Here is a 71,909-nt window from a genome sequence, read left to right as displayed (position 1 = left end):
CTTTTATTTAATAAACTCACTTCCATGCGTACGTGTATATAATTATCCTCACATGTAACTTATATTTATATACAGATTTCAGATGTCAGAGCTCCAAAGAATACAAGACACCAGTGTTGGTTTCATTGATCCTTATATCATATTCAAAACCGGTATTATTGTCAAGGAGCGGTGGGTATCTGAAGCATAGGAGAATATCATGATGTTCTTCGTGAAGCAGCACGACAAGACAACAATACTTTTCCCGTACAACTTTGAGTAAGTGTTAATAATAATGTAGTCTACACATTTTATGTAATATCAATACAACTTATATGTATGTACGTGTGTGTATAAACCAATACAGGTTTCACTGGATACTCATTGTCATTGAGTTAAACTCAAGTCGGTTAGTAATCTTTGACTCGTTGAGAAAAGAGCGGGCACTATACCAAGATATGATAGACATTATCCAGGGGTAATTTCGATCTCTCGCGCACAACTATTATTGAATAGACTTTGCCATAATTTATTAACGATCGTACATTATTGGTCGCATAGGGTTTGGAAAGAGTTTATTCGGCAACATCGCAAGGATTGCAAGGCACCACTTAATGTAGTTGAAATACCAGTAAGTTGTACTATATATACTTCCCCACGTGTTTAATTACTATATCGTACTTCAATTTACGTGTGAGAGGATGAGAATAATCTTCTTCTCGTACAGTGGTGTTTGCGGCAGGAACCAGGTAATAACTTGTGTGGATACTACGTTTGTGAATTTATCACTGCGCACATAAGAAGAACTCCTAAAGATGTCCTCAGAGTACGTATATATCAATTTTTTATTTATTTTTAAATGAATATATATATATATATATATGTATGTATTAATACTTTTCCTTTTATTTCAAATGCAAGACTGAATGGTTGAAACGAAGGGTCATGCAAAAAGACCATCTGAAAGCAGTTCAGGAGTCAATAGCAGGATATCTTCTAGAAAAAGTGCTAAATCCCAACGGCGAGTTCTACTTTGATCCTAAGGAATAAATAATGTAAATTAAATGTTTATTGATATCGTTATTTTCGAGAACAAGATTATGAAAGTGTTGTATATATACACATATATATATCTATAATATATATAGGTTCATACTTTATTCGAATATAATAATGCTCGAGATGAGAATTAGATGTAATTATATGCGTGCGTGTATTTATATTAGCAGCGTAGAATACGTACATAAAAACATATTATATATTAAACAAATACATGTAACTGAACTGAAAACAAATAAAAAAAAAGAAAAAGAAAAGAAACCTTTAGTCCTGGTTGGGGTTATACCAACCGGGACTAAAGGGTGCGGCCACGTTTGCTCGGCTGGAGGACCTTTAGTCCCGGTTGGTAACACCAACTGGGACTAAAGGTCCCTCTTTAGTCCCGACTCGATGACCTTTAGTCCCGGGATCGTTGTCCCGGCGCGGTAATCGGGACTAAAGGCCGTTACCGTCCGGAACAACAAGTCCATTCTACAGTAGTGCGCCCGGCCGATCGGAGGCGGCCGCCACCAGGGTGCTATCCATTCAGAGGCTCGGAGCGGATCGACGAAGGCAGCCGCCGGCGCCAGGAGCATGACCGCCGCAACGACGCTAGCGGCCAAGATCATCACCAGAGGCAGCCGGTCTACCAGCGCCATCCAGATGAGATAATGGGATCGAGACGGACCCGGGTATGAGCCGCCGGCCCGAGATCGAAGGCAGAAGGCAGACGTCTCGCCGTTTTCCGTCGCAGCAAGGCTTGGCCGGCTAATCACAAGCGCCGAAGACGAGCTCCTCTACGTGAGGAGCAGCCGCTGGTAGTGCCGCAAGAACGAGTAGACGGGCTTGCTGGCCTGGACCGGCGCCATCAACGCGAGATGAGCGCGGCCGTGCGGAAGATGGAAAAGGTGGCCACGGCACGGCACCAGCCACCTCTATCCGGAGCGCATCTACGATCGGCAGCGGTGTTCCCTCTACGCCCACGTTCATCTACGTCAGCTAACCGCGTCGCCGGAGGAGATCAACGTTGTCTAGACTCTAGACGACCCTGCTCAGGCCGGAGGCCGGTCGCTGTGCATCGGCTTCGTTACGTCCAAGCGAACAGGCGCGGGACTTTCATCCATTTATGCGCTCAATCGGAGAAGAAGAAGGCGTCCTTGAGACGGCTCCATGTGAGGATCGGGAGCGCTGCCGTATTGCACCCCATGTCGGTCTGTGTCCACTGCACGCGTGGCGACATCTGCTCTAGTGCCTGCTCATCGACGCCGTGAGCGGCCCGCAGCCGCACTCTCCTGCTGCACTGTCGCTGAAGGATCGTCGGTCGGCAGCAGCGTGCAGCTGCACTGTCGCTGAAGGCTCGTCGGCCGGCAGCAGCGTTTGAACACATATATGAGTAGAGGTGCGCTTGTATATAGGTGCATGCATGCAGGACAACAAGGGCGTCGGCGAGCCAAGCTGATTTCCAGCCGTGGTACGTAGGCTCCTTCATCGCTGCGCCAAGCAGGTCCAGACGCTGTCGACAACGGCTCCAACGCCGCCGCCGCAGCCGCACTGAGGAGGCGAACCCGGACGCCGTCGATGACGGCTCCACACCAACGCCGCCTCCGCACCACGGAGGCTTGCCCGGACGCCATCGACGACGGCTCCGCTCTTACACCATAACGACGCTGCCGCACCCGAGAGGTGAGGTCGGACGGCTCAGCGTGCACAACAAGCAGCGGTTGATCGACGAACGCCCGTGCCATATACGTGTCACCGCGCCGCGCCCGTCGAGATCAACGGCGAGGTGCTACGCCCACATGCGTGTTTACGTGCAAACTAACAAGCTGGAGGGTACCAACTACCATCTCGGCCAAGCTGCATATATACATGCATATACGTGTACGTGCATGCGCTAGAATTACCTCTCTATTAAGGAATGTGTGCCTTGAATAAGAAAACTACAAGCAAAGCAAAACCATAGGGAGCTCGGCTGTCGTTCGAGCCATGGATCAAATTTGTATAATTTTATTATCTTTTGTGTATCAGGCCGGTGAGGCGAAGCTAATAGTCTAGCTGCGCTACATCGACTCAGGCTGGCGAGGCCTTCTTCTTCAACAACCCCATTGTGATCAAGTTCTACAGCGTATCACGACGATGCTGCCGAAGAAGTCTGAAGCGATCCAAGCTACACCAACCATGCAAGTGCGACTATGATATGATGACACCACGTGCCGTTTGACACCGACGAGGTGAACGACGCAGACGGGCATGGCTGATATTCCAGCCATGTTATTGTGGCTTATGGACCGACGAGGCCCTTACGCCAACGTCACCCACATCTACACCAATATCATGCGTGGAGACGTGAAGCGAAGATTGAAGACGACGACCATAACAGCAGAATCGGAGGTACTCCGTGAGCTACCTCACGGGGGTAGTTAACTGGGAGCCTTCCGAGGCCCCAGGACTCATGAAGACCACGATCGCCCAAGTTAGATCGCCGCTAGCAGGTTATGGAGCGCATCTTGTTTTAGGAACTTGTATATTTGTTAACTCATGGTTAATTAATAAAATACTCGTTCCTCTCTTTATTTTTGTGTACTTTGGTACACTGGCACGCCCGCACCTTTCCCACACGAGAAGCCGCTTAAGGCAGATTTTCTGGTGTCCAAACACTTTCTCCGGATTTTTGATACAATATTCCAAATATATTTTTATGACCATATTAATTCCAGAATATTATCTAAAATTTATTCCATACTTTCACGACAATTTTAGTCGTCAACACAGGCATTTACGAAGAACAGTTCTTGATTAGATTTTACGGGACACCAAACCATTCTAGGAGATCCAAATATTGCATGGATTGATCGAGCACAATGCTACGGTTCGGTTTGGCACAACTTCTCCAACAGCTTCAAAAGTTGTTTCTTGCCAAACAGTGTTAGGTAGAGCAACTCCTTAACTAAAGCACCTTAAAACCTGCTCTCACATGCTGAAAATACTAGCTTCTTCCATATCCCTTATATCTAACATGAGAAGGTGTTTTACCAAATGTTTTTCCAAGATCACTTCAACTCCACCAACGGAGCTGCTTGTGAAGCCGGAGAAAAAAAGTTGCTCACTAGTAAAAAAGAGTTGTACCAACCGAGGCCTAAAAGTAATTGTGGAAAGCCATAAATCAACATCCTTTTGGTTTTTGTGGTCTCATATTCCTTTTCATATTGAAGTACGTAGCAAGACACTCCACTACAGGTATAGAGGCTAGATATGACGATTGAAGAATCCTAATGTCCTGGGAAGTGAAAAGGAGACGACGGGTAGGGAGCTAATAGAGGGAGTTGTTCACACAACTCAATATCAGGGCCTTCTATTAAGAGTGTAGCAAATTCACTTTCTTCTCCCTTCTAGTTGCCTTTCCTGTCTATGGGAGTGCCATATTTGATTCTTTGTTATTTAATGAGAAAATTTCTTATTTGACATTGGGAAAATGAGTCGTTCCTTTTTTGACCCTGAATTTTTTTTCGTTCCCTATTTGACACTCAGTTCAACTTTCATCCCTAATTTGACACTACCGTCAAATCCATTAGCTAACAGTGTTAACAGTGTTAACTACCGTCAAATGCATGTAGACACTGGCGCTGGCGCCATGCATGCATCGGGCGTTGGGCGCATGCATGCAGCGCATTGCATGCATGCATCGCTGGCTGGCTGGTTTTTTTTTTGCAGCTGGGCGCATGCATCAGAGGCGGGCGCAGGTTTTTTTCCTCTCAAATTTGTTTCGCCGCTTTTTTTTTAATTTTCTTTTTTTTTGCTGGTGGCTAGTTTGCAGAAGTTGGAGCTTATACAGTGGTGAAGATATTTCCAATGATGCAATGCAATGCTTAAGTCAAACAAGCATGCGACACCAAGATAAATCTATAACTTAACATTTTAAACAACACTAGAGACATATTAAAGGTTCATGGGACGTAACACAGTTATAAAACCTAGATGACGCATATTTTCCATTTTTATATACTTTTAACTATTTTAAAACCATTAAACAAGCCTACTACAAGATAAATGTATAACTCAGGAAATAAACATGCACTGGGTATGAAATTTTTGCCATAGATCAGAGATAGCAACACTAGTATACCATAAAATTTTCGCTTCATTTGGACTAAGAAAACATGCTCTATTAAATAACACATAAATAAATACATAAAAACTAGATTTACCATACAACAAAAACTTTATACTAAACCATATTATATTATATATCTACTGCATAGATCTAGTCATGAGGAGTTCAAACAACCTGATTTTCTATTTTATAATTTTTCTACAAATTACTATGATTTTCTAAAGTTTCAGCCGATTTAAATAAACAAAAGGAAAAAGAAAACACTATGCAACACTATTCATTTAAGTCACACTTTCTGCACTTAGCCCCCTCACCTCCTTCTTATTTCTCACTCGCACCCTTCTGCTCCACAGAGCAGGGGCGCACGGGGAAAAGCGGCCGGCGGCCAAATCCGGTTGGCCCGGAGCCGCGCCGGCGGCGGTGGTGGTGCGGGGGTGTGGCAGGGCCCCAGCCGCACATGGGGGTGGCCGTGGCTCGCCGAAGGCGGCCCGTGGCGGGCCAACCGCGGGTGCTGGCGGCTGACTGGCCGCATCGGCCGCGGCGAGCTACTGCGGCGCTGCCGGCGGCACGGCGGGACCCGGGGAGGAGCGCGGGAGGGGCGGCGCGGCAGGGGAAGGCGGTGGCTGTGGCGGCTCGGCCGGGCGCAGCCGGTGGTGGCCGGCCACGTGCGCAGCGGTTGCACCGCGGCAGCGGCTACGGCAAGGCGGCTCCAGCCTCGGCGCGCTCAGTGAGCGAGCGCGCATGGTGTGGGAAGGGGCGCAGGCGCGGCAAGGCGTGGGCAGCGCGGGGTCGGCATGGGCGCGTGCAGAGAAACAGGGGGCTTCCTGCAGCGACCGCGCCCCGCCGGGGGGAAGGGGGGCTCCCTGAAGCCTCCGCGCCCCACCGGGGGAGGGGGGGCTTGCCGCAGCCATGTCGCCCCGCCGGGGGGGGGGGCTCGCCGCAGCCATCTCGCCTCGCCCGAGGGAGCCGACGGCCGGCCGTCGCCTCAATCTGCCGCGCCGGTTTTGTCTAGGGTTGGAGCAGAGACGCACTGGAGAGAAAATGAGAAGGAACGGGAGACCTAGGAGAGAAGAGAAACGGGAGAGGAAGGAGGGTAATTTGGACCCAAAAGATATTATCTGACAGCGTGGCCCATGGTTACTAACGGGAGAAGCTAACAGAACGGACGGTAGTGTCAAATTAGGAATGAAAGTTGAAGTGAGTGTCAAATAGGGAACGAAGAAAATTTCAGAACCAACAAAGGAACGACTCATTTTCCCAGTGTCAAATAAGGAATTTTCTCTTAGAGAATTCTAAGCCTAGTAATCTAAATGCCATTCATGTCATTATGTCAATATCCAGCCAGAGGGAAATGTTTACAGCCAAGCTCGTGTGAAGTGTTCTTTCAAAATCAGAAAATTAAAACCCTAGAGACTACATTCCGTGTCCTATATAAATCACTGTGGTCTCTGGCCAGTGGCAATATGACCCGCGCAAATTATAAAACATGGCATCCACTCCGCATATGTAAGTGTATTGCACTCTCTTCAAAAATTCGAATATACATACGCTCGCTCTAAAAGTCACTTCTCAGGTGAACCCTTCAAAATCAAACATATTGTTTCAATTTCAAAAGACTTGACTTATATATGAGACTACCCTTAAAGACATGCCCTATGCATGTGCATCTACGATTGGTGATGCATATGTGAGATATACCATATTTAAGGCTAAAAACAACATTCACAAAACAATTGAGGTGCTTGGGTGAAGAATGCCACATTTTTTTTGACAATAACAACTTTTAATATATAAGGATAAAAAAAAACTTTTAATATATAATGTTAAAGCATAGTACACTAGTGCGGGAAAAGAATTCCCAGATTACAGAGCCTAGACAAGTAAAAGCTACTGCTGATCTGCTTCTGTAGACATATGTGATGCTTCCGTGGGGGGCGCGGGGCTCACGAGAAGTGGCCATGATAGAAACATCGAGGGTCCTCGTTCTCTCACTCCGATAGCACAGTCGGCGCTCCCCCACTACTACAAATTGACTTATCACTCTCGCCACTTTTATTGCTGTAGCGATAGAAGCGATTGTGTTATGCTTCCACCGCCGGTCGGACCAATAGCGAGGCCTCCTGAGGAAAGAAACCGACAGTTGAAACTTCTACCACCGATGGGTTAACAATAGATGCGGCAGTGGTATTTTCTCAGTCGTATGAAAAGCCGAGCCGACTAGGATACGTGTTATGGCCTCCAGCCCTCCACGACTGTTTAGTCTTCCGGCGTTAAAATCAGCGTGAGTTATTTCCCAACTACTTGCACTTCTTCATCTTAAAGGTTGGCCTATTTAACCAGGGTCTAGATGCACCTCTTGGGCTCAATCCACATACTCTTGAATCCACATACTCGTGAGCGCTACTGTATCTTTTCTCATCACCAAGAAGTGCTTTGTCTTCATCCTTACACCTCTCACGGCCTCCTCCTGGCCGTGAGAGGTGTAAGATGGAGATAAAGCACCTCATCGGGTGTTTGGAGAAGGCCTTCAAGATTAGGTGCTTTAGATTCCATAACCTTGCTGACCTTTAGCATCGAGATGCATATCTGCATCCCTCGACGCTAAGAGGTAGCAAGTGTTGGCGCAAAAATGTGGCGATGCAGTCAACACACAGCAAGACGGATGATCTGAACGGAATGAGATTGGAGATCTGCTTGGCTTCAATACAGGACTAGTTGATTCTAAAAATCCAATGGCGTGCCAGTCAATTTGACCTGCAATTGACAAGGAGAGAAAATCTTATCAGTAGTTAAGGCGGAACATGTCGGTGTTGCTCCAGACAGTTCCAAATATATGGCCAAACAACCGATTCGATAGGGCTATCGACTAAATAGTCGATATCCAACATATCAGTAAAGCAAGGATCGCTGGACTAAAGATTATCGGCTAATATCAATGATGATGGTACGAATTCAAAATGACCGATACTCATAGTTCATAGCGATTTTATTATGATTGATTAATCCAGATAGAACAAGTACAATACACCTAAATATAAGTAATATAAAGAAACATCATCATTTAGATGGATATAACCAATATAAAGCATTGAGCCGATAAGTTTAACGAGAAAGTATATAACATGCAAACAAATCGACTGTCTAGTACAAATGAATCTACAAATGATGCAGTCTTATGAACTATGATACAGATCGATAACTAATTTATATTATGGCTCATAAAAGATCAATCAGCTGATACAGCTTTACAAGCATAATACAAGTCGTGACGGTACTCACAGACAAGCCAGAGGTCGATCAGTCGATACAGCCCTGCATGTTGAAGAACTCGCCGAGTTTTTACAGTACTACTACTCCTAATATGATGGCGAAAGCCTGAAAAATTGTGTTGATTGATTGATTGTTGTTCTTGTACAATAACCGTGGTCCAATATTTATAGCCGGAACCTAAACATGAATCATACTCAAATACGACTCATTACAATTCTTGGAATAAAAAAAACATTCCTAACTTAAAAATAACTTGGACCCTAATCTTTTTCTTTTTGTAGTGTCTGACATATTTTCCTCGACGCCATCCGTACATAGTCCATTGACGTCGTCTGCTGACGTCATCTATAAAATAGCTGATTCCGACACTGCATCAAAACCAGCCGATATCGATTCACATCTGATCGATCTCCTGATGATACAATCTTAGAAGCTTTGAGTTCCCGCGTTCTTCTTTTCAAATTTTGGTGTAAGGACACCCCCCTCAATTTTTGGGATAAAAATGATTTTATTCCAAAATTTCTATTTACTTGTTCATCGTGTCGTAACCGTTTATTCCGAAATGTACACGTGACTCCCGATTTCTCGGTCCAAATTTTATATAATACCCCAACAATATTATTTCCAACTCACTCGGCCTATTCGCTTTCCTCTTCTTTCTCGAGCAAGCCTCAACAACCAAAGCCGCCATCACCAAGGCCTTAACCCTAGCAAATTCTCTACTCTATCAAGCTATTGTTCAAGTAACCTTCCTCTGATTCAGATTCATTCTGGCTGTGATGGCGACCACCGACCACGTCCCTGAGGTATGTTTTCAAGTTCCTATCTTCCAAGTATTAGCCGTGACCCTGTATTTCCTTTCTTCTCAAATTTATTCTATCTGGTTTCTAGGAAATGAGGAACAAAATTCTGATTCCATCGGCTATTGTTCCCCCTAAAGAGCCGATTATAGTTGAAACAACTGATATTTCTAATAGATCTCAGGTGACAAGATGAGCATCTCTCTATTTCACCTCCTAATGCTACCAAGGTATCCTCTCAAGCCTCCTTATTTTATATAATTTTATTCTCTTCTGACCATTTACCTTGTCAGACTCTACCTGAAAACACATTTGCACAAGAACAAAGGTCTGATAATTCACCAGCTGATGATCATCCTGCTTACGCTGATGCTCAATCTACCGATTCTCTAGCTCAGCAAACAGTTGATGGTAAGAAATTCTCATGTTCATCTATCATTTCATAGCAAACATAAACTGAAACACTCCTTGATGCTTGCAGACACTATCCCTGAAAACCCAGAGCCAATTCAAACGACTGTTGAAAAAGATGCTGGCACATCATCGGTTGTTCCTTCTCTTCAACTAGAGCCTCTTCTAGAAAAGGTACTGTGTTTATTTCACCATTTATCTTGTTATCAACTGATTTGATCCTCCTATTAAGATTTCCTTTGCTCATATATAGACACTTAATTCTCTAGCTCTGAGCTACTTCTTCAACTTTGAAGAATACATAGATGAAGGTGAGATTAGCTCATCAGCCACCTCTCTCCAAGAGACTTTATTAGAAGAGACCAGAAATTAGCCTAGGGACATATTGCCAATGCTTGAGAAGGATATAGCCGATTTGGTCCAAGACGCAGATCCAATGCAAAAAATCTTCTTAGCTATCAAGGATAATTTGTCCCTAGATCTCATCGAAGCCTTAACACCTTTATCCATCATTGAAGATCAAGCCTCAAAGGTGAAAAAAGCTCAAAGGAATCTGTCTGACCGTGAAGCTTTGATGGCCAAGAAGAATTCCAATAAATAAGAAGCCAAAGAATTAGCACAACTGATTGATAATCTGAAGAATTCCTCTTCTAGAATTGAACCAGAGTTGAATCAGCTAAGAGTTAGGTGTGCTGAACTTGAGAAAGAACTGAAAAGTGTGAAGGCCGCCATCAATTGCCATGAGTCCAACTTGGTTCAGATCCCTAATGCCATCAAACAAAAGAAACAAGAGATGCTAACCAAGGTCAAAGAAGGCAAGGCCATTCGCAACAGCCTTGAGAACATTCCTAGATCAGCCTAAGAAGACAAGCAATAAATTGCAAAAGTTGATGCTATTCGGCTAAAAGCTCTAAGAGCAATCCATGATGTTGTTAACTCGTAATCCACATTTCAATAGTTGTAACATATAACTTGTGTAAAACTAAAGATAACCAGCCTGTCGATCTGTTTATCCCCAATTTTAGCTAAAAGAGCCGATTTGAAAATAGCCGATCCAAGACTTCTGACTTCAATCCAATTAAGTCTAAAAATACGGCCTCCACTAAGAAAACTCTTCAACTTCTGTCCTCAGTTATCAATGTCACATTATCTTCAGCATTAGTGGGGCGGCGCTTCACCTTCTATTAATTGTAGTTACTCTTCGCACGTCCCGAGATATCTACCATCCCGTCTCCGTGGCTATAAATACCAGTCAAGGGCTCTAGCCTCAAACACATCTACACTTGCAACTGCCTTCATTTTCTCGCATCCTCCATCTTCTTAAACCCTGTAGTGGTTTATTCCTCCTCTCCGTAGATCCAAACAAAATCCATGGCCGATGAGGAAAACTACGGCAAGCGCGCAACAGAGGAGGTTCCAAAGGAGAACCTACCGATGAGCCAGCGCCTCCGTCGTATGAGGTAAGACCAACATTTTCTGCTTATGGCAATGAATCCTTCTAACCCGTTTATAGGTTCATCTTAAATGACAACTTCTGACCACTTCCTCCTAGGGGCGGCGAGCCTTTTACCGCTGCGCCGGACTCGTCGTCGGACTCTTCTGTCTCCTACAACGGCGACGATGCCTGACGTTTCCTCTAGGAGTGGAGGGTGGCCAAGGACTGTTACTCTGAGGCAACTCAGGAGAATGGTCAGCTTGAGAGCCGCCTTGAGGCCTCTCAAGCCGCCCTCCTCGCCACCGAGGAAGAGGCCAATGCCGTCCGGGCGTGGTTGGCCAAATCCGATGCCATGGTGGCAGGTAAGATGATCTCAAGAAAACCTCCATTCTCAATTTTCGTTGTCTTTGTCTTGATAGCCCCTTTGTTTCTGTGATTGCCAGCCCTGACGGTGCAGTTGGAGAACCTCCAACTGGCGGCGAATGTGGTTACAACGGCTGTTAACGCCCAAGGCCCTCTCCTCAACAACCGCCTGCATGATGTCCCGATGCACGTCCAGGAGATTGCCCTCCATGATGTTCACTGTGGCGCGGTGGTGGCCCTAGCCGTGGCGCAGGTCTAGACCGGGCATGATCTCCATACCATGGAGCCAGGCTTCCCGATGGCCAACGACCCCGACATGCACGAGGACTTGATCGAGGACTTCGACGACGCATCAGAAGCCATCGTTGACATCATATCCACCCAGGATATGATTAATAAAGTTTTTGATTAATTTGTACTAGGAACAAACTTTCAATAAATAAAGTCTTTCTTTGAGACTGCCATAATGTTATGAGGATTGTCTTTGTGCTTGTTTTTACTCTATAGGCGATACATATTGTATCGGCTTTCACCCATTTGGGTTAATTTTTGAACTAAAGGCGATACCCCTCTAATACCGGCTATTAGAGCCGATGACTGAACAAATCGGCTATCAAGTATTAATCCAAACACTAGGATAATATTCCTTTAGATACTTTCCATTAATCGCTCTGTCAAACTCCTCTTCTCCTTCTAGCATTTCCAAAATATAAGTATTGCCAGACACACAATGTTTAATCCAATAAGGACCTTCCTAATTAGGTGACCATTTACCAAACTTGCTGTCCTTAGACCCAATCGGCAATTTTACTTTCTAGACTAATTCTCCTTCAACAAACTGCTTATTCTTTACCTTTTTGTTATAATGCCTTGCAACCCTTAACTTATTGGCTTCAATATTCTCAAGAGCACGCAACCGATGACAACTTAAGTCCTCTAAATCATCCATCATTAGATTTGTTACACCTCAAAATTTTTGATTTTGGGTTGTGCATAGAAAACACTAAATAAAATGAATTATTTTAATATTTGGATAAAATTTACCAAGTTTAGTTTGAGCTAGCGCAAATTTAGTTATAGGAAAAATATGAATTTTCAAAGTTTTCTAATTTTGAGGGGTGTTTGGATGATGTGATGTTTGCTTGTTGCTTCTTTGTGTGTTGAGAGTGAGCAAAGTCTTTAAAATACGTTAGTAGGTCGATTTTCCTTCTCCGGCAAGCCTTTATCTTTTTTTTCTATAATCAAATTCTTTGTTTCTCGGCTCAAGTTTTCGTTGGAAGGCTCCTAAAATCTTTTATTTGTAACGCAAATCACTCCTTTTGGGTCCTCGTCCGTCAATCAATCTTTACAAACTTCTCGGGAAATTTTCTAGCTTTTTCTGGAACTTGTTCCTATTTATCTATTAGCATAATTTAATTTTTAGATGCTCCAAAATTATCTTATTATGAGCTCCAAATATTTTATTTGAGTTCTTCATCCTTCAATCTATCTCCAGGATTTTTCCAGGGATTTTTCTAAGCTTCAGAGATTTTTTCGTGATATAAATGGTAATTCTAAACTTTCTAGAATTTTTTTTATTCCATGATATTGATTAATTTCGAAATTTGGAAAATACATGCCCAATTTTCCATAGTGCCTCGAAGTCCATGTGCAATAATCCTAATAAATTCTAAAGGCCCATGCATTTATTAACTAATGGGCTTTAATGATTATTTAGGCCCATAAGTAAATATGGAGGGTGCAACATCAATTAGTACCATATTGCTAGTTGATGTAGATGTGGGGAGTTTTTCTCCTTATAAATATGTACCAACTCCTTAGGCAAAGCACACCAAAACTACCAAAGGGGGCCCTAGTTTGAAAATTTTCTCGTGTAGTAAATTAGATTTTTCTCCACCTCTTGTCGCCGCCGCCGCAGGCTGTCAAGCGAGCGTGGCCGCGCTGCCTCTATGTGCGAGCGTGGAGATTCTGCTCTGGCAGTCCATGCTCAGCGCGTGCCATCGTCATCTTCTCCTGGCCACGTGAGTCAGCGCACTGCCCTGCCCTGATGTCGGCCATGGCCATGTGTGCAGTCCAAGGAAGAAACAACTCTCGGTAATTCTCACGAAATCCTTTTTTCTTCCTTCCTGTGATTCGCTAGTGCCGGCGATGTTGCCTGTTCCTCATCACCTCTGTATGTACCTACACGTTCTGTATGTTTTGCCATGACCTGCAGGCGACATGGCCTTAGCTCCTAAAGCATGTGCTGCTTGACTTCGTCTTTGCATCACCGTGGCTTCGTGGTTCGGCTTGTGCCTGTCCGGCTAGACATAACTCCGTGTGGCCACTCGGGTCCTGATGTAGGCCACCGACGCCCGCACCCTACTGCTAGATGGTGATGCATCAATTGTCGGGTGCGCCACTTGCTGCGACGGAGAACTCATAGACATGGAGAGCTTCACTGAGATGAACCCTGAATTCCCGATGAGCCATGCTGCCGTCTCCTCCTGCTGAGCCTGCCATGGCTGTCGTCCCCTTGTCATTGATGGTGAGCACACGTTTGTGTTATGTCTTCTCCATCTATTCTACGTGCTAGCAACAAACATTTTACGTGTTACGTGCTTGTGACTTTTAAACTAAATATTCATTTAACTAATAGTACACGACTATTTTTCTAAATTAAAAGCAACATAGGTGTCACACTTCGTAGTTTATACACAAATGTTAATATAATTAATTACTAACATAATCATGTTCCTCAATTATAAATTTCTTAGCTTGAACATACATCATACATAATTCCAATAGATGTCCCCACACGTTAGTTTTTTTAAAGTTAAAGTTTAGTTTGTTTATTTATACGGCAACATTTATTAATAGAATATGACTAGGTTTAACTTGGTTTTTGAAGCAAAACATAAATTGACTAATTTGAATTAATGTCATTCATATGATTTTTTTAATTAAAATGAATCAAGCTGTGTTAGATCCGTGCCGACACGCTCTACGCGGTACTACCAATGTTTTCATATCACATGTTTTTCTATATATAGTTGAATATTAAATTGATATATATATATATATATATATATATATATATATATATATATATATATATATGCAACCAATTTTATAATTAAAAACAACATAGCTAAATGCCGATCTTTCCTAAATAAACTCTAATTTGATTAATATTAATATATCTGTTTGTAATTATAGTTTGGTTAGCTCAAACATGCGACACGTATAATTTGAATAGATATTTTCACGTGTTATTTCATCTTCGCAAATTTAAAGTTTAATATGACTTAAATTAGACGATCGTATTTATTAATAAAATATGACCGGTCATAACTCGACTTTTAAATTAAAAGATGATTTGACTAATCTAAACTAATATTTTTTCCATGGTTTTGTTAACTAAAATAAATCCAGCTTACAGTTGTTCCTTTTCTTTTATTGTATAATATAGAACTCCCGGTAGTCATTTCTTTTTAACGGTAATTCTATTATTGACATTGCTTGCGTTGTAGAAACCACAACAACGAGCCCTCCCTCCAAGTATGTTGTTTGAAAGCTTTTGCTATGATTGGTGTATTGTTCTTAGTTTACTTTGCTTGCTTGCTTGTATGTTTCTTTGTGCTTGGTGTTTGGCACGAGTAGAAGAGAACCGTACATAAGCAATGGAGATCAGAAGTTGAGTACACGAAGCTGTAGAAGCTGCAGAATGGAAGATAAAGTTGAAGCTTCTCTAAGCAAGTTGCTTTGGGTGTAAAGCAAGTTTAAGGCAAGTATAGCATGGGATCATCCTTGTTGTCCTATACACCTTTAATTATTTAATTCATGCTGCATGTATCACTACCACTAAGGATTTCCTAGTACTTTGTTACTTTGTACCTTGATTCCTATGGGTTTATGCATTGGACAGTATGATGCTAGTACTCAACTAAAGCCATGATCTTGTAACTTGACTAATGGTATATGCAATAAACATTAAAAGTTGCTTTTTAGCAATATGAAACTAGGGGGCTAGAGCATTGGACTGTTTTATGGTGCTCTAGATTCCTCTCCCTAAGGACTTATCTGTAAGTGAACACCTAGGACATACAGTACAACCATGAGGACTACATGGCTTTGGTCTTAGTCCAGTACCTTGCTCTTTCTAGTTTGTAGCAGTTTACCGAAAGGGCAAGAGGGGCATACCAGGCTGGGTATGGGCCTCATCCCCAATGTGTGTACTATGCTGTGAGTATTAGTGCCATTTTTGGAGATGACTCTATAACACTTGGGAGATGGAATCCTTAGCGACTGCTCCTTATTAGAACGACTGGAGAAAAGCTTCGTAGTGTACCCTGTCTGCTCACCTTAGAAGTGTTTTGGGAGTAATTAACCTCTGTAGAGTGTAAAACTAGTATATCAGCCATGCTCACGGTCATGAGCGGCCTTCGACCCTTACAAAATAGATGATGAACACTGATGATACTAATGATAAAGATGCTCATTAATGGTTAATTGTTTATGCTATTCATTATTCGTGTTTACCTGATCATGTGTTTATAAGGGCTCATGATAAACTTGTTGCCACCCAGTTGCTAAAAGGTGACTCATTAAAAGCTAATCACAGTTAAACCAGTGTCAGCCTTTTAAGCCTCATGAACCCCATGTTATATTGGTTGAGTACGACATGTACTTACACTTGCTTTACTTTTTAAATCTTTCAAAAAATCCTGGATGGGTACTAGATTGCTAGAGTTTGGGGGAATTAGGCTTGTGATCAACCAGTCAGTTGTTCCTGTGGAATTGGAGTCTTCCCCTAAAGATTAGAGTTGTCTTTCCGCTATTTGCTATGTAAGGTTATGTCCTTTATACTAAGTATATTATATATTAAGCATTGCCTATTGATATTACCTTTATTTGTAGCTATATGTGAGATTTGACTTCCTAGGCTCATATATGGTGTGTATCTGGTTTTGTCCTTAAAACTGGGTGCGACAAGATTCTTTTAGACTTTGGCTGTCAAAGCATTCTGTAATGCAACACATCTTGATCTAGTCTGGATTTCCCAAGAAAGAACTGCATTATGCCCATATACTAACTCATAAGGTGATGATTTAATTGATCCATGGCAAGCCATCTTATATGGCCACAATGCCTCATTGAATGTTAAGTACCACTTCCTTGGTTGCTCCTCAACTTTTTTCTTAATCAATTTAATCATAATTTGATTGGACGCCTCTGCCTGGCCATTAGCCTGAGCATAGTAAGGAGAAGAATTTAACAAATTAATTCCCATACTGGCAGCAAAATCTCTGAACTCTTCTGATATGAACATTGTCCCCTGATCAGTAGTAATAGTTTGAGGAATTCTAAAACGATACACAATATGTTCCTTGACAAAATCAACCATATTATTTGAGGTTCTCTCGCGTGCGACATCACTCTCATCGACGACGAGCTTGGCCGTTCTCGTGCCGTGGTGGCTCGACGAGGTTGCTAGGGGGCTCTACGGCTTCATGACCTCATGGTGAGCTCACTGGTGGGCCAAAAGCGGTGCCTTGGTGGCTCTAGCGCCTAGCATAGGCTTGATAGCGGGCGGTGGTAGCACGGTTACGACGGTGGGGTCCTACGGTGCATCTACGGTAGACTAGGACAAGATGGGAGCTTTTCGTTCATCTAGCTACGCAGCGAGGTGCACGGGGTGATGGCGAACCTCCTTGGTCTCTCCTCGCATCGTGAGGCGGCCAAAATCAGATGGATCGTTCATGTCACGGTGGCACTCCGATGTGCGGCCGCAACGGCGAGGTGAGCACGACTACGACATCTACGCACCCTATGGCCAAAAAGGCAGGTGCTTTGGGGCTACTCATCGAGGTGAGTCCATCTGCAGGCACCATGGTGCGGCCAGAACATGGCATCACCATGGTGCGGCCGGAACGTGGCGGCACCATGGGTGGCCTCGGCCATGGCGACCGTGCGATGCGCGGCGAGGGCACACCGGCATTCCCAAGCATCCGAGGCTTGGGAAGGCCGGGTTCTTGGCTATGTGCGTGTGTGTGTACGGTGCACTACAACAGCGAAAAAGGGTGGCCTTTGGCCTTCCCAAGGGGGAGAACACGGCAGCGGACATGGTGATGGTGTGGGATGGTGAGCAGAGGGACTAGCGGGGCTCACCATGGGGCTCAAGGCAGTAGGCTAGCGGTGTAGAGGTGAGTTGTGGCTGTGACTAGGTGGAGCAATGTCGTGCCGAACCAGTACAATGAGGAAGACGATCGGAGCACCATCTTCTCATCTAGCGGTGGCTCCTCAGCGGCAGCGGCACGGTCATCCGCCTTCTCCTCTCCTCCTCCCTTCTCCTTCCCTTCTCTCGATCTCGGCATGCAGTTGGTTGAACCACCAGTGGTGGCAGGGTGTGGGAAGGATGCTAGGGCACCAAGCGTGCCCCTTTAATAAGGAGCTCATGGCCATGGTGTCGGTAGACGGCAGATGGAGGGGAAGGGGGCATGTGGAGGGTGATCAAGGGCTCTGACTTTTGGTTTTAGGGAGCGGGGGTGAGCGTGGTTGCCTTGGCGCTCCCATTTTCATGCAGCGGTCGGTCAAGGGTGGGTACGGTGGTGGCAGGCGGTGGCAGGCACGCTGTGAGAGGCGTGGGCCATGGCGCTCGCATCAGTGGGCAAGCGAGCGCTAGTTGGGGTAGGTAGTGGTGCGGATCATCGACATGGCAGGCATCCAGGGCGTGTATGGGTGTGGGGCAGGGCATGGACTGTGGGCGGCATGGCATGGCTCTCTGCTCTACTTAAAGCAGAGAGGGAGAGTAGGGTAGGGGATGACAAGGTGGTTCCACCAGTCAATGGTAGCGGCGGGGCAACACGGGTGTGGGCGCAGCACGGTGATAGGCCACTGCTAGGCTGGCTCAGCCACGCATGGGCGCTGGCGCGTGCGTGTGGGAGCGAGGCGCGATGCTGGACCACGGCAGGTGAAACAGGCTAGCGCGGTGTGGGCGCGTGAGCAGGCTGGCGACGGTGCACGCGGGAGTGGGCCGACGATGTTAGCTGGGCCTTGCGTGGGTTGCTGCTGCTGTTGGGCTTCTTTCTGTTTTCTTTTTTTTCTCCTTTTCCAATTCCTTTTCTATTTCAATTTCTATTTTCCCACTACACCTAGGGTACCTATGCATGTATATGTGTGTTGCCAACATATATACTTCCTAGTGGGGTCCACTAGAGGTCATCTAGGGCTTTAGGGTCCAAGCCAAGGGTTGGCAACACTCACACAATAATTTGTTGAGAGGTTTAATTGATTTTATTGCATCACATAAAATCATGAAGAAGCAACTCACAAGTTGAATTAAAATACAACAATGATCAACCATGCTGACTTGGGTTCTACTTGTGCAACTACATGGGTGATTTCCTAGTATGCACACTCACCATGCATGGGTTTTGTTAGAAAAAATTTTAAGTTGAGATTTTTGGGTTATTGGAAAACCAAGGTTGTTACAGCCCCCCTCATAGGAATCTCGTCCCAAGATTTAAGGTGAGACGTACCTTTCAAAGAGGTCGGTGTATAGCATCCAAAGTTCTGACTCTTTTTCCCAAGTAGCTTCTTGTTTAGTGTGGTTGCTCCACTAAACCTTGCACATAGGTATGGTCGTGCTTCTAGTTTCCTTCTTGACTCTGTCAAGTATCTTTATCGGGTGCTCCTTGTACTCTAGAGTGTCCTGTATATCAAGTGCCTCTGTTGGTACTTGCTCATTTGGTAGCTTCAAGCACTTGTGTAGTTGGGATACATGGAATACTGGGTGCACTCCGGTCAATTCCTTAGGCAGTTCTAGCTTGTAGGCTAGCTTACCAATTTTCTGACAAATTTGGTAAGGCCCAACATACCTTGGCGCTAACTTCCCTTTCACATGGAACCTGATGGTGCCACGAAGTGGGGAGACTTTAAGATAAACGTAGTTCCCAACTTCAAACTCAAGGTCTCTTCGCCTTTTATCAGCATAACTCTTCTATCGGCTTTGAGCAATTCTTAGATTCTCTCGCACTTGGGTGACTCCTTCCTCAGCATCCTTGATCTTTGCGGGGCCAAAGAATGATCTCTCCCTGACTTCTAACCACATCAGAGGGGTCCTATACTTCCTCCCATACAAGGCCACAAATGGTGACATCTTGAGACTAGCCTGGTAGCTGTTGTTGTAAGAAAACTCTGCGTGTGGCAAACTCTTCTCCAAATCAGACCCATATTTCAAAACACAAGCTCGAAGCATATCCTCCAAGATCTGGTTCACTTTCTCTATCTGGCCATCCGCCTGAGGGTGGTAAGTGGTGTTGTAATCTAGTCGAGTCCTGATTGCCTGGTGGAGACTCTTCCAGAACTTGGACACATATTGCATCCCACGATCAGACACTATGCTCACAGGGGCTTCGTGAAGCTTGAGAATGTTATCCACATAGAGATCTATGAGCTTCTCAGTTCTATAGTCATTCCTCACAGCTATGAAGTGAGCTACCTTGGTCAATCTATCAACAATTACCCAGATTGAGTCATGGCCTTTCGAGGTTCGAGGTAAACCCACTATAAAGTCCATGGATATTGTGACATCCGGCCCAGTTTAGAATTTGGCCGATAGTGGCCCATATGCAAGTTAATGAGATATTGTGGAGAGTTTAGTCCCACCTTGGTTGTTAAAGGTGGGATAGACCAACATATAAGGCTTCTAGAGTCCATCCCACCATCCCCAGGTTAATCCTTTTACGCGAAGCGAGGACGAAAGCGTAAGTGGGATGGTGGTAGGTGTGGTTCGCTCAGCGTGCAGAGTGGATCTGAGCTGTTTAGACTCTAGGGTATTACAAAATGGTATCAGAGCCAACCTTCGCAGCCACGGGCGCGTGCAGGCCAGGGGTGTGGACATGGGGTTCATTGCGCGTGTAGGCCCTGCGGGGTGCACAGCATGGCACATGTGCCGGCACTGGGCGCACGGTTGTGTGTGCTAAGAGGGAACGTTCCTGGTCATCGTTTGCCTGGTTGTGGGTGTGTTGAGCTGACAAGGACGTCGGTTCCTTTGAGGGGGGGTGTATGTGACATCTGGCCCAGTTTAGAATTTGGCCCATAGTGGCCCATATGCAAGTTAATGAGATATTGTGGAGAGTTTAGTCCCACCTTGGTTGTTAAAGGTGGGATAGACCAACATATAAGGCTTCTAGAGTCCATCCCACCATCCCCGGGTTAATCCTTTTACGCGAAGCGAGGACAAAAGCGTAAGTGGGATGGTGGTAGGTGTGGTTCGCTCAGCGTGTAGAGTGGATCTGAGCCGTTTGGACTCTAGGGCGTTATAGATATGCTTTCCCATTTCCACATCGGAATGTCTAAGGGCTTCAACAATCCTACCGGTCTTTGGTGTTCGGCCTTGATCCTATTGCAGATGTCGCAACGCGCGACATGCCCTACAATATTAGCTTTCATATTCTTCCACCAGAAAATCTTCTTTAAGTCGGCATACATCTTGGTACTTCCTGGGTGGATACAATACTTAGAGTCATGACCCTCGGCCAGGATCTCCTCTCGCAAGGCTGCATCAGAGGGTACATAGATTTTATCCTTGTACTAGTACACTCCCAGTTCATCTTCTCTGAACTCAGGACACTTGCCTAGCTCCATGAGCTCTCGGATTTCCTAGATTTTGGGGCATTCCTGCTGGGCCTTGTGGATTTGATCTTTAAGATTGCACTGCACTCAAAGCTCATTCAGCATTTCCTTCGGTAGGATTTTGAGTCGAAGGTCCTCCATCTCTTGACTCAGCTCTGATGGTATGGCTTCTGTTATTAGGCTGTGGCAATAGCCCTTACGGCTTAGGGCATCTACGACTACATTAGCTTTCCCTGGGTGATAATATATCTTTAGGTTGTAGTCCTTAATCAGCTCTAGCCATTGGCGCTGTCTCAAGTTCATATCCTCCTGAGTGAAAAAGTGCTTTAGACCTTTCAGTACTCGATCAGATGCTATAGTTCCTGCTTCCGGTCGATTTGCCGCTAGTGTCCGGTCAGTACTAAGTGTATTGCCAGGATGATGAACAGTGCCATCGGTGCGTCTAGTCACATTTAGTACACAATGCCCAGTCACTGCTGCTGACGCCTGCTGCTGCCGAGCCTCTTGATCGGAGCGTTCGGTCGCTGTAAGAGCTACGTCCGGTGCTACGTCCGGTCACCGCTGTGAGCTCGTTTCTTCATGATCTTTCGTCCGGCTTGGTTCCTATCTTCGTGCTTGGACTATGCTTGATATCTTGGGTCCTCTCTTGTGCTTCTAGGGTCTTGCTTAAGGTGTTGATCATCGGATCATCACGTCGCCTTCGTCCAAGTCACGTCTTGCACCCTATTGAACTACAAAACAATCACTTGCAAATTCATTAGTCCAATTTGGTTGTGTTGGTCATCAAACACCAAAATCCAAAGTAAATAGGCCTAGGGTCCATTTTCCTTACAATCTCCCCCTTTTTGATGATTTATGACAACACGACCAAAATAAGCAAATAATAAAAATTTTGGAATTTAAAGACTATTTACTTGCTAGGATGCAATGCAAGGGGCAAGGTTATATGATGCTAAAAGATACCACTTGTAAAGGTAAACGGTACCACATGTAAACATCTTTGGAAACTTATCTTGCCCTTGTAAATGTCCCCATGTGGCATTATGGATTTAAGCCTCGCTTTTGGTCCTACAAATTCTCCCCATTACATAGACTAATCCATAATCCACTATCCTCCCTTTCTAGGACCATTACCACTTGTAAATTATTATGATCATGTTTACTTTTGGTCCTACAAATTCTCCCCCTTTGGAATCAAACACCGAAAAGGAAGACATTAGTAGCACAAGGGAGGGTCAAACTTTATGATCCTTTGTATGTGGAGTGGAATAGGTCACAAAATTTGACCCTCACATTACATAGACTAAGCTCCCCCTAAATATATGCATGCATATGATGGAGAATGTAGTTTATGCATAATTGGTAAATTAATGCACAAGGGAGTTTAATCTATATAATGCATGGAGAAAGCATATAGATATCAAAATGAAATCAACATGATGATATTGGTTTAGAAATACCACATGTGGAAACCAATTTGATTTCTACCACTTACAATAGGTGGTGGATATTTGAAGTGTGATGCTTAACTCTGGGGACTTCATTTTCCTTGCAATAAGACTACTACACACAAGATAAGCTTGAAAAAGTGTTAGTCTTAAAGCATCCAACTTGTAGAGTAACCTCCCCCTAAATTTGTGCATACAAGCATGGAATACTTGTAGGAGACATGCACATTGATTTTGAAATAAAAAATACCACTTGAAAGATGATATCACATGAATGTGAGAATCATTTTCGAAGGTGATATTCGAGAGAGATTATCTACAATTTGGACTTTGGCACATATTAGATGAACAATTGTAAAACAAGCTATGTGCCGAGCTCCTAAACAATTTAAACCATGTAGGTTTGCTCTAAGGGTTAGAAGTGAAATCGAACAAACCTACCATAAGATATACCTAGTGTATGCATGACAAAAGATTAAACATGCAAATGCAAACCTAGGCATGAAAAGGAACTAGATGCTAAAAGATACCAATTGTAAGAAATACCAATTGAAGGAAATTACATCTAGTTACCTAACATGAGAAGGGGAATTTGGGTCCATAGTGTTCACTAACCCACTTGGCAATGACCTTGTCCATAGTGATGCACCCTATATAATGCACCCATACTTTGCCAAGTCTCTAAATTCCTCGAAGTCCAAACAGACTCCTCACTTTCCTTTTGGGATCTAAACCTTCTTGGTGCTCTTCATATTTGAAATGATTTCCTTTGGCACCCAAAAGCGTTTGATCCCATTGTTAGCTTGCTTGTTCACCTTGATGGCCACCACCTTGTCATTTTTCTTCTTCTTTAACAAGTAAGGTGTGGAGGCCTTCTTGTCCACCTTGTTGGTGTAGGTGTTGAAGAGCTTGCTTGTTTGCTTTTTCTCTTTCTTCTTTGCTCCTCCCCCATTCTTCACATTGCACTCATAGTCCTTGTGACCTTCCTTGTGGCACACGTAGCAAACCATGGTTTGTCCTTCATCAAGCTTCTTCACTCCCTTGACAGTGTTATCTTGATGAAGTTAGGCTTGCTTCGTCTTGTCTTTTACTTGAGTCAAGTCCTTGGTGAGACGAGCCACTTCTTGCTTGAGTTGCTCATTTTCCATTGCAACCTCTTATGTGCATGTATCTACAACAACTTTCTCAACACAAACTTAGTTGTACAAGGGTGAGTCTAAACATAAATCATTGCAAGAAGTAGATGCATCTTTTTTAGACATGTCAAAGATAGAACTTTTCTTTTTAGATGTCTTGGTGAGGGTTGTACCGACGGCTTCAAGATTAGCAACTTTATTAGTTAGCTCATCACAATGTTTGCACATAGTTTCCATTTTAGCAAGCAAACTTTTATAAGCATCTTATGATCTAGCTAACTTTTCTTTTAATTTTTTATTTTTCTTTACAAGTTGCTCATCATTGATTGTGCATGCATTTGTTGTTGCACTAGCCTCAAGTTGCTCAATTTTAGTAGATAGTTCAATATTAAGATTAGCAGATGTCTCATATTGTTCAAGCAAAGTTTTATATGCTTCTTGTGAACTATCTAGCATTTCTTTTTAATTTTTTGAGCTTCTTTTGTTGATTAGTGCAAACTTTAGCATAGTTAAGATTTTGTTGCATAATTTCATCATAAGAAGGCATTTCATCATCACTATCACTCTCACTAGAGAATGAGCTTTCGTTACCTTGAGTCTTTTGTGTTATTCATGACAGTTATCTTAATCAAATTTGATCTTAACCGTGAGCAGGAAAGGAAGGTGAGAAAAGTCATTCTTTATCGCTGATGCTATTTTGGTGAGGATTACCACGCTTCATATCTCTTAACAGTTTGGAAGCTGGTACGATGCAAGCCTTATTACTCTTGCCTTTTTGTCTCATTATTGATTTGTGAGCATGCAAAATGTGGATGGCAATTTAGGATGACAATGCACGATAGCACCATATAGTCAGTAATTTAGCTTCTCTCTTTTACTCCCTCATGCCATTATTCTACTGATTTGCTGCAACACAGTTTCAAACCCAGTGCGCTGCCACGAAATGTTTCTCTAAAATGTAGAATTCATGGATTGTTGCAGCTGCTGAATTAAATTTCGAAAATGCTATCTGTTGGCGCAAAAATGCAACTATCCTTCCCCTACATTGTGTACATGCACTCAATGCCCACATGGCACCTTTTAGGGGATAACTGCCACAGAGGTAATATCACGAGATTAGATTATAAATGCTCTATTGTTGCCTTTATTGATGCTTCTGTTCGAAGTTATGCCGCAAAACATGTCATCAGGAAATAATTCATCATTACATCATATTGGGGTCAATTATCTAAATCTCAGGTTATATTCAGTCCATCTTATGAAGTATGCCAAAATTTGCAGTGTGTCTCTCCATCTCCAATTTAATTAATTTGAACATTAGTACTTCCTTTTCTTTTACTGAACATCATGTAGCCCAGCCAACTGCCATACACTGGGACAATGATAAGAGGAAGGTGCTACTACAGCTGGGTACACTTATGTTTTAGAGCAAATCCTTTTGAGCTTATAAGCCATGGCTGAAAGTACTGTTGGCTGATTTGGTGTGAGAGAATTCGTTGGCTGATAAGCCATAGCTTATAAGCCAAATACGACCAAGCGAAACAGGCTTTATTTTGCTGATTCGCCAATATTCTTTCACTCCTACTTTGCACTTCTTTGCCACATAATGACACTAGATTTGAATATCTATCCACAGTACCTATGGACTCTGTTATGAGTTCAGTGCTTTGCACCGTATCCACAGTGCCTACGGACTCAAATTGGTCCAGCCGAAGATGAAATTGGTTCAATGGATTCATGTGCTCAGTTAGGCAAATTCCTGGACAATACAATAATCAGCAAGTAATATGTTTGTTCTAATCCAACAAAAACGATTCAGCAGGTATGCATCGTAATATCTGTTATTTCCTCTCAAAGATTAAACAAGTACGCCTGCATATTGCCTCTGACTCTAGCTGATCTATTTGTAAACTTTTTATACACTCTTAAATTTAATATTTCTTTTGGTCTTAAAGTGCTACATAATTTATCCCCTCCTGTGAGACAACCAAATGTTATGTTTGCATTGTAATTGACTCAAATCGTTGCATATCCTATACATTGTCAGCTTGCTGCCCGCGCGAAGCGCGGGATTACCTGCTAGTTGCTTACAAACTTGGTGCATATGCAACATGGGAAATGCATGTTACATAAAATATAGTTGTATCCTAGGAAAAGTGATAGAATAATCACTGGACGCCGCCTAGAATTCTTGGAGTAGCTCCATTCTCCATCACCTTCAGCCATATGAAAATCGCGTACTACATTCATTTCTATGAGGAGCTTGGGATTATATTGACTTGCTTCACTAGCAGTATCAAATTAGTTGTCCGGTCTTGAGCTTGGGATTATACCATCTCTGTGAGGTACAAATGTACAATTTATAGTGCTCTAGGTAGTAGGGGACGTTTACATGATGAGGCCGTTTCGTCAAACGATCTTATCTGGGAAAAAAATGTGTCCCAATAAATGCATCCATCAAACTTAAGAGATGCCATGCTGACCTTCGTTCTGACGTTTCTTCGTACTCGACAAGCAAGACAGTGCATCCATCCATTCTAGTATCTATCTCATGCATCCATCAAACCCTCAAATATGTGGACACTAAAGATGAAGGGCTCTCAGGATTGCAGGATACATATTTGTAAATCTTTACTGTGGTTCTTTACTGGGAACAACTCAAAAAGGGTCAGTATATGAACGTTTGTTGGCCGGCACACCTCACCAAATATAGCGCTATGAAGATATCTGAATACTGCTACTTTAGGTAACAGTTAAATTCCTCTAAACTTGGTGGTGGAGTTTGATAAACATTCTTATTGATTACTCCGTACTAGATAAGGAAGGCGCTCAAAGGTATTGACAAGCAAATTGAGGTCTTGTTTAATCCTCCCTTAAAGTTTACTTCCTATCTCATCAAATGTTTAGACATATGCATGGAGTATTAAATATAGACTAAAAAAATAACTAATTGCACAGTTTGCGACTAATTTGCGAGACGAATCTTTTAAGTCTAATTAGCCCATGATTTGACAATGTTGTGCTACAGTAACACATATGCTAATGATGGATTACTTATGCTTAATAAATCCGTCTCGTGGATTACTAACGGATTTTGTAATTTGTTTGTTTATTAGTATCCGAACATCTCATACGACACCTCTATATGACATATGCTGTGACACCATAAAACTTTACATCCTGAATTTAAACAAGACCGGATTGATGTACATAACTACCTAAGACGACCTTAAATTTCTCAATGGCCGTCCCTCTTGTTGAGAGTTCAATAGATGACACACCTGACACCCCATCCTCTCATCAGAGATAAGCATTGCAGAAAAAACACAAAAGTAGATATATTTCCCCACCAAAACACAGTGAAGTGTAGTACTCCTTCGGTCCCATAAAAAAAGTCGTTATGAGATTTGAAATGGTCAAACTTTCTTATGTTTGAATAAATTTATAGAAAATATTAGCAATATTTATATCTTCATAAAAGTTTATTATGAAAATATATATCTATGATCTGTCTAATGATATCAATTATGTATCATAAGTATTAATATTTTCTTAGATATATTTGGTTAGAGTTGGAAAAGTTTGATTTCTTGAAAAGTTTGATTTCTCGAAAAGTGAGAATGACACCTTTTTTTAGGACCGAGGGAGTAGAAAAAAAAAGAAAATTGCATTAAAATATCAGCTAGTCGGTCCTGGTGGCCGGCCGTCATCCTCTCGTGCTAAGATGCGACCACGGGTAGTGGGTGTTGCTACTGTCGTCTTTGCAGTGAAAGAAGAAAAGGTTTGAAAAGAAATCCACCGAATAGACCGAAATGAGTTATTTATATATCTATTAAAATTTGGGTTCTCATTTTTCAGAAACGGAATTTCCCGAATAGACCAAACCGAAAAACTCAAATATACTAAACGCCCACCCTTAGCTGCCAGCACGGTCGGCTGGCCGCCGCCGCTGCCGCCCGGAACGACGCGCCTCCGCCCCTTGTGAGCGTTGCATGCATGCCATGTCAAAATGCACTTGTTCCATTATTGGTTTGGGACCTGATGGCACATGCCAATGCGGCAAGCATCATCGACGACGGGGTGGGGAATCAAAGACAAGAGGTGGTGGCGGCCCCGGCGTCCAATGGTCTGGTCTCCGGACCACGCCCGCGCCCCACTGAGAATGCCCCGGTGTCCTGCTCCAACGCCAGCGACTAAAGGAAACTGGGCCAGCTATGGGCTCCACATAGTAAGGCCAAGTAATGGGCCTCGGGACGCGACCTACACGTTGGGATGATAAATTACGAGCCCAAACGACCCAATGAAGCAAACAAATAGCAAGAGCAACAACGCATTTGAGCTGCGCTGGGCCGTGCTTAACCTTGAGTTTAGTCCCACCTCGACAGCTTTGAGCGAGCAGAGGCACAAGAAGGCTATAAAATGAGACCCACAGCCCCATAGCAACTTGTACTTTTCTCGGCCTTTTCGTTAAGATCAACTGTATCTGATATGTGAATCATATGCCCACTTAGATATTAAATTTATTTTTTGTGGAGGAGGGACCATCACAATGGAGCCATTGGGTCCCTCAAGTGTCGTCTAACTGTTGCACTGCTGGCAGGGCCTGCACCCCAACGAAGTCCCCCAACGAACATATACATGGAGGCCTATTAATCTCTGTTTAATCCCAAAATAAATTGATTTCAAAAGCCATTCTAAATTTAACCATCATCTAATAGTATTGATTTGTATTGTAAATATTGATGCTCTTTTATAAAGCTGATCAAATTTAAAATAGTTTGATCTAGGATAACTTTAGAAATTGATTTAATTTAGGACAGATGGATTACATTGTTTATGGATGGGCTTCGTGCGTGACCAATAAATCGGGAATTCCTATTTGTTAGGCCTGTGACAAGGAAACCGAAAGGCTAAGGTTTTAGATGGGCTTTGTACCGATAAAAAAGATATGTTGGGCCTATGACATGGAAGCCCCAATGCTGCATTTGGGATTGGGCTTTGCGTATATTCAGAGGTCACGTACACTGCTAAAAGGAATGTTGGTCTGAACTCTCCGGCGAGAGCAAACACGTTCCTCCATGATGCAAAGCACACTAAACTCTTTGCTACTCGGTTTGTGTTCTTACTTGTGTGTAGGGATATTGCGACTCTACTCAAGAAACACCCTTGAAATCACCAAGGAGCTGCGGTTTGAATTTCATATGCAAAAGAGCTTAATTCCTCTTGTTTTCTATACCTCTATAAAAAAAATCTGAGGGTTTAACTTTAGAAAACTCCCTTTGTTGCAAATTGTAAGACATTCTGACTTTTCTAGATGGCAGTGAATCTACTGATCAGTTAAAAACTCCCTTTGCATGCACTACATAGATGCTAACAGTACTCCCTTCAGTTAAAAAAAACCCTTACTATATTGGAAAAAATGGTCTGAACCCGAAAAATTACAAGCACGTTACAATTATATTTAGTTTAGAAACATGGAGGGAAAATGGCATGTGTAGATTTGTACTTAATGAAGATGCTTACATTAGGCTTCTAAGAATACATTCTACAAGAATCTACTGATCAAATATACGCATGTAAAACCATGGAAAGTCAAATGTGTGAGTGTTTTTGACCGGATGAAGTACCTTAGTAACTAAGCTAGCTCCTTTCGATTTAGAGAGAGAGAGAGAGAGGGAGGGAGAGAGAGAGAGAGAGAGGGAAAACTCTGCCTCGCATGGCATGTCAAGGCTGCGCGAAGCGGGCAATCCAGAGCATGAAACGGCCGGCCGGCCCGAGCCTCCGTTTCCAGCATAGCTCAGGCCGCGCGCACCACCATGGAATGCAGGAGAGGTCGTACGTCTTGTTGCATTGTTGTGTCCACTTCACTGGCCATCTTCGCCGTCCTTGAGTAGATTGCAGATGTCCGAGCACTCCACCAAGCTATTAGTACAAATTAAAGACATGCATATAAATAATTGGAGTATTGGACACTAGTAATCAAGACAATTCACTCGTTGATAATGGATTCAAAAGGGGGCCAATTTGCGTGCGTCGTTACCAGTACTGCCGGCTTCGGAAGGTGTCCTTGAACACCACCAGGGGCCTGCACGCATCCATCCATCCATGGATCGATGCCAACGGCAAACGAGAGAGAATTAGTCCTCATTCCTCAAAGCAGAGATTGATCAGACAGTCCAGTCGTACGTGCTTAATTTAATCATCATCAAGAAGATGAGCAATTAATGGAGCGACGGTGGATTGGAGCACCATGCGTGCGTGCGTACCTCCGGATGTTGAAGGGCCCGGCGACGCCCGGCGCGCCGTGGCCGCCGAGGACGCAGGTGCTGACGCACTTGGACGTGCAGCGCGCCGCTCGGTCCGACTTGGGGTGCCGGATCCTGTTCGCCTCGCCCGGCCGCCCGCCGCCGTCCTCGCCGGACAGCGTCGGCGGGAGGTTGCACAGCGGCTCCGACGCCGGCCCAGGCGACGACGACACCGCGAGCGCCACGACCGCCGGCGCCTGCAGCAGCCTCAGGACGGCGCCAGGCCTCTTACTACTACGCCTGCTGCTGGCCTGGACCGCCCCGGCGCTGGCGCCAGCGGGCTTCGTCGGCGGCCCCGCCGGCCGCATCGGTCGGTGCGCCGGTGCCCAGCTAGTGCCGACTGCCGCCTATGCCGAGTCGTGCATGGTGGGCGTGGCCGGCGTACCGCGCGCTACGTAACGGTCAGCGAGGCTGCGAGGGAGCGCAGCGGAGAGCAAAGGAGGCCACTGGTAGAACCGTACAAGTAGAATGTTGGGTGGCGTGGGCATGGCGCCGGACGTTCCCGCGGTGGAGAGGGGAGGAAGCCGATCGAGAGCCTCAGGACAGGAGCAGCGCGCTGACGCGGCCTCTGCACAGCCGACAATCTCATGCTGATCAGCTGATGCCTGATGGTATGGTTTGGTCCGCACAGCCAACTAAATATTGTAAATATTAGATTTGTTTCTAAAAAAATAAAGATGGCTTTGACTTACGGTAATGCTTAAGGGCGGGCGTCCATCCAAGCGGACACCGCCTTCCTCGGTCTACGCAGTCTACCAAGCCTGTCTCTTTCTTTTTAGTCTCCCACATCTCTCTTAAAAATATATACCCACTTACTCGCCCATCGCACGTTTCACAGCGCCGTGCGGCCGTGTGGCCGCCCCTCTCCGTATTTGCCGCCGCAGCCATCTCCCCGCACGCGCCCCCATCCTGTGTTGTTCGCTTCTCGCTCCTGCCCATCCGCACCTCTCGCTCCTTGCTCCCGTAGTCCCACCTGCCACGCGCCCACACGCGTCGCTCGCTCCCGTGCCGTCGTGCACATCGTCCACCTCTGTTGGTGCTCATGGTGCCGTCGTGCGCCTCAGGTCGGTCCCCGGCAGAGCCAAGGGCACCCATGAGCGCGGCCCATGCTGGTGGTGCTCGCGCCCCGAGGCCGAAATCAACCAGCCCCGACCTCCTCTCCCATATGTTGCAAATGTTTGTTTTAAGTGTTTTAAATGTTTCAGAGGTATGTTGTAGATGTTTCGTATGGATTTTGCAAAAATAGATCGGGATGTTGCATATGTTACAAGTGTTTCAGAGGCATGGTGCAAACGTTTGTTCAAAATGTTTCATCTGTTTCAGACATATGTTGCAAGCATTTTTTATCTGGATGTTGCACATATTTCACACCTATGTTGCAAGAGTATGTTCAAAATGTTTCAGTTGTTTGAGTCTTTTGGTGCAATAAGTGTTTTCATGTTACAATTTGTAAGTGTTTTATCTGAATGTATTATATGTTTCACACATGTTGCAATTGTATGTTCCAAACGTTTTATCTACTTCAGACGTATGTTGCATCCAAGTGTTTCATGTTTCAGAGGTAGAGTCGTATGAGGCACGGCCTGGACGCTAGGGGATGGGGTGCGGCGAGCCGTGGGCCGGCACTAGGGGCGCGCATCGCACCTAGGATCCTACGGATGGGGCGTGCTCGTCCTCGTGCCAGCTCTTGGGTCCTGCCCGCCCAGAGACAGAGGAGGGGGTTAGAGGGAAGGAGCGGCAGGTGCGCGAGCATCCGAACTCGCGGGCATCCGCCAAGGGAGAAAGAGCGGCAGGCGCAGCCTTTTCCGCGGGCACACGTGACGAGGGTGGCGCGGACGTTCGGACATGCGTTTTTGTCCGGACGTCCGGGTGCTAGTATCTCCTTTTGACTTAGCACCAGCACTAGCAAGGTTAGGCACAAGCATGGCAGGCACGGTTAGCTAGCTATGCTGTGTCGTGCCCGTGTCAACCTGTGAAACCCAATACACAAATCTAAGACAAAGATCAAAGAAGAACTCAAGAACACCAATAAATTCTAAGTCACAGAACCATCATCCATACATATATACCATAGCGCAAATCCAATTCAATCTCACGAAACCCATCATCCATACATTATATAGTACACCAGAGGGAGGGAAGCGTCGGCTGTGCACCCCTTCCAGCTGCTTCTGACGCTGCTCGCTTGCGGCCGGGAGGAGAGCGCAAGAGGGGAGGGAAGCTGTGACGAGGACTTGGGAGGTGAGGGGAGGGCAGCGGCTAGGGGTGGAAGTGGCGCTGATAATTTTCCCGCTATGATCTGATCCAAATTCGAATTTTAAGGATGTGAAGAAGAACTTTAATATCTACGTGATTATGCACGGATGCGGGGTAGAATATGGATTCGACAAAATCTGACGGATATGGATTATCCACAAAGTCTACGTGGATTATCCAATATTTAGAATAGGATATTCAGTTCTTCCTAGACAAAAACCTAGAGGAATTCGGTAGGGCACGTTTGGTTGAAGGACGAAGTTGGATGGGATATGGTGATCCATGGATATCAGGATAAGGATATCTATGATTCATGTTTGGTTGGATGGATGGGACGACTCATTTTTTTGTTTGGTTAGATAGATGAAAATGGAGAGATGAGAATAGTTGACTAATTATATCTATTATTTAAAATAATAACAACTAATTAGACACTAATAAATATGTACTAATATTGTTTTGTCATGATAATCACAAAATTAAAATAAAATATGTAAATTAGCACCACTAATATCCTAATTGGCACACAAAACCTGCACTAAACATCGTATTAGCACTTATAAAAAATAATCCTACCATCATAATTACTAATTAACAATATAACATACTAATAATCCTTAATTTATTTACTAATGACAAAGATTAGAAGATATGGATAAGCTAGTCCGCTAGAAAAGTTTGTTAGTTGAAAATTCGTATTTTATTTTTCATGGGGAATTTCTTTTGGACAGTTGAATTTAGATTATTTCATAGTCATATTATTTGTTTGCTTGTCGCCTAATAAAACCTTTTGGTCTTGACGCTCGTTTCGACCCTCCGAAAATATGTGAGGGCAAAGCTAAACGAAATCCTAAGCAACTCAAGACTTGACACTCAAAAACACACAAGAGTGAAGCTAAATGAAAAGCCAAAGGGGCTGAAGACTTTAACCCTCCAAAAATATGCATGGGCGAAGCTAAATAAAAAAGCTTAAGGGCCCAAGACTTCGACCCTCCAAAAATACACGAGGACGAAGCCAAACAAAAAGCCTAAGAGATGAAGACTTTGGCCCTCCGAAGATAAGTGAGGACGAAGCCAAATAAAAATGTTTTACCATTCTTTTTATATGTGTGAATGCATCCATCATATGCATCACGACACTCATTCACAACTTCCATTTACCGTATGAGCAATTCATATGAGCCGAAAGGGGAGCCTTAGCATCGTAAGGCTCCCTAATATTGACAAAAATAAGTTTGATGAGATCAAAACTAGTCAGCAGTCATAGATCGCCATATGCATCCTTTTCGATCTCTATGTACACAAGGATATGAGAAGAGCTCATTGACTTCACATTGCCAAAAATACGTGCAAGTGAAGGACAATGATTTGATAAGATCTCAGCGACTTCACGTTGCCAAAAATATGAGCAACCGAAGCAGATTGATTAGATAGAGCCTGATAACTTCGGGTCGCCAAGAATACATGTAATAGAAGCAAAATATGAATCTATGTTTTGCAAACTTTGTTCCAACTAATTTTGCAATCACCACCAGCGTCATCAACTAAGATTTCATCAACACCTTGGCAAGGGGCTATGTCGTCAGCGACATTGACTATGAGTTGGTGCCAAACTAATCCAAAAGTGTCGAGGGACACATTTCGCTGATTCTAGCCTCCTCACCTCATAAGGTATGAGGGTTGGCACCAAACTAATCTAAAAGCGCCAAGGGGATGATTTCACCGCTTTGATCCCTTTCACCTCATAAGGTTTGGGGTTGGCGCAAAACTAATCTAAAACCATCAAGGGGTTCATTTTGCGACTCTTCGCCCAACGCCTTAAAATGTTTGGGGGTCAGCGTCAAACCAATCTAAAAGCACCAAGGAGATCATTTTGCTGCTCCGGACCCTCTCGCCTCATAAGGTATGGGGGTTGGCGCCAAACTAATCTAAAAGAGCCGAGAGGCTTATTTCGTGGCTCTTCGCCCCTACGCCTCAAAATGTTTGGGGTCGACGCCAAACTAATCTAAAAATGCCAAGGGGGTCATTTCGCCACTTCGAGCCCCCTCGCCTCATAAGGTATGGGGGTTGGCGCCAAACTAATCTAAAAGAACTAAGAGGCTTATTTTGTGATCCCTCGCCCGTTCCTCCTCGTCCAGGCCTTTCGGTCGGAGATTGGATCGTCCTTTTGGCCTGTCGTTCAGGTACTCGGGCCTGCCCATGAGTTGCGTGTTGTCTGCCTAGGCCGAGCCTCTGTCGGGAAGCCGGTCCGTGAGGAACCTCGGGTTTATGAACCCGACAGGAGCCCCCGAGGCCCCGGGCGATTCAGGTAGAATCGTCTAGGGTATTTTTATCCTTTGACGGCGGGTGCGCGTGAGCGCACCCGCGGGTGTAGCCCCCGAGCCCCCGGGCGATTCGGGCAGAATCGTCTGGGGGGTGTTTTCGTGTTGCCAGCGGGGAAAGTTCTCGTTTTGTCAGCGGGTGCGCGCGAGCGCACCCACTGGTGTAGCCCCCGAGCCCCCGGGCGATTCGGGCAGAATCGTCCAGGGGGGTTTTGTCAACGTGTGTGCGTGTGTTTTTTAGTCGAGATGGAGTCATCAACCAAGATGCCGTTGCGCAACCGAGGTGGTTTTTAGTTTTTAGGGTTCTATAGGGATCGGATGAGACAGAGCTCGCTGATCCTGGCGTCGGTGTGCGCCGTGGGATCGGGCGAGTCAGAGTCGTGGATCCGGGCGTCGGTGCAGCCTGTGCAGCCGAGGCAGTTAGTATAGGGACCGGACGAGACAGAGCTCACTGATCCTGGCGTCGATGCGTGCCATGGGATCAGGCGAGTCAGAGTCATGGATCCTGGCCTTGGTGCAGCCAGTGCAGCTGAGGTAGTTTAGTTAGTTAGTTTAGGGATCAGGCCAGCCGGAGCTCGTGGATCCTGATGGGGCGAGTTCGGGGTCGTAGACCTAGGTGTTTGGTGTGCAGTCGAAGCGTAGCCAGATGGGGCAAGTTCGTGGTCACAGACCTAGGTGTTTGGTGTGCAGTCGAAGCATAGCTGGATGGGGCGAGTTCGGGGTCACAGACCCAGGTGTTTGGTGTGCAGTCGAAGCGTAGCTGGATGGGGCGAGTTCAGGGTCACAGACCCAGGCGTTTTGTGTCTTGAGCCCCTGAGCCCCGTTGGGCTTTAGTAGGGGTTGGTTTGAGTTTGTGTGCGTTACCCCATCCTTGGTTCCTCACAACCGAAGGGGCTGAGTTTTGTCGCTTGTCCTGATCGCTCGGGCTTAATTGACGCGCTCGGTAAGTTCGCTAACTGGTATGATCGAGTGGAATCTGGGTTCGTCATTTGTGATGGGGTCGACATAGCCCTCTTGTGACATTCTACTGCTCCTTTACCTACAACCCGATAGATGCCTGGGTCATTCCGGAGACCGACCCAGATGGCCTAATGGCCTCCCCTCGATCGAGATTCTATGGGCTTGGCAGAGGTTTAGGATCGAACAAGAAGGTTGAGATGACCCTATCTGCCAGACTAGGCGAGGGCCGCACGAGGCTCATCTGCGTTTTTCTCCCCTAGCTCTGTTTGACGTGGGGTGGCCTTGAGCCTTCGTGGGCCAGCCTTTCAAACCCCAATCGGTCGTCGCACATGTCGAATGAGGCAACTGCCGCTTCGTGATGCAACACTGAGCGTTGTGATGCATTTCGCTGCATGTGCGATGCTTAGTTCCCAAGCCCCCGGGCGGTTCAGTGCCCGAATCATCCGGGGGGCACGGGCATATGGAATGAATGCGCATATGGATGTATGAAATGATTTATAAAGAAATAGAGGGGGTCAGTAGTGTTACCTTGATGACTTGAGTGATGGGGTTTGAAGAGCTCTAGTCGGAAATGTCCGACCGGGACCAATGCTCGTCATTCGTGACGGAGTTGGCATGGCCTACATGGGGCGTCCCTTTGCTCCTTACCTGTCTCTCAGTGTGTTTTCTTGAGCCATTCGATCGACTTAGGAAGCTCGATGGTCTCTCCTGGCAGAGATCCCATTTGTTTTGGGTTTTTCCAAGTCCCGCCTAAGAAGGCGGAGAGCTATCTGCGAGTGGTGACGTTTTGGTTTTCGCGCCGGGCGTGCGATAGTGGTGGGCCATACCTAGGCCACATCTCGTCTCACCAGGTGGTGTTCTGTCTAACCAGGCGTCGTTCCGTCAGTCAGTGTGCGTCCCATCGGTCAGGGTGCGTCCCATCGTTTCCCATCCGCATTGAATGGGGGAAGGGAGAGAGTTTTTCACTCTGATCTCTTGCCTATCTTCCACTATGGTGTTTCCTCCTTAAATAGGGGGAGGAAGAGGGCTCTCCGCCGTAGTCCTTTGCCTGTTCTCCAACTATTGTTTCTCCTCCTTCTTCCTCCTCGTCGAGAGTGCCTGTATGAGATCCTTTCATGAATCCAGAGCGCGATGTCGAGCTAGAGGCTGCCCGAGGCGGAGCTGGAGGCTGCCCGGGGCGGTGCTGGCCATCTTTGCTTGAGAAGGGGCAGCTTCCGTCGAAGGGGGTGGCGCGCAGGATTCATCTGCGAGGCCTTCTTTGAGATGGAGCCGTGTGTGGAGGGGAAGTTGCCTAAGATCATGCTAGTGGAGGGTTCCATGCCTGCAGCTGCTCAGGTTGGCCAGTTCATAAAGTTTGATGAGATCTCTTCCCGCCTTGGTGGCCATACTTCGGTGGTGGTGTCCCTACACAGAAGCTGACTCGACTGCATGAGAAGGTCCGGAGCCCCATGCTTTTCTGCTGAGCATCTATGGGTGTGACTCCCTTGAGATACCTGTTGAGCTCGCCGAAGTCGTGGGAGTAGAACCGGGTGGGTCCCTTGAGGTACCCGTTACGCTCGCCGAAGTCGAGCAAGAGGAACTGGGCGAGGCCCCTGTGGCGGTGGTTATGTCCAGCGGCGAGTGCCGTGGCCTTTCTTTTGGCGTCATGTGATGTCGTCGAGCGACCGCAGTAGTATTTGGAATGGAAGTACTTTAGAAAATGTAATAGTTGAGTTTGTGGGTGAGCCCCTGTGTGAATAGTTTTTGTATCAATGAATACATCAGTTCTGTTCTAGTGATAGAACCACTATCCGTTCCTTGTTTTTTATCCTAGCATAATTTTGTTTTTATCCTTTCTTTTTCGCACCTGCCCGTTAGTTCCATAGGCTATAGCTGTTAAGAACCTAGGCATGGCCCGTGGGGCTCGGCTGCTCGTAACCGTAGGTCGTGGCGGGGTGCGTTCGGTTAGGAGTAAGAACACAGTCACGTAGGTCAATCAAAGGAACGGAATGTGCTTCCGTCTGGGGACAAAGTTTGTTTACCATGTGATAGTAAAAAAGAGAGGCAATATTCAGTATTATACCCTCATGGAGCCCCCGAGCGCCCCGGGCTGAAAGTGTTCGGGGTGGGGTGCTTTATAGGAGCAAGTGTTAACTAAAAAACAGTAAGACCAAATTTAGGGGGAAACGATGTAGTTGTTCAATGTTCCAAGTGTTGGTGAGAACGTTGCCATTGTCGTCCTCCAGTCGGTAGGTGCCCGGTCGGATTACTTCGGTCACCGTATAGGGTGCTTCCCATGGTGGAGAGAGTTTGTGTTTTTCCTTTGTTGATTGGGTCCTCCGGAGTATGAGATCACCGACTTCTAGGATTCTCCCCCTGATCTTCCTTTCGTGGTACCTGCGGAGGGTTTGTTGGTAGCGAGCGGAGCAGATGACGGTTGTCTCGCTGGCCTCTTCGAGCAGGTCAACTGCGTCTTGCTAAGCCTCCATGGCTTGGTCACGGTCGAAGGCCTTCACTCTTGGGGCATCGTGGTCGAGGTCGAAGGGCAACACTGCCTCAACTCCGTAGGCCAATAAGAAGGGTGTGAATCCTATGGATCGATTTGGGGTCATTCTCAGGCTCCAGAGGATCGCTGGGACCTCTACAACTCATCACCCGGCGTACTTGTTGAGTCGGCCGAAGATGTGTGACTTAAGTCCTTGGAGGACCATGACATTGGCGCGCTCGATCTGACCATTAGTACGTGGATGTCCGACCGAGGCCTAGTCGATCCTAATGTTGTGTCCCTCACTGAAGTCTAGGAACTTCTTCCCGGTGAAGTTAGTCCCGTGGTCGGTGATGATGCAGTTAGGAACGTCGAACCGGTAGATAATGTCGAGGAAGAATTTGACCGCCTCTTTCGAGCGGATGTTGGTGATGGGCTTGGCCTCTATCCACTTGGTGAACTTGTCGACTGCTACGAGTAGGTGAGTGAAACCACCTAGGTCCTTTTTGAGGGGTCCCACCATGTCAAGGCCCCAGACCGTGAATGGCCAGGTGATGGGGATGGTTTGGAGCTCCTGTGCCGGCAAGTGGGTTTGCCAAGCGTAGAACTGGCATCCTTCACACCTGCGGACGACCTCCTTTGCATCTCGTAGCGCGGTGGGCCAGTAAAAACCTTGGCGAAAGGCTTTTCCAACCAGCGACCTTGGGGCCACGTGATGCCCGCAAATTCCGGCATGGACCTCGAGGAGGAGCTGCTTCCCCTGGTTCGTGGGGATGCACTTCATGAGCGCCAAACACTTAGAAAACTTCTTAGGCACAAAACACTTGTCAAAAAGCAGCAGAGAGCCAAATCTACTAACAGACTGCATAGAGATGTACTAAAGACTGGTTAACTTATAGTAAATTCTATAAACATGAACATAAAATAAACATAAAAACTAAAGACAATAAATAAAAAAAGGAATCAAAGCTAATATAACAAAAGAAATTTCGTAAACTGAAACTCTAAATATTAACTAAACTAACAGCTAAAAAAACTAAACCCTGATAAAAAATTGAACTAGAACTCTACTAAACTTAACTTGAACATCAATTCAACTAAAACTAAAAATATATTGGACTAAAAAAGAATCTATTATTCTAAACTTGAACTGAAAATAGGATGTACTCAAGTTAACCTAAACTTAAAATCAAATTAAATTCTAACAAACAATTGAATTTAATTTTTCTCGAATTTATCCTGGTCATATCGTTGAAAAATTTGTAACATTCTACTTTAAGCTGAATTTATCCTGGTCATATCCTGAGATTAAGAAATCTGAAACTTAAACTGAACTAGAAAGGAAAACTAAACTGAACTAAGAGGATGATTCAGAAACTTAACTGAGACTGAAAATGAAATGACACAATAAGAGTAAACCTAAAAACAAAACTCGAATATGACTGACAATGAAACAAAACTAAAATGAAACGAAACTAAAACTAAAATGAACAGACACCTAAAGTAAGAGAATCATTCTAAATCTAAACAACTAATACATGAATCTAACCTGAAGTAAGACAAAGAAATAGTCATTGCAAATATACTATTAAAAATTACATGAGGGAGAACTATTCATACAGATCAAAAATGGTTTTAAACATGAATGCTTGACAGGTCACACACAAATGAAGAAATAAAAGAAAAAATCATACTAAAACTCTGAATAAGATGTAATCAACTTAACCTGAACTCAAAATGGAGATAAATTCTAATAAACAGAAACTGAACTAAACATATAAGCTAACCACAATAAATGAAAAAAATTAAAAATGAAAGAAAACCTGATATAACAATAGAAATTTACAAAACTAAAACTCTGAATATTAACTACACTAACAGCTAAAACACTGAAGCCTGATACAATTTGAACTTAAACCGAATAAACTTAACCTCAACTTGAATTAAACTATAACTAAAAATAGATTCTACTAAACAAAATTGAGTGTTAACTTCAACTAAAAAGAGATTCTATTAAACTAAACTAGAACTGAAAATAGGTTGAACTCAACTTAACCAACACTTAAAATCAAAATAAATTATACAAAACTGACAATGAAGTAAACCTCCTACTGAAACTACTACTTAAATTGAACCTAGAGCATCGAACAACATGACATAGATCAAGCAAACCATAACAACACATTCAGCACAAAAAATGCATCACACTTACAAGAACAAACAGAGGTGCACAACGAAATAAAAAACATAGAAAAGGATAGAGAAACTTATACCTTATACCAGACGTCGATCTAATCTCCAGATCAACACGGCGACTGAAAAACAACACAACGCAGCTCCAAAATGACCAAGAAAACAACAAACATATACAAATAAATTTGATCAGAATGAAACATACACAGATACAATCAACATCCGCAACAAAAATAAGAAAACTATTAACATAAATGAATGAACCCTAGCATTGTGGACGATCCAAGCTCCAGGTCAGCAGCAAACCTCAACACGAACAGATCAGAGTCCGCCATAGAAAAGGGGAACAATAGCATCCGACCAAATCGAAGAAAATAAAACAACATAGGAGATTTAGAATACATCCATACAACTCAAATAGCTCAGATCCATAGAACTAAAGGAGAAATTGAGGAAGAAATCGCGAACCCTAGCGCGGAATCCCCCGATACGCCTCGCGTCGCATCCAAACGCCTTTTCGAACAACACTGACAGACGAGAAAACACAACACGGAAGATTTAGAATACATACAAACAACTAAAATAACTCAGATCCATGGAACAAAAGGTGAAAACGAAGAGGAAATCACAAACCCTAGCCCGTCGCCTCGAATCGCCTCGCGTCGCCCACGTCACCTCTGGGAGCTCCACTCACAGACGAGGAACTCGAAACGCACGCGGAAATGAAGCGGCAGACGCCAGGACTACGTTTCCAAACCAGTAAAGGAGGCGTGACTCCCAAAAATTGAAACAGTATGCGCCGACAATACGGACCCACATGTCAGAGACAGATCAAAGCAAAAGAAAAGCAGACAATGCAGATGAGAGACAGAGACATCGGACGGCTACCACAATCGAGTGACATAGCCAAATAAAATGCGCGAGTGAGAAACATATTATACGTTTATATATAAACAAAAAAAAATCGATCCGCGGTGGCTAGACAGCTCCGGGTATTCCGACTTAAGAAAAAGATCTTTTCACGGATATCGAGAAAACCTTCGAACCCCTGGCCCACTCATACACAGCGACACCGTAGCTCCGTGAGATGAGCTGACCACATACTTGTGCTTTGGATGTGGGACAGACGAGGAAGTTTTTCCCCTCCATGGTCACTGCGGCCGAAGCCACAAATAAAGAGTGAGTCGCTTGGGACTCGAACTCTGACCACCCCAAGAGGGAGGTACTGAGCCTACACTGACCACTCGGTCAGCCAGGCCGTTCCCTTTTATATATAAACAATCAAATTATATTAGAGAAAACAAATTAATAGCACACGGTTTTGAGATCTTTCGCTCCAAAAAAAAACATACTTACAGCTTCCTAGCTACTACTACAACAGAAGAGTCATAAATATAATGACTCCAACAAAAATGCTCATGAAAATAGGTATACAGTGATTTGTATATCCAAAATTTAAAAATTGAATTTTGTATTTTGTGAGGTGTTGCTTCTGCATCCACATCTACGCGCGCACAGACACACACGAGGAAGAGCCGAAGAGAGCACAACGTCATCCACGGACCCCCAGCAACGTGCCCATTGGCAGTTGGGGGGCAGGGTACTGTGGCACGGACGCGGCCGACGTCGTCGAGGCTGCTGGAAAGTGAGCAACTGCACGCTGTCGGCAGCAGCAGCGAGCGAGCGGCCTGCTCCTAGGTTGGCAGCGGTGGGAGTGAGTGCATGCACGTGCAGTAGCAGTAGTACGCTGCGAATGCAAAACAGCAGCAGCGGAAAAGCCAGCCAAAAGCTTGAAGCTGTGTGCCTGTGTCAAGAGTAAGCAGGAGTGCTCACGTACTGGTTGGTACCAGAACGCATTGCGTACGTTGGATCACTGTGGCAAATGGCGATGGCGTGGAGCGCACTCATGCACGCACGCACGGCCAGGCTCAGATGAGATCCAGGCATGCATGAAACAAAATTAAATCATAAGATTGACCAGCTCATCGATCTAGCTGGAATTTGAGCTGCCATCTACTGACATAAATAAAGGAGAAAACAATTGATGAAGTTGTCGTCTCTTGCTTGATGTCATGAATGATGGAAGTCACCAGAGAGTGATCCCTTCCATTTGATTGGAGCTTCTTGACCACGGAGAGGCAATTATCATGTTGTTATATGGGGTATTTGAGATGAAATAGACAACATGCCTGAGAAACAAAGGGAAACGAATATGGTTTGGTCTCAACTGTGGTTTGCTTTGCATGAACAAGATGAGATCGATAGTTGATTGGTATTTGATCAAATTGGAAGTATGAAGAAGGAATATCAACAATAATGGTATTATGAAGAAATAGCAAGCCAAGATGCAAAAGTAGAAATAGTCATGGTCATACGCAAAAGGGATTGTCTAGTTATGATGGCAAGCTCATATACAATTTCTGTAGAAATTCCTCAGATCAAACAAAACCTTGGGGTACTAGGGAGCCTGCAGCTAGCGATCCATTCCATCAAATATTTAGCCTGCTAACTTGTTTTTATGAGAATTGTATGGCTAATTGCAAAGCATTCGTAACCAAGCCTAACTTGTCAAAAAAATTGATCTTTATATCTAAGGACCAGCTTACCATTGTTTAAGTGATCTTTACGGTAAGTTTGGATTCAAGCCAACGAAAACCAAGCCAAATATTGATCGTCTGCCACGAAGAAATTGGCCGATGCTTCGTTACTAGCCAATGTTTGGTTGGCCCATGAAACAGCTACAGGCAAACTTTGGGCCTGGCTGCAGGCACCAATTTTTGCTCCCACACAAGTGACGCGTCAGCCATCCATTGCTTGTACGAGCTCCGAAAATGTTAGATTATCAAACTTCAAATGCAAATATCTGCTAAACCATATATCTAATTTCCAATTTATTTTTGTCGTGCTGTTTTTCTTATATGATTTTAACTGCAAAACATAATCTCACGTGGCTGTGCTTTATTGAAGAAAAAAAGGTAATAACATGTGCACCCAACATCTCATGCTCACACATATCTGATAAATTTAGCACGATAGTTATCTGCGCACCGTTTTTCTATGCATTGCCCACACGTTTTAAATCGGCTACAACCCAAATAACACCATTCTAGCTAAAAACTAGTCATACCTTGATTTTGGCCATGGACCTGTGTTTGGGCTTGGCACTCTAGCTAGGGCTAGAAACCAAACATGCCCTCAGATTGGACCATAGTTAAAGGTACTATATGCACATATATGGTATGTCCATATTAAAATCTCTCTTCTAACTTTCTCCACTTAGCCTGATCGCCTCTACTCTCAATGATGCTCCCGTCACAAGCTGAGCTCTCCCGGGACAAGTGTTGCATAGTGGAGTTAAATAGTGGCTTGTGCAACTAGCCAGGTCGGTAATTACGTTGGAGGGTATAGAAGAAGAGGTGAAGGGTGCCGCCTATAACAACATGCTCTGTCACCTCTTAACCCTAGCTTTTGCCACCACATGATGGATCCATTCTGGACATCATTGGCAAATTTCGGGTGCCATGGACTGATGCTACCCATGGACTTGATCTCATTGGTTCATACATATAGAAGAATATGGACATAAATTAATTAAAAAATAAGGTGGCATACGTTTGGCGACCAAATTTGGCACATCATGTTGATGTATTGTGTTTTACCATCGTCCCTAGGTCAGTTTCGGTCATTGTATGTGTTTTAGGTTTGCAAGTTGTACATAAGAACAGGGGGGACACGTATTGACGACCAAAATTGGTCTATTGTGCTTTTAACCAATCCGATGTTTTATCTTTTCAAATTCTAACTTTTCCAACCCCATTATTTGTTGTTCTGCTAGCTGCTTGACGATGTTTGCAAGGCATTCTAGGTCGTCAGCCGACCCAAGAACAACCCTAGGTTTCCTTTGATTGTTTGAGAAAACCGGTTAGGTTAGCTCTCCAGGTTGAGTTTACCAGGGTTCACTGCGAGGTGATCCGGATGCTCTAGCTATTAGAGCATGTGGGACCATATTTGAGCCAGAAACATCATTTCTAGATACTTTTCTTATTAGGTAAAATAGAATCACTGGCTAAAGACTTTTGACTAGTTGCCTAGATTTGGATTCTCGAAGAGAAAATATGAAGGAAGCGACAAGAGCAAGTTCGAAGACTCTTTTAAATGATTATTATTCCTGTTTTCTAATAATTCTATAATAGTTTGAACCAATTAGAGGACGTTCACTATTTGTACTCCTGATGACTCCCAAAGCCAAAAGAAAAATCGTATTTCCTGCCCTTGTCAACATAGCCCATCTTCTTCTTCTTCTTCTTTCATGAGATGAATCGTCCGCCGACCGGCAGTGGCAGAGCGGCGATTGCTACAGTGTGGCAGATTGCAAGATTGGACCACCGCTGCCCGTTTCCGTGTAGGCACTCCGCACTGTATCCCTCCGTCATCGCATATTCGCACTCGCATCCGATCCCTCGTCCCTCCGTTACTGTGCAGTGTGCGGCATAAATACCGTACAGCTACTTGAAGGGCATGTCCGAGTTCAGGGATTCACTGTGCTCCTCCTCGCGTATATACTCCAATGCTGATACGCGAATCGACGGTGTGGCCACACGTGGTGGGCGATGCTATACTACCGTACGGAGTACTCCTACTACAGTCTACGCAGACGCAGTGAATAGCGCATTTTTGGATAAATAAATAATCGGATCGATGCAAGGAGACCGACTTGTCTGTTGTTGTTTTGAGAACTGACCAATGCGTACCATCGCGATTGGTTCTCTAGAGATGGAGAGCAGCATGATCCGTGGAACGCAGCGAGATGAATGATTGGCCGCCGTCATCCTGATCGACTCCCGAGAAATGAAATCCACTCCCGTTTCCGTATGTCCTTGGAACACACACACGACACGATCAGATAGCCTGGCTCGTGGAGCGCGACGCGTGAGCTCTCTTCCGTCGTCCAACTGAAAACCTGTTTCACGCACGCACGGATCCAAACACGAACGCTCTATCTCTTCTCATAGTGAGAGAACACGATGACTGATGGGCCCAGTCACTTCCCAATTAGTACCAGTATAAGCAGTATCTGTGCTTTTGTCAACATCGAATCAACACGTACGCTTCCTGCGATGCGTGTGCACAAACACGACAGGTAACGCTGGCTGGTTTGGTCGACGGATCGATTCAAAAGTTTGAAGCGGCTGCATGCCTCGGAATCCTGGGCAGCACACGCAGGGTGCTTAGTTCAATGATTACTGGAAGAGGCAGTAATATAATAACCTGGTGAGCACATGATAATCACCTAGTACATACAGTGTAGGAGCAGTATGTACAGTATAGTAGGGAGCCTGAGACTGATCTTATATAGGAGTACTTCGTAATTAGCAGCGTGCCAGTGTCAGTGTAGTTTACTCACGCTAGCTCCTCGACGCAGCTTTGGCGAGCGATTCATTCGGGTAGTACACGAATGATTCATTGGTCCTGGGATCACGAGGTACCAGACTGGACCGTAGTCCGCTCCACCTCCACGGCTATGCCGTGCCGCGCGCGCCGCGAGCCTTCCCTTCTGGAGCCCGTGAGGCCCATTGATGCTGCTCGCCGTCGCCCGGCAATGGAGCCGCCGTCCGTGTCCCAACGACAACGAAACCGCCATTTTTCGAATTCGAACTCGGCCGCGGATCTCGCCTCCGTGCCATGGGGATGCGTAAACAAACAAGACGGAACAAAGTAGCCACCGCCATGGGGATGCGTAAACAAACAAGACCAGCCGCTCTGGCACCGCTGACGCGGACGTCAACACATGCTCTACACATGCAAATGGTCCAACAAATCCTGCAGACAAAACAGATGCAAAAGGCTAGTTAAAGCTAAACCCAACTCCATCCAGACCAAAACAACGGCACGCCGCGCCAGCCCAGCGTAGCCAAGCAGCCGGCCGAACTCATCCCCATCCCGAGCACACCTGCCGCTGCCTGCCAGCCCTCGCTACATGCCGCGCCGCCCGTCAACCAACCCAGCCACCAGCCAGCCGCGTCGCCGCCGTCTCCCCGCCCAGGCCGCCTCCTCCGTGACCGTGACGAAGCTCGCTCGCAGGCGCAAAGAGACACCACCGTCACACACCCAGCACACACACACTGATGACTAATCAGCGAGGTGAGCTGAACTGAGCTAGGTGTGCAGCTGGCCCCCATGTGACTGCGTTGTGAGCCTGTGACGACGAGCCTGCGATGCGCTTGCCTTCATCAATCACACACACACGCCCCTCTCAACCCCATGTGCCCGCTCTGAATGCCACTGCCCGCTCCACGCTCCCCCCTCTCTCTCTAGATCACACAGGCCCCGCTGTCCCGCCCGCATTCCCAGCCTCTCCTCCGCCCGGAACGCACCGCGCCGACCACCACCAGACGCTCCGCTCCTCCGAGTCAGAGCCATGATCCTCCGCAGCGCGGCGGCGCTCGCGCTGCTGCTGCTGCTCGCCGCCCCGGCGGCGTCGGTGCAGGAGGGCGGGGACGCCGTCTCCGAGTCGTACGCGTCCCGCTTCGACGCGCTGCCGTCGTGGACGTTCCCGAACCCGCGGCTGCGCGCGTCCTACGCCGCGCTGCAGGCGTGGAAGCGCACCGCCATCTTCTCCGACCCCTCAAACTTCACCGCCAACTGGGTGGGGCCCAACGTCTGCGCCTACAACGGCGTCTACTGCGCGCCCCTCCCTGGCAGCGCCCACGACGTCGTGGTCGCCGGGATCGACCTCAACCACGCCGACATCGCGGGGTACCTACCGGCGTCGCTGCCGCTGGGCGTGCCCGACCTGGCGCTGTTCCACATCAACTCCAACCGCTTCTGCGGCGTCGTCCCGACCACATTCTCCCACCTCCACCTCCTCCACGAGCTCGACCTCAGCAACAACCGCTTCGTGGGCGGGTTCCCGGAGGTGGTGCTGTCGCTGCCGGCGCTGCGGTACCTGGACCTCCGCTTCAACGACTTCGAGGGCAGCATCCCGCCGCAGCTCTTCGACCGCCCGCTCGACGCCATCTTCCTCAACTCCAACCGCCTCCGCAACCCGATCCCGGCCAACCTCGGGAACTCCCCGGCCTCCGTCGTCGTGCTCTCGCACAACCGCCTCGGCGGGTGCATCCCGCCCAGCATCGGACGGATGGCCGACACGCTCAACGAGATCGTGCTCATCGCCGACGAGCTCACGGGATGCGTCCCGCCGCAGGTCGGCCTGCTCCGGAAGCTCACCGTCTTCGACGTCAGCGACAACCACCTGCAGGGCCAGCTCCCGGCCGCCATCGCTAACATGGCTGCTGTTGAAGAGCTCGACGTCGCACGCAACCGCCTCGAGGGCGCCGTGCCGGCGGGAGTCTGCGCGCTCGCCAGCCTCAGGAACTTCACCTACACCGACAACTTCTTCACCTCGCGCCCGTCATGCACCAAGGCCACCGCCGACGGCGCATGGAACTGCATTCCCGGCGCGCCGGCACAGCGCCCGCCGTCGCAGTGCGCGGCCGCCGCGGCACACCCGTTCGACTGCAGCAAGGCGCAATGCCAGGCAGCCCCGGGCTACACGCCGACCCCGGGCGCTGGCCACGCACGCGGCGACCGCGGCCGCGGGAGCGGCAGCCAGCCGCCCACGCCGGTGTCGTCGACTCCGAGAGGCAGAATCGCAGGGAACCCGCCGCCATCGTCTGCTACTCCCACTCCTTCCTACCCGTCGCCGCCGTCCAGCGCCACCACCCCCTCGTACCACTCGCCACCCAAGGGCTCCATCACCCCGTCGCCGCCTAAGGGCTCGACCACTCCGTCAAACCCTTCGCCGCCATCGAGCGCCACCACCCCGTCCTACCACAGGCCGCCACCTCAGGGCTCACCCACCACCACGCCATCGTACCCCTCGCCGCCATCGAGCGCCACCACCCCGTCATACCACTCGCCACCTTCGCATGGGTCACCCACCACGCCATCCTACCCGACGCCACCCTCAAGCTCCAGCACGCCATCCTACCACTCGCCGCCGTCCGGCTCCACAACTCCTCCAGTAACGACACGCGCGCCGCCGCCGCCGACGTCCGCGGACGAGCCGGACGTGCGGTACGCGCCACCCCCGAGCTACACAACGCCGCCATCCCACTCCCACGGGTCGCCGTCGCCTCCCTCCACGGGGTCCCACCAGCCCCCGTCCTCCGGTCACCACCCCGCCACGCCGTCGTCGCCACCCACGGCGGAGCACCCCGGCTACGCCCTGCCGCCGCACGCCCCGGGGACCGGGACGCCCTCGTCGCACCCCACCACCCCCTCGGGGACGCCGTCCTCCTCGCATTGCTCGCCGCCGCCTCATCAGGGCGGGAGCCCCGGCACCGGAACCGGCGGGCACCATCTGGGCGGCGGCAAGCTGCCGTTCCCTCCGGTGTACGGCGTGTCGTACGCGTCGCCGCCGCCGCCGCCGCCGGGGAAGCCGTACTACGGAACCGCCAATTGACCGCTCGCGCTGCCTCGCCGTCGCCGGAGTATAATACTTTTCACCCGCCAGTATAATACTTCTCCATGCATCCCTGTAGTATTTTTTTTGTTTCTTTTTTCTTTGATGATGAGTATTTGATCAAAGGGTTATTTTGATCTTGGCCATTACAATTCTTTGAGTTCCGAGAAACGTCATTATAATTTACCTATTCGCAGATTTGCCATTACAATTTCATCTCTTCTGCATCCATGCCATTTTCTACTGTTGCCGCGTACAGGGCCCAGGCACGTATGCCTACGGAAGGCATACAGACGTCCCGTCTCCTCCGGCCGAGCCCGCGGCACACCGGCGGCACACGCCCTCCTTCCCCGGCCCGTGGCACACACTGGCGTCGTCCCCCTCCCCCAATCCATCCGCATCCCTGTCCCCAAACCCAGCAGCTCCAGGGCGAGGCGCACGCAAGCTCCACAGATGGCCGCGACCTCTGCAGGCAGCAGGCCGCCATGGGCCATCCCGCCCCTCGGTGGCGGTGTGTCTCGCACCCGGAGGATGGAGCCCTGGGCGGCGATGAATCCCGCACTGAGGACGGCCCCCCAGTCTCTCCATCTCCGACCTCGCATGGACGGGAGGCCCCAGCGGCAGCGCAGCCTGCCCCACGTGAGCGACGTCCCCCTGGCTGAGGTGCATCTCATGCACGGCGACGGTGGCCCCTGCCCCTCCCCCACCGGCGGCCATCGCAGAGGCAGTAGACGAGCTGGGTGGCCTGCTAGGCTATCGGTGGTGCTGCAGCCGCGCGTCGAGGATTTCAACTGGTGCGCCTAGAGCGGAGCGGGCGAGCGAATTCTCGGCCTAGGCCCAGGTTGCGGCATGGGCGCGGGGGAGCGGGCGCGCGCGCTATGTTGGGTCGCCGCTGGGCCGCGTACTGTTCCGCCAGGTCAGGCCGAATGCGCAGTAAAGGTTATAAATTTGTTTATTTATTTTTAGAAGTGAATTTTGATTAGTTTTTCATCTCTATTCAATTTTGAATCAACGGGATAAATTGTTCAGAGAGTAGATGAGTACAGTAAAATGCTTCTGAAAAGTAGATAAAGAATTTTCTCATGTTTTCGCTGCAAAGTTTAATGTTGATTATATTCCAATTAAATTCGAACCAATGGGATAATTTAATTTGAAGAGCAGTTACATTTAATAAATTATGATTATGTTTATCCTCTAATTAAATTGAAACCAACGGGAAAATTTAAATTAGAGGAGCAGTCCGATTTGTTTATGTTAGATTATGGTATTGTTATTTTCTGACCAACATTGATGATAACAATATTATAATGAATTTAAGTTTGAAGTTTAAATCTTTGATAAATTTTACACCAACATGGTCAATTTTTTAGAGTAGATAAGGACCAAGAAATGCTCTTGAACTAAAAGAATGTATTTTATTATCAAGTTTCCGCTGCAATGATGTTGATTATCTTCTAATTAAATTCGAACCAACGGGAGAATTTAATTTTGAAGAGTAGTTATATGTATTTCAAGTTGATTTATGAGTTTTATGCGTTAATTCTATTTTCTATCCAACGGTGATATAGAATTGATGCAGAAGCATCTTGTAAGTTTTATTTTTTTACCGACAAGATCACTCGGCTGCATGCTAATGGGCTGCAATGCTAAGGTATGTGAATGAAAAGGCTTTAGTCAAGCCAGTTCAGGACTGTTTTTTTTGTTAATTTACTAATTTTCTGATTAAATTGGAACCAACAGGAATATTTAATTAGAAAATAAAGTATAAGTGAATGTTTTATGATAAGAGTTACAATAAGTAACATGCATGTTTAATTTGACCAACGTTGGATTAAGCATGCGTGTCTGTATATAGATTTGTCCCACATAGGGAGAAGTTTGGCATAGTACTTATGCTAGTCAATCCTGCATGGCGGGAGAAGTTTTGTGATGACTCATATTTTTTGTATCCCGCATAGCAAGAGAAGTTTGGATAGCTCTTATGCCATCCTAGTATTGACCATGGCACAATAGAAATGCACCGTCATGGTCAATACTAATAAAAAGACAAGAAAAAAAAGATGCAAGCGTGACTTGCAAAGGTACAATTAATAAAAGACATCATTGAGTTCTTGAAGTGGAATGAGGAAAGTGTACTCCTATACGAATTAAGAAATAACTTTGTTTGAATGACACAATCATATGAATGAAGTAAGTCATAAGTGTCTCCTCGGTCACAGGTTTTCTGAATAGTTCTCGAAATTATGGCAATAAAGTTTATGCCATATTTCGAGGGAGAGAATAGTAAGATCAATTAAGAAAGATACTCTTTATTAAGAGTGAGATAAAGATTAATTAAGATGAATGTGACCGTCGAAGGAGTACAACAGTCATAATAACGATACCCCTAAGTAGAGAAATAGCTAAATTCCTGGACTTTTTACAGTTCCGATAGGAAGATAGCGTAGTCAGCCAGAATTCAGACTAGACGAGTCTTAAAGATGTTAAGATGGTGCTTAAAGCGCCATATGAGGTTTTAATAGATTAAATCTAAACAAGAAATTTGAAGATACACTATCTTTATAAAAGATGGAATGATCTGGGGGAGCATGGTATGTAGCGACCTATGACTTGAAGAGAAGCGGAACTGCATGCCCACTCTAGTGATTCAAGAGCAACAAATTTCTCAATACTTGTTGACGTTATATGACTTATACAACACCTGTTGTTAGCTCTTCGAAGAAGATAAATAATGTAAACAATGATCTTGTGATACAGGAGCCTGTAGAATCAATTGCCTCTTGGCAATGAAGAGCAACAATAGCCCCATATGAAAGTGCCAGTAGCTGAGGCCCTAGAAGGTCTTAAAGAATTAGTAAACCAGTTTTCCTGATGACTATGAAGTCTATGTTAGTGAAGAAATTCAAATGGAGGGTGATCCCACCTTATTTGAAAAAGCCATGAGAAGCGTTTACTCGTTTGAATGGCAAAAAGCTATGAAAGTTAAAATGAATTCGATGAATACCAATGATGTTTAGGACTTAGAAGAAATTACTAATTGAGCCAAAACAGTAGGCTATGAAAGGGTCTACAAGATAAAATGTGACTCCAAAGGGAATGTGAAAAGATATAAAGCATGACTTGTAGCAAAAGGTTTTATGCAAAGAGAATGAATAGATTACGATGAGAGTTTTCTCTCCAGTCTCATGCAAGGATTCCTTTAGAATCATAATGGTGTTATTGGCACATTAAGATTTAGAGTTACATCAGATAGATGTAAAGATGACATTCCTCAACGACGATTTGTATAAAAACGTTTGCATGGCACAACCCAAAGGTTTTGTCATGGAAGAAAAAGAACGTATGGGATGCCGCCTATAGAAATCCATTTATGGATTAAAACAAGTCTCTAGACAATAGTATTTGAAGTTGATGAAACGATAAGAAAGTTTAGGTTTAAAGAAAATGAGAAAGACAATAACGTTTATGCGAAGTTCAAGAATGGAAAATTCTTTTTCCACATCATGTGTATAGATGACATCCTACTCACTAGTAGTAATGTTAATCTGCCATTGGAGAAAAAGAAGTCTTTGTCCTCAAGTTTTAATGTGAATGATCTTGGTGAAGCCTCATTGGTTCTAGGAATTGAAATTCACCGAAATAAATGAAAAGGGGTATTAGGACTATCACAAAGGCATACTTAGAAAAGATTCTAAAGAAATAAAATATGCATGCGAGTAAACCTACGCCTGCTCCTATAGTTAAGGGTAGTAGATTTGAAAACTTTCAGTGTTCCAGGAACCGATATGAGATCGATCAAATGAATATGGTTCCATATGCTTCAGCTGTTGGAAGCTTAATGAATGTACAAGTAAGAACTTACCCAGACGTAGCTTATGTATTCGGGATATTTTGGCAGAAGTCCAGTCCAGATATAGATCACTAGAATGGAGTTAAGAATGTCTTGCAATTTTTTGCAAAGTATCATAGGCCTTATGCTGAGTAAGAAAGAACAAGTACTCTCAAATAGTTGTGGGTACAAATATTAAGTTTTAGCGAGATGTGTAGTGAAATCCACAGTAGTTGCTAACACTCGCAGTTGAAGTATTATTATGGAAAAGCTCCAATGAAACAGTTGTGGTGTCATCATTGATGCATACCATAGTATAGCTTGTCCAAAGGCCTCAGGAACAGGCAAAAGGAGGTTAAGAGAATTTGTACCTGGATTTAACAATGGTAGTCAACAACAATAACCATTTAAAATAGTTAACTCCTAAGACAACAGGTCAAGTGTGTTGCGAAACACATTGACATTAAGTTATATGTTGTAAAGGAGAAAATCCAGAATTATTTTGAAAGCATTGAGCATATAAGTACCAAGAAAGTACTTACGGATCCGCTTACCAAAGGCTAACCACCCAGTGTGTTCAGAGAATACATAGTCGACATGGGTTTACGGGAAAGCCTATGATTTCTAAATACTAAGGGCCTAGTTGAGAATCTGTTTCAAAATCTAGAGATGCATTGTAGTTGTTTAATCTAATGGCAACCGACCGTGATGATGAGACACGCTCTACGCACTGATCTGCGATAGAATGGAAAAAAAATAAAGTAAATTAAATTTAAGTCATAAGATAAGATAAGAGAGAGAATGTTAGTAGTTGGTCGAGGGAGGAAAAAAGGGGAAGAGGACACAAGCCAGCGGCCAGCGACATGCATGGCCCATGGGATGGCCGGATGCTGTGGGCCATCGGCCGTGGAGTCGGTGCACCGCACCGCATCTTTGACTCGACGCTGCGAGCGTCCTGGACGTCGGAGCCTCTCGGCCAGCGCGGCAAGGAGCCCAGATTTGGCCATTTGGGTGGGTGGGGAACTTGGCTGGGGATTCGCCCTGTCACCATCGTTTCGTCGGGAGGGGTAGGGGCCAGGGGCAGTCACATGGATGGGATCCGAGCCGTGCATGCATGGCGCAGTACAGTGGGCAGGTGACGGTGCGCGCCGGCAGGCGGCAGGTGGCAGCAGCCGGCAGCAAGGTGGTCGGCGGCCGGTGGGTGAACAGCATCGACGCGGGGGGAGTCACTGGGGTCGCTTTGCTCTAGCAGCACGACCGATTCACATTCACCCACCGTTAACCATTCGAGGGATGGGGTGAGATCTGCAATTCTGAATTATTTGATTTATTTTATCTTGTTTGCTTACTCTATTTCTTTGACCGTACTCCGTATACGCGACAACTGAAACCGGTTCGTTCGTATATGTGGTGGGAACAAATATGCATGTGATCTGCTGCTAGGCCGTGCCATTTCCTGTAATCGTCCAACTCCATACCACCGACAGTCACCTGGTTCGCTGATGATGAAATTTAGCTTATGCTGGTTGTTATGCTAAAATGTTGTGAGAGGAACATATTATTCATGAATAAGTTCAAGTGAACGGGGCTGAGTCTCTGTGACTCGAGGTTATTAGATTCAGAGCTACTACCGCTGTACTACTACCTATACTGGTCTTCGTCTACTCCGTGCTGATTGTCTACGGTAGGAGACGAGTATTGCAAACCGAAAACAACTTGCATCGTTGACACGCAGGACATACTGTAATGCTTACTGCTGGAGTTGTACTGCCAGAGTCAATGCCCAACGGTCTCACCAGTAGCCGTTACAACCATGAACCATGCATGCGCAATAAATTATTATTACTGCTGCTGACCTCGGCTCTCGCTGTGTTTCTGGGTTAGCCGTTGCATTAAAGCATCTAGTAGTGTACGTGTGATGTGTGTGTGAGGTCCTGTTTGGATTAGCCTCCGGTTTTTAAGATTCTGATTTTGAAAACTGGGTGGGGATCCGAAAATGCTAATTTTTGTTCAGCTTGTTACGTCAGTTTTTGTTAGATTCTTAAAAACAAAGAAGATGTTGATACCTAGCTTTTGTGATCACGTGAGCAATAAATGAAGTCAGATTCTTAGAAACTGAGAAATCTAAACACTCGTACCATTTTTTGCTCAGAATCTAGATTTTAGAAACCATAGGAAAAAATGTTTTTTAAGAATCAAACACTCATCAAACAGGCACTGAGAGAGATGGTGTCGGTACTCGGTACGGTCGTGGCGGCCGGTGGCGCAGACGCCGTGCTGTGCAGCCTCGCTTTGCTGCCACCGTAGGGAGCAGACCGACGGTGCGGTGCGCTGCCCTGTGCCGCGTCGCATGCAATGCATGGTGTGGGGTTAGGCTGTGTTTAGGTGTATGAATTTGGATTTTGGGGTTACTGTAGCACGTTTGTTTTTATTTGGTAAATAGTGTTCAAACATGGACTAATTAGGCTCAAAACGTTCGTCTCGCAATTTCCCACCAAACTGTGCAGTTAGTTTTTCTTTTCGTCTATATTTAATACTCCATGCACGGGCCGCAAACATTCGATGTGACAGGTACTGTAGCAACTTTTTGAAAGTTGGGGTGAAACTAAACAAGGGCTTAGTAATAATCCACCATGATCACGCAGTGGGTGGGCACAAACCGTGAATGCAGAGCGAGCGAGCGGCCGTTGTCGTCGTGCCGGTGACGCTGCAGGTGCGTCACGCTGACGTCTCCGTGACGACGACCAGCAAGGGCCTGTACGGGATGCTCGGGCCCACTCGCCAGAGGCCCAGCGCCGAGCTGCTCGGAAAGCTATAGGATGATGAATGGAAACGGTCAAATCGATGGTGTCGGCGCCGGCGTGCCGAGACACTCATCAGTAGTCTCGATCATCAGATCATGTAGTGTAGGAGCACCACTGTACTAGCTAGTTCGTTCATGCGCTTCGTGTTCAGGTTTAGCACACGATCGATGCAAATCTCTGGAGCTGTACACCGTGAACGGAGGAGTACCTGCTGCACATCTAGGGTCGGAAGGAACTGTGGTCTAGTTTAGAGGTACTACTACTACATTATACTGTAGCAGAGTAGCAGCAGCCAGCTACAGTCATCAGTAACGTTGCCATTTTTCATTATATTATCCATAACGTAACTCCACACGATTGACACGGTTCTCTAAAACTGTCCAAGGTTCCACTAGGAGACATCTCAACCCTCAGGGCCAATGTAAGGCCCTGTTTAGTTCCACCAAATTCCCAAATTTGACACTATGCAAAAAGAAGATTTCCCGTCACATCAAATTTACGGTACAAGCATGGAGTACTAAATGTTGACGAAATCAAAAACTAATTGTACAGTTTGGTTGTACTTTACGAGACGAACGTTTTGAGTCTAATTAGTCAATGTTTGGACAATTATTACCAAATAAAAACGAAAATCTACTGTAGCTACAGTAGAGCCCCAAATCGGGCATATATATATATATATAACCTTGTTATGCCAGCCATACTGACGAGGGGTTTCAAGGTAGGAAATGGAAGCCTCCCCCAAGGCCCCAAGGCTACCTGGCATCATCTGCTGGGGCTGCTGCTATTGCTGGGGACCTGTAGTGGCATCTGCTGCTGCTGGTGGTGTTGCATCTGTGGCTGCTGAAGCAGGAGGCCTTGCGGCTGCATATGCATGTGCTGCTGTAGCTGCCGCTGTAACTCTTGTTGCAGCTGCTGTACCAATTGTTGTTCTAGCTGCAACTGATGCTGCAGCTCCTGCAACTGTTGCTGCCGTGCCTGATGCTGCTGCATTGTTGGCTGATGATCTGAGACCGGTGGTTTCCAAACCATCATGTCCTGGGGGGGGGGGGGGGGGGGGGGGGGGGGGGGGGGGGAAGAAGGGAAATATTCAGTAAACGCAGATGATTCCGTTGATCTACGGTCAGGAATTGAAAGTGTATAGCTGCAATGAAGATTACCCCAGGTAAGAGCCAGCCAATTAGGCGGCCCACTTTATCAGACACTGACAGCAGAAGAGCTTGTGAAGGCAATCGTATCACAGCACACTGAAACAGAGGACATATTAGACATTATTACAGGTGCACAAAACGACTGCAAAAATAGATGTAGGGAACAAAGTAGGTGAACCAAAGCTTAATACCACAGGCGCTAAAAGATTAGAACAAATCACTGACCAGATCATTCTCTTTTAGTCGTCCAAGAAACCCATGCTGGTTTAAAGCCCGGAATACTAGAAATTCTGCCCTGTGACAATAGTTCCTGCAGAATGACCAGAAAAGATATCATTCACAGCACATTCCATCGAAAATGTGATAATGCAACAAGTTCACATCGAAATGAATGCGTTTGGGAAACAAAACTTGTTCATATGCTCCCGGTCTATGATGCGAGAAATCTCCAGAGTTTCCGGCCAGTCTGCTGCAAGTCTGCATACAGAAAAGTATGGTTTTTGGTTTCCTACTTAGTCCGGAAGCACAATTAAAAAATAGCAGAAAAGGGTTCCATGAAAAAAAGATACAATATATTGCAAAGTAAATGCACAATGCTCTTTAGTAGAATGCATCATGCCTATTGTACATGGCGTAGTGGATTACAGAACCCTCAATGTGGTACATACTCAGAAATGAAAAAATCTAGTATGAGTCATTTCTTTTAAGAAAAAGACAACAACTTCAGATAATGACAAGAACTACTGATGGAAGCAATCAATAAAAATGCTAATGAGGTATAAAGATTCAAGGAAATGAAAGGATTATCACAATAATCAAACACTTACGTTTCAGCCGCTGTTCCTCTCCTATAACCCTGTCAGACATATGCTAAGGTGAGAATTAATAGAAAGACAAAACATATCCTGTGAATAAATGTCTTCATACTATGAATAGTAAGAAAAAACATAGCAAGATTGCAGAACACAAAATACAGACAGACTGAGCACTAGGTTCCAGCATTGAAGGTGGAAGGGAACCATGGCTACAAATTAGCATTGGCAGCAACTGATGCAATCTGTTTTAAGGGGATTATTTTTTCTCCTTCAAGTTTAAGCAATCATGACAATGTTCAGGAGTTTATTCCAAGCCAATTTATCATCATTAATAGTCTTAGCAAGAAAATAGGTCAAGATAACACAAGATTTAGTTGCACAAGCTTTTCAAGGGAAAAGATATTTTCCTTGCGATTTCATACGGACATAAAAGATCATAAAAGTGCAACCATATATCAGGAATCATGCATTCAGCTAGTAATTGCAGATTAAAAAAAAAGTTAGTGAATCTTTAATAAATTCCACAAAATGCTGCATAATGTTTGTGAGCACAATAATGCAAATAGAGACTTACTTCGAGTTTGCAAATAAATACAGGATGTCCGTACCTTATCCCAGATAAAGTTCCCTGATAGATAGCGAACATCAGTTGTTCAAAACTAATATGGAAAACATACAACATAATACATATTATGCAATATAAGTTCAAATTTACATAATGGAAAATGATCTAAAAATTGTATGATGAAATTTGGAGGGCAAGGAGGGGGTATATCCAGTGTTTAGAACTATGACACAAAGTATTGACTAATAAGTAATCACAAAATTGATGTTACCAATATAAACTACAATTGATCATAAAACTAACATGATTAATTGTCATAGAATATATGGTTTCACTTTCAGTGAACTCACCGTATTAACACAAGTACAGGCTACTACAGATCCACTTTTATGTCCTTCCAATAAACTAAAAGAGGAACAATTTTTTTTTACATTTTATACACTATAGTAACATGGTGAGCAGTCCCTAAGAGGATAATAAACTTAAGAAGGCTCCTACTAGTCAAATGCTCTACACTGCACTTAACATTTTAGTACAAAGTTCTAAAAATCTAGAAACCCATGTCTAAGTTGGGGAAGGGAGCAGGGATGCTGACTATGTATATGTAAGCACTAAATACAAGAGGAAATCCTTACCTCCCAAATTTTGACATACTTTGGTGGTGGCTGTTGGGCATTTGGATGCTTCTCAATAGGCATATTCATGGCAGAATTGTTAGTCACACCTAGGGAATCAACTCCTGTGTTTGACACGTGGACTTGTAGTGGTGTTTCCCCTATTTTAGGCAGTCCCATCATGGTAGTTCCTCCTAAACAAGTTGAGTTCATAAGCCTAACCTGTGACAGATTGTTCAGGCAGCCATGACCACCAGGCCATACTGGCTGCTGAATATGATTTTTTACAGGTTTGTGTTCTTGCACAACTACTAAAATTTCACGGGATATGGAAGGATGCAACCTTCCATATATACTAAAATTTCATATGTAGAGGAGTATAAACATGTATATGCATGAATACAAGTTAATGTGTGTAATCCCCACCAAATATCAATCTCACTGTTAATTATGACAAAATCCTGCAAAAACTGCTTCTCCATATGAAGTAATTCATGTATAGCTGATTTAAACTAATGTCTGACCAACGTCGAACTCTGAATAACACAAATAATTAGCTTTGTACATCTTTCCTATTAACAAATTATGGTGCTTGGGCCTTGGCCATCTATGTCCTATTTCTGGTATCTGAGCAAAAAAATCATTCACACTGACAGAGACATATTATTCAGTGGCTGCTAGAAATATAGCACTCAAAAACTTATGAAAAACTGGATCATGTAATGGCATATAACTGTGCCTGCTATAAAATAGTCACCAGGCCCCCCACCCCAAAATATTTATAGCCATGACTTTTTCTGTCATATTTTAGGCATGCCGGCCTAAGGGACATGTCCATAATGAATCCACTTGTCATTTTTAGTCAAACCGAAAGTAGTGTTTGTTAAGCCATTTGTCACTAAACTAGGTGTAAACACCTAAGACACTTTCACAAACCTCCCCCTAAATCCCTTCCATGCACAAATATAACACCAAAAACATTTTCTTTCTACAAAGGCAGAACCAAGACAGGATCTTCTTATGCCTAACATTAAGTTCTCTTCAACCTGAGGGGTTGGCATTTGAAGTTGGTCCTGGCATAGTAACTGCAGGTGCACTATCGAACTTCGTTATGGTTTGATTTGGGGCCACGTTCCCATGTAAAGAATGACTTAGCGCAGTCCGTGCCACCATGAAATTCTCAGATAGCAACACAAGGAAGTCTGGGTTTTTTGCATGATCAACTGGTGGATCAGCATCTCGAGGATTTCGCTTGCCCTGCAGCAGAATATGAAACCAGTATTATGTGTGCATTCATCACAACTGCTGAAGGACTTATAAGGTCAAATTTCTCAACAACTAAAAGAAACAGACAAAAAGGAACAGAAGAAGGTTCATGTGCAACACAAATGACAACATTACCACATTGTATATTGCCTTCAATGCTGGAAGCTGTTTTGGAGATATCACCGACAATGAGACAGAACACTACATCCAAAAAAATATAGAATCAACTAAAGTCTACTGACATTCCATTGAGACACAGGAAATAAACCTCAATAACAAGCTATGGCAGAACTTGTGCAGCACCTGAGCAAATGATTTTGCAACGGTTTCAGCATCAGCAACAGGATGCCCTTTTGATGATTCAATATTCTCTTTCTGATCAGTACACTGAATAGGAAGATTGTAGGCAGGTGTACGCGAAGGATATGGATTACTTGCAGCCACAAGTATGCAGTGCTTTTGTGCTTCATTGTTTTGATTATTCTGGGTTGTATTAGGACTGCCTTGAAGTATCTAGTTGCACATAAGGAAATGACCATCAGCTTGCATCAACACAGTAACTAGAAAAGAAATTATCACTATTTTAATATTCAAGAAAATAAAGATCACGCTGCGTCACCAAAGGTTTAATCTCATTTTCAAAATGTAAGTTTCATGACTGCAAGCAAAATGGACTGATGCCCAAGAAACAATGCGGCAGACTGACAGGCAAACCTTTGTGATCATAATTATTGCACTTCATTCTTATCTCTTGGTATTGTTCATAGATTATCAATAATAAGTGAAGAGTAATGATCCATACTCTATTGATCAAGACAAAAAAAAGACTGTTTTCCATTAAGGCGTTTTTTTAGTGAAAATAACCAGGATTCAAAATGGTACAGAGACGATGTTCAAATTTAGCCAAATCATAGCTTGTGCAAATAGCTTAGTAAGAGGATAATGTGGCCAAATTAAATCTGGAAATAACTATCATGTATGCAAAGAATTATTTCCAGCTATGAAAACAATTAAACAACAATATTAGAATAATGAGCAGACTACAATATCATTTCAAAGAGAGCCAGAAATAGATATATGCCATAAAGTGGAACAGATCATTATTCACACACAACTGATCAACAACAAAAACAAAATGAAATTGTAGGGTGAACTGCTACAGACATAATGCTCTCATAACAACATAACTCAAAGATCAACAAGATATCTTGAAAGGTTAAAAAAAAACTCCAGCTTGCTAGCTTTTAGCCACATGGAACTAGAAATTTTAAACAACTATAACAGGTCAATACCATCAGTGCTTCAGCAAGACCTTCACAGATAGGAACTTCACTAAATCCTCGACCACTAAATGATATTCCAGATAACCATGATAGGAAAGCATCAATATCTTTTGTCCATCCACTTCGCTGCACACAAAAAGCTACATTGCAAAAATGTTCACAAATCACACATTTGGTTGAATGCACAATAAACTATATTGCCACAGGCATGTAAGGCATACCGTTGAAAGGTCCATGGGTATGAAAAACAATTAATGCAAGCTCAGGTGGTGCCCCTGCAAGACTCTGCACAAATGAAGAATAAGTTACACACTGAAACAATTCATGGAATAGAATGCACAAACTGAGAACTCGGATGATAAATGGTTCAGCGTCAGGACACAATTACCTTCCCTGGCACTTCACTTGCACAAAAGCTCCTGCGCAAATTTGAATTTTCTCAATTAATCAGTCATACTAAAATGCAAAAGTTCAGCAAAATGGTGTGAGAAATGAACTATGATGGTAGCACTGAACTTGATTTTCAAACATTGGCCGAGATTCATAGCATGCTATCAGATAGCGGTTTATTAAAAAGGATTGCCGCTTAGTGGGCCTGAGCCTGATCGACAATTAGAAAGTAGATGCTTCGTCGTCAAACAAAACACTAACACAGACACCTCAGTAGTCAGTCCTTCGACAGAGTCGTCAATCTGAAGCTCTGAAGCAAAATATTTTTTTAGAAAGGCGGCAAGAGATTTGCCGGATTTTTATTAGACGAGCAAAAAGGAACAAGAAAAAAGAATTACAACAAACAACGGGAGACCAAGCTCACCGCCACCACGGCACACCGGCCGACAACCCAACTAGATGCCCACCTGGACGACAACTAAATTCTAGAAAAACACCCTGAAACCGAAAAAACCACAAAACTAGACCAATAGAACAGTGACCAACAAATGCTAGAACTACTCTTGTTGTGGTCCAGCATGAAATCTTGTTGCCAACTGGTATTGCTCTATATCTTCCTTGCAAAGGAGTGCCACTTGACTAGGCTGCAGCGACTTGTTCTGGAATGTTCTTTGATTCCTTTCCTTCCAGAAATTCCCCCAAAAATAGATCATAATGCCATCAAACGCCTTTCTCTGATCTTTGTCTATCTTAATTCTGCACTTTCGCCAGTAGTTGTGCAGGGATCCTGTCATTCCGACAGTATCAATCACCAATAGGCTAAACCATCGCTTGATGAAGGACCAAACTTGCCTTGAGAAAGTGCAACCCTTGCAAATATGTATCGGTGTTTCCGGGTCAATACCACAAAGCTTGCATACTGGGTCATTTGGCCAATTTCTTTTAATCAAATTGTTTGCCTTTTATGCAGCAAAGTCCAAGCAAAAAATCTACATTTGGGTTCCGCCTTTGCTTTCCAAATCGGTTGAAGTTTCAGTTTGTTGAATGTGCCCTGGAATTGAATGCAGTAGGCGCTTTTGGCTGTGTATTCCCCATCCACCATCCAACGCCAACGGATGTTGTCCTCTATATTCTCGATTAGCTGGATTTGGCTCACCTCTTCCCAAAGGGTTACGTATTCTCTTATTTCTTGTGCAGTGCCTAATGGAATGACATGTGATATCCAACGGTTATCTTCCAAGGCCTTTGGCACCGTGAGATTTTTCCTTTTTGATTTCTTGAACAATGTTGGTGCAATCGCTTTCGCTGTTCGCCCACCAACCCAAGACGACGTCCAGAACCTGGCCAACTTGCCATCACCTACTGTCACCACTGTCAAAGCCGCAAATAACTCCTTGTCCAGGCCATCTACCGGAAGGTCAAGCTTGTTCCAAGCTCTATCTCGGTGCTGGCGACTGCCGACCGGCGTTAATGGTGGGCTGGGGGAGGGGGGGTGGATGAGACCCATCAACGTGTAGATCGGGCGGCAGGGGATTCGGATCTGGTGGTTGATGGCAGTGGGAGGAAGGGGATGGGGCGGATCTGGCCGGAGTTGGGTTCGGCGCGGGGACGAGGAAGGGGAGAAGCTGGTCGGGGTCGGGGTCGGGGTCCTCCATCCGTAGCTCCCTCACATAAATCTCACCGTGATTGCAGTTCTGAAGCAAAATAATAATTCAAAAAGAAAAAAGAAAGAAAAAGTCGAAATCAAGAGAGCTTAAATCGTCCTACAAACACACAAGCATCCACGAAACCCCAGCACCCAATTTCACCCTCAGCGATCCACCTAAACCCGAGCGAAGAGGGGCGCGGCCGTACCGCGTGATCTTCTCGACGTAGTCGGTCACAATGGTGGACCAGTAAGGCCCTAAGGCTGCCGTCCCCTCGACGACAATGACCAGCTGCCTCTCCGCCTCCGCCATCAACAGCGAGCCGGTGTCCAGTGTTCTCGAGCTCTCGCTAATCCAGCCCCGGCTTCCCCCAAACCGAGACGGCGATGGAGATGAAGACGAGGAAGACGGGTTGGAATAGAGAGGCCAACTCCAGAGGCCCACAATTCCCTCCATGACAGGTGGGCCCAAGCTGTTTCTTTTGACGGAGTGGCCGTTCTGTTAGGGCATGTACAACGCGTGACTGACAACTTGTCAAGCGTGATGTGCGTTGTTAAGGGCCTGTTTGGCGACCACGCCTAACTTTCGGTGAATTATGGTCAAAGAAGATGTGGTAAGCGAAATCGAAGTTAAACTTATGACAAGTTATGATACGAAAATAAATTTATGACATACGAGGCATGGTGCTAGAAATGAACCAAACAACTACCGAACAAAATTATAATATAACTAACCTTTGGCATATTTTAGTCTCCTACCAATAAGGCCTTTGCTTATGGTTGCCATACCAAACAGGAGCTATTGAAGGAGCCGGAGCTCACCGGAAAGAAGGAGCCATCGAGGCTTCGCCGACGGTCGTGAAGCAAAGAGACCGGTGCCCTCCTCTACACGCTCCTCGTTCAGCTACGCAGAAGGCGACGTCGACGTCGAGCTTCACCATCGGAGTGCACCACGAGCGGTGGCGCAGGCGCTTGCGCTGCGCAGGTGAGCATGAGCTCTAGAGAGCAACAGCAGCGGCGTGCGAGAGGGCAAGCGCCACGCGGATGAGTGGCGGCGGACTTGCGAGTGCAGGCAGTCTCAAAGGGATAGGGAAGACAGAGATACGATAGGGAGTGCTGCAAGCCGTATGGGCCTTGCCCTTGCCCAAAATGGCGTATGCTTTACCATTGTTTCCTTAAATAAAGTCATGGAATCTGTTCATTTTGCTGAAAAGCCACGGTTAAAAGTATTGTTCGCTGATTTGTTGTGATAAAAAAACATTGTTTGTTCGTTAAAATAGTACGGCTCATAAGACAAGCGAACAAGCCCATAATTTACACCATGCTTATTAGTATATATCAAAGCAGGAGAGTTTGGCCGCCTCTCGGGGTGTCCACGTCGCCCCGAATTCCCCTGGCCGTCCGATCGCCCGTCGTGTGGCCTAGATTTCTTGTAGCCGCTTCTGTTGGAATCAGCTTCTGCCGGCTCCTCATCGCTCTAGGTTGATTTTACTAGCTTCTGCGGCTTCTCGTGCGAATCCGGTGGAGCAAATATATACTCGAGCTCCTGATTCTCCTTTAGGAAACTTCTCAGCCCCTCCTCTCTCTCCTGTACGCTCCCTCCCTCGCTCCCCAGCCGCGACGCGACCGAAGCGGTGGCCGGCCCTCCACGCGACGGTGGCCACCCTCCTCCTCCTCCTCCTCCTCCTCCTCCTCCTCCTCGCCCTCCACCATGCCACTTCCTCCTCGCGACGCAAGCCAGAGGGTTGCGCGTCCTAGGGTTTCGCCCCTCCGTCGCTGATCGTCCCCACGGCCACGCGAGCAGCCAACGGAGGCCTTGACGCGGCCGAGGGCTCTGGTGGTAGAGTGACCTCCGTGGTGGGCGTGGATGACGTCGGGGAGGTCACGTCGGCAACCTCGGTGGTGGATCTGAAGCGGCCGCTCACGGGGCCCCTCCCGGCGGTGGATCTGGGGCTGGAGCACGGTGAAAGGTCCTAATATGGCTAGAGGGGGGTGAATAGCCTATTTGAAAGTCTACAAATCAACTAGAGCAATTTGATTAGTATGACAAATAGCGTAATGTAAACTTGCTCTAGCTCTACAAGGGTTGCAAGCCACATATCCAATAATTCTAGTTGCAATGATTACTTAGGCACACAAACTTGCTATGTAATTACTCACTAAGAGCTCTCAATCTTGCTACTCTAAAGAGCTCAACTAGATGAATGTAAATAATAAAACAAGCTCTCAATTCTAATTACACTAAAGAGCTTGTGTCAACTAGTTTGCAAGAATGTAAATAAGTGAGTAGGGTGATTATACCGACGTGTAGGGGATGAACCAATCACAAGATGAATATATAGCCAATCACTTGGAGAATGCCAAATACAAGAGACAATCGATTTTCTCTTGAGGTTCACATGCTTGCCAACACGCTACGTCCCCGTTGTGTCGACCAACACTTGGTGGTTCGACGGCTAAGAGGTGTTTCACAAACCTCGTCCACATGATAGGACACCGCAAGAACCAACCCACAAGTGAGGTAACTCAATGACACGAGCAATTTACTAGAGTTACCTTTCGGCACTCCGCCAGGGAAGGTACAACTCCCCTCAAAATCACCAGAGACGGCCACGAACAATCACCAACTCGTGCCGATCCTCCACCGCTGCACCGAGCCATCTAGGTGGTGGCAACCACCAAGAGTAACAAGCAAAATCCGCAGCGCAACATGAATACCAAGTGCCTCTAGATGCAATCACTCAAGCAATGCACTTGGATTCTCTTCCAATCTCACAAAGATGATGAATCAATGATGGAGATGAGTGGGAGGACTTTGGCTAAGCTCACAAGGTTGCTATGTCAATGAAAATGAGCAAGAACAATGAGCTTAAATCAGCCATGGGGCTTAAATAGAAGTCCCTGTAACACCCCTGGTGTTTGCCTTACATTGGTGCATCTGCATTGCATCACCTAAGCACATTCATATCATTACCACATGTGCATCATTCTATGTTTCCATGTTGCAACACGGTGTTCTTTACTGCTCATGTATGTTTGTACCTTCTGTGGTGTCTGTGTGTTATGCCTAGTACCCTAGAGGGGTTGTACCTGTCCCATGTACTAGGGTCCAGTGTTTCAACGGATTGTTTCGCTTGTTTCGAGTTAACATTCCATGTGTTACAAATGCATGTTTAAATTGATTTGAGAAGCTAGAGCAATTGCATCACATGCAAATGAATGTGGTGACCCACCAAAACACCCTAGCTACATTTATACTGTCATTAGGAACAATGTTCATAAAGGTCATTAGTCCAAATTAGGTTTCTAAGCCCTAGTTGACTCATGTTGACCCTAGAACTAGTTTTGTTTGACTATCTAAAAAGTGCAGCTTGGAGTGTTTGCATGGAGGAGCACCCTTAAGCAAAGTTGTAGTAATTTTCATAAGCTTTTCAAAAAGCTAAAGAGCACAATTTTTGGTTAAGTATGTGTTTAGCTATAGTTGTTTAAAGTACTATGGCAGTTTCTGCCCAAACCCAGACAGGGTTGCTTTGTGTGCCATGTGTGACCTTGTTAGTAGCAGAATTAGTTCTAGATGTTTATAGCAAAGTTGTTCAAAATTTGTTAAGCTTTCCAAAAATTCCAGAACCATATTTATTGGACATGTGGAACTCAACTTATAGCTGTTTAAAGTAGCATATCAGTTTCTGTTCATGTTTGGATATAGATGTCTTCCTTGGTTTAATTGACCTTGTTAACTATGAAATCATCTTAAGATGATAATAAGAAAGTTGTAGGTAACTTTATAAGCTTTCCATAAAGTTAAGAATCATGTTTGTCGGAGGTCTAGAACTTCATTTATGCTTCTCTAAAGTTCCTATAAGTTTTCTGTCTATAGCTGTGCCTCTGCTGTTTAGGCTGCTGGTGCAAGTGTTACTTGTGCAACTAGTTTCATGGTGTAAATGATGTTTACTGTAGTTTTGGTAAATACAAAAATCGTAGATGATTATCTTATCTTGCTTGTGTTAAATTTTCATGATCCTAGGTCTGATAGTTTAGGAGTTGCATGCTTAATAAGTCTACTGTCAGATTTTGATTACATTCTGCGCAGACTTAAAAGATTAGCATGTTTGGTCATGATAACTTGGGAATCATATTGAGATGATTAAAGATGAAATGTGGATAATTTCCTAAGCTTTCCAGAATGTCTTGTTTTATATCATTTGGATTTATAAAACTCCAGATATGATTGATTATGAAGCTATTGTTTGCAAGTCCAGAAATTGGCATATTCCGGTTATAGTTGTTGCTTCACCTTGACTTGCTTTGCATGTTGCTAGGTGTAGTTCACGTCCTTGGTAATTAAGTTAAATACACCTGAGATCTTGTGAGACTTATGTGCCATGTATAATATTCTTTGTTATCTTAGCATGATAGATTGTGTGATGTTAAGTTAAGCATCGCAAAGTACTTAAGTGTGTTTAGTGTAAACGATGCTTGTCTTGCTTGCTATTTGTGATGCGTCTCATGGTACTATTCTTCATATTCATGCACTTGCATCTTGCATCTCATCTAGGTACGCTAGATGCACCACGTGAAGGACGAGATGTTGGAGCCAAACCCGAAGATGGTGTTGGTGGATCCCTCCCGAGGATGGAAGGACCCTGGAGTGCATGCCTAGAGTGGAGACGTCGTCAAGACGGAGCAAGCTAACTTGACTGATTCGTGTCGGATCCCAGGCAAGCCCCGGAGCATATTAAGCCTCCTAATTTCTGAAATGCAGTTACAGTATTATTGTTACATATATATATTGTTGCATTAAGTTTAGGTGTTGGATGCAAACAATTGCTGCATTGGTTACCAATCCTTGTCCAGATATTGTTACCCTGAATCCTATGTAGCTCAAGCTCGAGTAGTGCTTAGCCCTGCTTAAACGCGGTAGAAGTCGGGTGATTTCCTGTCACCTGCGAGATATAGGATGATACATGTGGCACGGTTGGCTATATTTGCTATCGTGGAAAAGAACCAGTCTTAATTTGAAATGAAGACCGGACGGAGGCTTGCCGGTTTGCAGTGACTCCGTCTGTGTCGCTTAAGGACTGATTCTTGGAGCCTTTCCTGTTCATGTTGAACGCATGCCTCTCTCTTAGTTGGCCGGCCTGAAGACCGACCGCGAAGCCGAGTAGCTCACCTCAGGCCGGGAGTCGATAAGTATAAAGTGCGCCTCGGAAGGGAGCCGTAGGCGTGAGTCCAAGGGCAGGTGATTTAAAAGTCCTGATCGTCCTGGCAGAAGGGTAATCCCTGAGAGTGCTGGCGCTGATCGAACCCGCGAATTTGGTTCCTGAGATGTCCCAAAGGTGACCCACGGCTACCCTTGCAAAGTATGCCAGGGTGAGAGTTAGGAATACCCCCTCAGCTGAGTTGTAATTCGATTCGAGTCGCCGTCTCTCCCGGTTAGTGAGAACTTGACGGGCTTATCTCCAATGTAGATACACTAAACAACATGATGGTTCGGAAATGATGATATGATAATGACAGCCTTAATATACCTGCTATGGTTAATATTGTTTGCTCCTAATAAGTGAGTGCTCTAGTACAGGTGCTAATCTAGTGGACAGGTAAATGATGATAAGCTTGATGCTAAGTTTAAATTGGTTACTATATTCATAAGCTCTTTTATGCAACTGTGTCAAGCTAGCCCACCTTATAAACCTTGCATGACCCTTGGTGTCTTTTATTTCTGGTTTGGACGGGTAAGTTTGGCTGAGTACCTTCTCGTACTCAGGGTTTATCCCACCATGTTGCAGGTAAAGTTCTTGGCCTGTTGAAGATGGTGGCTAACCGCCGATGGGCTCGGTGATTCTATAGTTACTTCTCATCTATATGCTTTTGTCGGATGATGTCACTTATGCTAGCAAGGTATTTGGAACATATGTTAATGTAATCTTTTGAAAGCTATGTTGTTCCACTAATCGGTTTTGAAACCCAAACTTGTACTATTATTTGTGAATCTATTTGTAATATTATTTTCCGCTGCAACCCTACGTATGTGATGTGTATTTGCTTAATCACGCGATCTTGGTTGTGATGTTGATTTACCGAGGTCTTTCGGGACACTCGGCAGACTACCGGGTTTATATGAGTGAAAGTATGTGTGTGTCACCGTGTTAGCGGGGACAGCCGTACTTGATCTTGTATAAATTGGGCGGTTCTATTATAGCTGGTATCAGAGCAAGATTAAGCATAATACTGTCATGTACATTGTTTTAAAAACAAAGTTTTGGTTTTAAAAAGCCTATTTTAACTAAAACTTTAGCTATAGGCAAATTTGTCAAAAACTAATTTGCAAAACTATGCTAGCGACATCCTCCTTTATGCCCAGTTAAGGACTATTAGGTGGCTATCTAAGTACTAACCTGGGGGTTTTTACTTTCGTCGTCCATACGGCGTGCTATTGTATGGATGCCATTCGCTTGAATGGTAATGTATGGATCAATTGTCTCTACGCCCAGGTAAGTGTGAGTTGTGAGAGCATGACCGTCCAACTGTCGGTCTAGGGGAAAGTTAGCTGTGGTTACTGGAATATTTACATGTCACACACATGTATATATGAAGGTACTTAATTGAGGGTATATTTATCGGATAGCTATGGATATCGAAGTATATACATTTGGGGATGTATATATGCAGAGTATCTTAGTTTACTGCTTTCATTGTGTGCTTATTTATCTCTTGTGGGGATGGGTTGCAATGAATTTGCCTGCAGGTACGCTAACCACGAATGCGTAGATTGAATATAGCTGACGACTAGCTATATATCGAGAGAGTACGTGTTTTGCCACCGACATAGAACGTGATTGCCACCTTAGGCTAGCAATTTTGTGAGGACGAATAGGACGAGCATGCATCATGATTGTGCTTGTGCATAATTATGCTTTCCTCACCTTGTTCTAATGCTAAGTAACTTGTGATCAATGTGATGTCACTATTTTCCCTGTGTGAAGCTAGCAAAAATGCCTTGTCCCATGCTGCTTGAATAGCTATGCTTGAAGTTAGTGTGTGATTAGCTTTTGTCTCGTATGTTGGCTTCCAAAGGAAATAGATGACGAGTTAATAGTTAACAAAAAGTTCACCCCTTTGAAAACTAAATTGCTAAATGTAAGTAAAACTTGTTTTGTAGAGATATCCACCTACTCAGTAAAAAGGAAACAAAAGATAACAGTGCCTTACCACCATGTTTTGCCTGATATGTGTTGTGGTGTTACTGTAGGTGACTGCTTATTATGTACGAGCTTTGTGCTTAGTAATAGTTGCTTAAGCTAATCGGATTGAGTGTTTCGAAATGCTCGCTTAAGACCATTATGTAGGCGTGGATGCTCGTTATCTTGGTAGTGCCGTAGTTGTCACCCTTTTGTCCTCGGTAAGCACATGAGTGTGGAAGAGCGCTATCCTGGAGCAGCGTCCAAGTTTTGATAATCTCATGGTTGTCATTTCCAATTAAGTTCTCTCTTAGGAGCTGAGCTTGTACACGCGGTCGCTAGCCTTGAACGTTGTGCTACGAAGACTTTATCTATGCCTTTGCTTGACCTTAGGTCCAAGCTTAGTTCCCTTGAATGCTTGCATGTTTCGTGGTTGTCCCGCTCCTATGTGGGAGGACCCTGCTCAAAAATCCTTGTTGGACCTCATTGCTTTTTCTCCTACTGATGAGCTAGTGCAACGCTAATCGCTATCTGCCCTGGCTTTAGAACCTTTTCCTCGTAGACCATGTCATTGCTTTATCAACTGAATCCCTAGTCAGTGCAATGGCTCTATCTCTCGAATCTCGTGTATTTTGTCTCCAACTCTTTCAAGTCTCTGGATGTTTATCAGTCTTGATCTCATGTTGCTGCTCGACAAGACCAAATCTCATGTTAATCTTTATTGGGTAATCACTTTGGTGGACACGAGGCGTTTGTGGAAATTAAGCAAGAGTCTCCTGCTTAGTTGCCTTCGGCAATTAGGCTATGTTCTTTTGCGCTATGTTTTAATCTTCTGATCGCCTCCTTGTTGATTCCTAACCTTGTGACTATCCTTGTTTGCTATCCCTCTTTTGCACAATGCTTGTTCTTACCATCTAATTGGTGCCACTGGAAATTTCACTTTGGTTGTTTGTCCAGTAATGGTGCCACGATTAGTGATCTACGGTGCCGCGACGGAACCTAGGGCCTCCTTGTGGGCGGCCGACGCATGGTTGTGCTGCTGGGTGCGCGCTGGTATCGAGGTTTCTAGTCATGATCCATTGCAGAACTGCACCGATGTGTTATTTTCACGTGAGCTCTTCCTTGGTTATCTCTCTATATCTTATCAAAGATCCATATATCAGACCGAAAGTAGTAGAGTTTCCTTTTGAAGTCACAAAAAGGATATCCTTTGAAGAACTGGTCACTGACATAAACAATAACAGACTGCAAGAGGTGGTAAACAAGCGACTCTACCTAATTGTCCCTGTAATGACGTTGATCGTCTGATGAGCAACTTATGTCATCCAGGCTGGATCAGAAAGGTATCCAACACTTAATGTTGGACAAGTTATCAATCTAATGATAATGGATGGTGATATCATGTGGTGTAATAGATCACCGGGTGCTCATGAACCTCCCGTTCAAGTTCTTGATCTATAGGTGCATGATGGTCATACAGTTGAAATCAACAATCTCTAGTGTGACCCCTTGTCTGCTGACTTCGTTGGCGACCGTCTGTTTGTGCCTCGATTGCAATTATTGTTGTGGTCAAGAGTAAGAAATTGGAACTTTGAGTGTTGAGAGACAACTGATTAGTTACTAGTCGGAAGCTTAACCTCCAGCTAGGTGACAACTTTTTGCTAATTACGAAGGTTATGTCTCGCAGAGCAATGATAAGCAAGGTAATAGCAAGCCGTTTAGCAATGCAGCTACTGCTTTGTTTTCCAAAACCTATGCTATCAAGTCAATTCCATCTTGGACAATCACACAGATAGT

General features: G+C 45.1%; 3 protein-coding genes and 1 pseudogene across 4 annotated transcripts; 2 read left to right on the top strand and 2 right to left on the bottom strand.

Moving 5' to 3' along the window:
- Positions 1 to 28,055: 28,055 nt before the first annotated feature.
- On the top strand, positions 28,056 to 28,225 carry LOC136468320 (U2 spliceosomal RNA; annotated as a pseudogene).
- Positions 28,226 to 29,047: 822 nt separating this feature from the next.
- LOC136462693 (uncharacterized) lies at positions 29,048 to 30,472 on the bottom strand. Its single transcript, XM_066461755.1, has 3 exons — positions 29,876 to 30,472; positions 29,650 to 29,694; positions 29,048 to 29,531 (listed from the first exon to the last, which is right to left on the bottom strand). Exons 1-3 carry the CDS (start codon positions 30,220 to 30,222, stop codon positions 29,474 to 29,476), a joined length of 450 nt encoding a protein of 149 aa, XP_066317852.1. The 5' UTR covers positions 30,223 to 30,472; the 3' UTR covers positions 29,048 to 29,473.
- Positions 30,473 to 46,278: 15,806 nt separating this feature from the next.
- On the top strand, positions 46,279 to 49,613 carry LOC136462692 (leucine-rich repeat extensin-like protein 7). Its single transcript, XM_066461754.1, has one exon. It carries the CDS (start codon positions 46,527 to 46,529, stop codon positions 48,570 to 48,572), a length of 2,046 nt encoding a protein of 681 aa, XP_066317851.1. The 5' UTR covers positions 46,279 to 46,526; the 3' UTR covers positions 48,573 to 49,613.
- Positions 49,614 to 55,757: 6,144 nt separating this feature from the next.
- On the bottom strand, positions 55,758 to 63,358 carry LOC136466634 (mediator of RNA polymerase II transcription subunit 25-like). 2 transcript variants are annotated; one of them, XM_066465105.1, is made up of 14 exons: positions 63,144 to 63,358; positions 61,288 to 61,318; positions 61,121 to 61,184; positions 60,909 to 61,039; positions 59,920 to 60,129; positions 59,752 to 59,817; positions 59,397 to 59,607; positions 58,372 to 58,544; positions 57,746 to 57,799; positions 57,184 to 57,212; positions 56,768 to 56,833; positions 56,582 to 56,666; positions 56,366 to 56,452; positions 55,758 to 56,243 (listed from the first exon to the last, which is right to left on the bottom strand). In XM_066465105.1, the coding sequence occupies exons 1-14, from the start codon at positions 63,245 to 63,247 to the stop codon at positions 55,971 to 55,973; spliced, it is 1,584 nt and encodes a 527-aa protein (XP_066321202.1). In that variant the 5' UTR covers positions 63,248 to 63,358; the 3' UTR covers positions 55,758 to 55,970. The 2 variants fall into 2 exon arrangements, with proteins under 2 accessions (XP_066321202.1, XP_066321203.1); XM_066465106.1 differs by having other exon boundaries at positions 60,909 to 61,025; positions 63,144 to 63,252.
- Positions 63,359 to 71,909: the final 8,551 nt, after the last annotated feature.

The sequence above is a fragment of the Miscanthus floridulus genome, chromosome 7 (assembly GCF_019320115.1).
Source record: "Miscanthus floridulus cultivar M001 chromosome 7, ASM1932011v1, whole genome shotgun sequence".
Taxonomy (NCBI): domain Eukaryota; kingdom Viridiplantae; phylum Streptophyta; class Magnoliopsida; order Poales; family Poaceae; genus Miscanthus; species Miscanthus floridulus.
This window is presented reverse-complemented; position numbering and strand designations above follow the sequence as displayed.

Excerpts from the sequence above, each read along its gene's own strand:
- LOC136462693 (XM_066461755.1), bottom strand. The coding sequence starts at position 30,222 with ATGCGGCCGGCGGGGCCGCCGACGAAGCCCGCTGGCGCCAGCGCCGGG. Across the intron at positions 29,695-29,875 it reads GGGCCCTTCAACATCCGGAG|GCCCCTGGTGGTGTTCAAGG; the intron begins GTACGCACGCAC and ends GGATGCGTGCAG. Across the intron at positions 29,532-29,649 it reads TTCCGAAGCCGGCAGTACTG|CTTGGTGGAGTGCTCGGACA; the intron begins GTAACGACGCAC and ends TTGTACTAATAG.
- LOC136462692 (XM_066461754.1), top strand. The coding sequence starts at position 46,527 with ATGATCCTCCGCAGCGCGGCGGCGCTCGCGCTGCTGCTGCTGCTCGCC.
- LOC136466634 (XM_066465105.1), bottom strand. The coding sequence starts at position 63,247 with ATGGCGGAGGCGGAGAGGCAGCTGGTCATTGTCGTCGAGGGGACGGCA. Across the intron at positions 59,818-59,919 it reads TTGCAAAATCATTTGCTCAG|TGTTCTGTCTCATTGTCGGT; the intron begins GTGCTGCACAAG and ends TTTTGGATGTAG. Across the intron at positions 56,667-56,767 it reads GACCGGGAGCATATGAACAA|GAACTATTGTCACAGGGCAG; the intron begins GTTTTGTTTCCC and ends GTCATTCTGCAG.